We start from the raw sequence: 72,089 nt of genomic DNA, 5'->3' as shown, positions 1-72,089 counted from the left end.
AAGTCTTCCACCCATCTGCAAGACATCATAAAAATGGCCAGGAAACTTTGCATGCACTTCAGCCACTCATACTCCTCCCAGTACCCAGCTCTAGATGCCAGACTAGAATCAAGCTCAACAGGGTCTTCTTTCCCCGCTGATTCCGCCAAGCCCATTCCCTTTCATGTGGTTTTGCTACATAGTAGGTAGGTACAGATTGGAATCTCGCTCATCCATTCATGTCTCCAATAGCTACAGCTTGGACACTGTCCATATAGGTGATGGCCTCAACCTCTAATGCCCTCCTTGCTCCGTCTCAGGGCCCACCGCCTCCTCCTCCCAGTACCCAGCTCTAGATGCCAGACTAGACTCCAGCTCAACAGGGTCTTCTTTCTCTCAGGGCCCACCGCCTCCTCCTCCCAGTACCCAGCTCTAGATGCCAGACTAGACTCCAGCTCAACAGGGTCTTCTTTCCCCGCTGATTCCGCCGAGCTTATTCCCGTTCATGTGGTTTCGCTACATAGTAGGTAGGAACAGATTGGAATCTCACTCATCCATTCATGTCTCCAATAGCTACAGCTTTGACACTGTCCATATAGGTGATGTCCTCAACTTCTAATGCCCTCCTTGCTCCGCCTCAGGGCCCACCGCCTCCTCCTCCCAGTACCCAGCTCTGGATGCCAGACTAGATTAAGCCCAACAGGGTCTTCTTTCCTTGCTGATTCCGCCAAGCCCCTTCCCTTTCATGTGGTTTCGCTAAATAGTAGGTAGGGACAGATTGGAATCTCACTCATCCATTCATGTCTCCAATAACTACAGCTTCGACACTGTCCATATAGGTGATGTCCTCAACTTCTAATGCCCTCCTTGCTCCGTCTCAAGGCCCACCGCCTCCTCCTTCCAGTACCCAGCTCTGGATGCCAGACTAGAATCAAGCTCAACAGAGTCTTCTTTCCCCGCTGATTCCGCCAAGCGTGTTCCCTTTCATTTGGTTTCGCTACATAGTAGGTACGGACAGATTGGAATCTCCCTCATCCATTCATGTCTCCAATAGCTACAGCTTCGACATTGTCCATATAGGTGATGGCCTCAACTACTAATGTCGTCCATGCCCTGTCTCAGGGCCCACTGCCTCCTCCTCCCAGTACCCAGCTCTAGATGCCAGTTAACGATGCCATCCACACTTCTCAGGGCCCACTGCCTCCTCCTCCTGCTTTCACTGATGCTGCCACCTTCCCAGTACCCAACTCTAGATGCCAGTTACTAATGCGGTCCAAACTTCGTCTCAGGGCCCACCGCCTCCTTCTTCTGCTGTTACTAATGCTGCCGCCTGCCCAGTACCCTACTCTAGATGCCAGTTACCAATGCGGTCCCCGCTCCGTCTCAGTGCCCACCGCCTCTTCCTCCAGAGCTGTGTAGCTGGCTAATTTTTTGACTGAAAGACCCCCGTCAGAGACCTCTGCCTTTACTCTGAAGCCTGTGTATGGCTTGTAACGGAGCGGTGAAACCTGGTGGCTAATTTTTGGACCAGAGGAACGCCCTCATGCCCCTCTCTGTCTCTACACAGAGACCGTATAAAATCCGGCATTTTCCCTTGCCCGCCCCATAAAATGGCCTTGCCAGCAACAGAAAAAAGACTTCCTTATTTTTTTTTTACTTGTACAGTGTTGTGCAGAGCTGGGGGAGTCTTGACATGTCTTTTTAAATGTATTTATAGGCTGTAGAAGCTCTACACAGTCCAGAAAAACAACCCAAAGTTTTCCCCCATTGACTTTAATGGAGTTCGAATTTGACCCTCGATCACCCGAATAACAATGCATTATTCGACCGAATAGCGGTCGAATCGAATAGTGAGCTATTCGACCAACACTAGTGCTGACACCCTCTCCACTCTGTTGGGGGGGGCTCTACTTGTATAAGCGGTTAATAGAACAGGTTCTATAGGTATCTTTGTGGAATCAGCTGACAAGGGTGTAAAAGGAGTGTGCTTCTTCTTGACGCTAACATGGACCTGTAAGGCCGAGTTCATACTTGAGTTATTTGGTCAGTTTTGGCCCCGTGACTGCCCAAATAAGTGAAGTGTGCAGTGATTCTAATAGCGACACCTGTCATCTGCATGTCATACTGACTCACAGTGTGACACAGTGTTATTTCACTACCAGAGCAGACTCCCTATACGTGTTACTGCAAGGCACAGTGTTCTACACCACTATCAAGGCTCTCTGCAGGCCGGAAAAAGACGTTTTTTTTACACAATTTGTAGCAAATAAATTCGGATCAAAGCAAATCTTTTCGGAAAATTCGGCAAACCGGCCGAATTTAATTTTTGAGAAATTCGCTCATCTCTAATTACTTTACATATATCCAAAGTCATATTGGTCACATTTTTCAGGCATTATGAGCATCCTTTTAAAGTGACTTGTTCCCATGTCCTACTGGAGATATTTCCCTTTACTTCCTGCCACAGAGATGCAACAGAAAATGACAGCAAATAAAGGAAATTATTTTTTAGACAGTGGTCATTGTACAATTGCCCCCAAATAAAAGTTTTCTCATCCAGTGACATCTGTAAAATTTTGGTTTTCCCACAAGGAAAAACAATGAGAGTAATCCTCCCACAAGGGGTAAATTAATGCTTTTATTGCTTCTTTATCCAAACCAAACCTTTTAAAAAAAAATTGTGCTTTAACCAATGTTCTACTTTTGGGTAACCTGGTTTGGGACAAAACCCATGTGATTTATCATAGAGGATAGATGATACAAAACATTTGTATTCTAATCTAAGTAAGTATCCAAATTAAAGGTAAGGTAATGTGGTCAGATAACAAAATGCATTGTTTCTTCTGTAAAGTTAAAAGTTAATTTTAAAAGTTTGTCAAAGATGATAACTATTTTAGTTTTCATAAGATGTCAGCAACATTATTACTCCCAGGTTTCTGTATGTCTTTATGTAAGCATGCTAAGAAGATTCCTAGGTTATGGCCATTCTTGCATTCAAATTCTTACTATTAATATTTATAATATTGATATGTATACAGAATATAGGCTTAGTGGGGGTTTTTTTTGTTACCCGGGTATAGGTATATACTCCACAAATCCATCTCACACCATATTGATCTAGGAACTCCTGTTACTTACCTGAATTTTCAAACACACCTACTTTAGACTCTTTCCTGCCTCTCAAAGAAAGTCTAAACTATCAAATGGTCATTACCAAAAGGTTCTAAAAAGCCATTGTTCACATTCATATCTGATTTGAAGTTGATTCAGAAGTCTTTTTGAAAAAGCAAGAGTAGTAAACTCTTTTGTGAGTATATATATATATATATATATATATATATATATATATATAATATAATATATGTGTGTTTACCATATATATACACATATATAAGAAAATATACATTTACCTCCCATTAATATAATGCTTATTTTAAAGTATAATTACATTTAACCTTACACAACAAAACAGAGTAAATGAGTAAATAGGAGTATTTTGTTTTACCTTTAGATGATGCATTACCAGGTTGAAGTTTTCAGCTCCCTTGACACTGGGGAAGTGAGCACTTATCATAAGTTACAATTGGTACTATCCTTTGAAGAAACCAAACAAGTATTGCAAGTTGAAATATGTGGGCAGTCACAATTTTATGACAAAAAGGGTGGGCCAGAAAAGAATGAAGCAGGTCCCTATTAAATTGCATCACAGGCACATGTAAACACAAAGACGTACACAGTGAAACTACAAAAGGTACTGTGGACTCACCAATGACATAGACCTCTCCCTCATACATAATAGGAGGAATATCCATTAGGTCGAGAAATATGTTTGTCAAGGTTCTTAATTTAAGGACAGGTTAGACTAGAATGTAACATAATTCTTATAGTAGGGCAATACTTTAAGCTGTAGCTTATTTGAACATGGGAGGTCATAATATAATCAGTTAAAAGTTTCAATACAGGTAAAACTGTAAATATCCCTGGACCTGCCTAAGAATAAAACATTTCTGGACTTGAGTCTATCAACTAGTGTACACACTACTGGGACACTCTATGTGCAAAGACCCATATGAGGCGTTACTACTCTTAAAACATTCTAACTGTACCAACCACCAATTTAAGCTCCTGAATTTTGTTTTTACCTTGGCCAAACAAACACTATCAAAGGCCTGGTCCTCAAGTAAACCCATGGTGAACCAAGTAAAACATAAGATTAACATTGAGTAAGTTAACATAAGTGAACATTTGAACATTTACTGTATTGTGTAAAGAAGACCTAAATATTGCTTTCAGCTTTTGGAAAATTCTAAGCCCTTTATTAATAGATTTTCCCCCTTTGAAACCAGTAGCAATCTGAGCTAGAAAAATGCTTTAAAAACTCAGGTGCTGGATTTACTTTTCTATCTTGCTCCAGTGAGAACTAGCCTGAGAGCAAAGGGAGTAATGTTGCTGTTTGTGGAACAGGAAGAACTGCATTTTTAAGAGAATCGTAATAACATTTATGGCAACAGAAAATCAATTTGTAAGGACCAAAGTGTGAAAGCCTGCACCCACAAATTTTATACAGAGTCATAGACGTATTGGAATACAGGTAGTCCCCAGGGTTAAGGACACCCGACATATGGACGCCTCCTAGATACGAACAGGGCTTCCCTGCTGCTCATGTGGAGAACAGAGGTCTGAAGGGGGAAGTGGGCAGTTTGCTTGACTTGCGGAAGAAATCTTTTGCTAAACACAGCTGAGATTGTGGGTGATCTTAGGGGGTAAGCCCTGCAGCCTCTTCTAACTACAGCTGTTTCTTTTTGCATATCAAAGCACAGCTTGTTTTTTTTTTATTTTGCTTTGATTGTGATTTACTCACAGTGAGGATTTTTTACAGTAACTGACACCACACTGCCTTGTTGAAACAAACATCTGTCCTAATTGCATTTAACCCCCCAGGCATTCTAATTCTGTCCGTTTTGTTACGCAAAAAGCGTTACATTGTTTTGCATGGAAATTTATTTTACATTGTGGCCTATAATTCTTAGGCATAACTCACCGAAATATGTACAATATTTAATAAATGTAATAAATTTAATATTAAACTTTAAATAAAAAAAAAATTGTTAAAACATGGGTGCATAAAAATACTGAAACTTGTAATAAAACTGTACAGTAGCATGTATATATATATATAATTATATATATATAAATTATTAAAAGATTTCTTTGTATTGGGTTCAATACAGCTATTTTGTATTGAATACAATACAAAAATTTGAGGGTCAGATAAAGAGGACGCAGCCTGAGGATGAGATCCCTCAGGCAGGATGCCGGGGGACGCGATTGGACAAGGTAAGGGTGGTTTTTTTATTGTTTTTAGCTATCCCAAGTGGCTCAGGGTTACCGCTTTTTGCATGTTTTTGTTACCCCGGGCCACACTCCAATACCGGGAGGAATACCGCTGGGGGGGGGGGGGGGAATAATGCACCTGTTCTGTTGTTTTGTTCTGTTCTGCACCAACTTACATACAAATTCAACAATTCAACCTACAGTCCCTATCTCATATGTAACCCGGGGACTACCTGTACTTCATAGACAGCTATGTATATAGAAATGAGGTAAATTTGATAAATGGTTTCACAACTGAAATATGCGAAAGCTAAAAAAATATGTTTTAGCCACTAGCTAAAGCTCAAAATCAGAGATCCTGTATGACTTTTTTGACTTGGCACAACATCCACCACAAGAATATATAAAGTGCTTTTGTTCTGATAATTTTTGAGCATCCTATTATTAGTTAAAAGTTAATGGTGGTCAGAACTACACAGGATTTTGTAATTGTTCATATACCCCATCTCTCCATGTTCTTGCATTGTAGATTTAGAAAAAAAAAGCCAAGCTCACCAAGGCTTACAACAAAATTTATAACTCACTCTACCTATCTTCCCACTTCTGAGGTTGTCTCTTGCTATCTACTGTATATAGTCTTTACCTTCAAAAATATTAGACCATCAGTCAGCCAATCATTCCAATGGTAACAAACAGCATTTCAGGAGGTACTTGTCAAGTCAATTTCATGCAGTAAAATTAAAGCTTAGGTAAAATATCTTTGTCAGACCTGGGCAGGAATTACTTCATCCTGGCCTGGCCTGGCCTATCAAAATGGCCAAAGATAATATCCAAGAAGATGGCAGTCCTACGTTAAAACCCCTGTTATGTTTTTATTGCTGTTTACCCTATATATTTGTCCTGATGACAAATACCGTATTTATTTGTCCTAAAGACCATTGTTACAGAGACAGAAAAGGATGGCAGACCCAACATTTCACAGCTGCCACTAGAACAAGAATAACGGTGTAACTTTACATTTAAAATAGTTATTCCTTTGCAAATTATTTTAGAAGGATAACCTGTTCTGGTTGTGTTTTCCAGAATAGAATGTTCAGGGAAATCTACCTAAGGGTAAATAGGAAAAAAAAATCTGAAAATATTTTACCCATTCTCTACTCCACTGACATATGTTTTGGGTTTAGATATATGTTTAAATATGAATGTATAAAAACTGTAGGTTTTGACAAGTACAGTGGAATATAACATACATTTAATTTTGTATTACAGACCCTAAGTGCCCTAGGGGCTGTGGAATTTATTATGCAAGCACTGATCTTCTGATAGTCAAAGAACATTCTGATTTCCCAAGTCCCAATCTGAATTCCCCAATCAAGTGCTTTGTGCCTAGGTGACCTTTTGGAATGTTATGTAGTTAAATTGCTAATTGCAGTGAAGTAGAGGTTTTGCTTTCAAAATCAATACACAACACTCAGATGGTGAATGGTTCTTAGGGAGGACCTAAACTGTGAATCCCTGGCTATAAAATGTAAGGATAGGGCAAACAACTTGTCTTCGGCACTTCTGCACGTGGGTTTCCTCCCTCTATGCATCCCCCCGGGCCTTTATTCAATACACAGGTTTCCAATCACCCTATTTCCCTATAGGCAGGGGCACCAGACAAGGATACCCAATCTCACTGCTGTTTGCCCTAGCCGTGAGGGACCACCCTGACATCATGGGCATAGAAGTGGGGGGTCACCCCCACAAATTGTGCCTCTTTTCAGATGATGTACTGCTGTGCATGTACGATTCTCTGGTGTCCGTGTCTAACCTAATGTCCCTCCTCCAACACTAACAAAAATTCTTGGGTCCACAACTAAATGGCACCAAGTGTAAGGTACCTAACATTTCCCTGCCACCGGAAAGTGTAAAAAATTCAGGCTTCCTTTCCCTATAAGCAGGAGGAGTGCTGCCTGTGCTACCTGGGTGTATATATTTCGCCCTCCTATGAAACTCTGCCAACATCCAAGATCTGGTGTGACACCTGACCACATTATTGGAGACCTAGGAAGAGATAATAAATATCATGGCTGGGATGCATTGCTATCCAAGCTTTTATACCCCATGTGGTAACTGAAAGTCCCCCCATGAGTGTCTGCAACCCCCCCCCCCCTCACACCCCTTTTTCTATCATCTCTTCGTTTTCCTGATACTCCTTCAGAGGTTTCATGGTCCTCCAACATTGTTTCTGTTAAGCTTACAACTCAGAATGGGGCATAATTCGCCCATTTAAAGCGCATCCAAACTCAGAAATTTCACTTTACATAAAAGGGTAGACAACCCTTTTATGTAAGGTACAAAAATCTGCTTGTTTTTTTTTTTTTTTTTTTTTTTTTTTTTTTTAAGTGCAGCACCTTACCCTTAATTCTTGATCACCTAGGCGCAAAGCCTCCTGGGATACCCATGTCACGCATCCCAGGGTGCTCTTGGGTGCTGCTTCTGCGCATGCCCAAGGGGCCCTTTTGTCAAAAAGGGAAAAATTTGCCAATCTCCCGCATGCGCAGTGAGATCGGCAGGTTTTTTCCCCAAACCACATCACCCGATCTCGTGCCTCTACCGGACAGTGAACCCGATGAAAGAAACCTCCAGACCGATCGACTGCTCTGTGGGATTAAAAGTGTATTTTTTTTTTGTTTTGGGCAGTTTTGAGTTTACTTCCTCTTTAAGTTATGGATAGGAGTACAACAGCTGCTTCTTATTTTGTGATCTCCCGAAACTCCTATGTTACAAGTACAGGCGGTTCATACACCGGTCCCCTTTCTCTGGTTCCAATCAACAGCAGTGTAGAAACTACTTCCCAATGCGGTATAGTCATCAGCGGACTTGGATTTCTAGTGAATATATAGCCATCACAGTCTCTAAGCATAAAAGTTGTTGATGTTTTTTTTTTTTTTTTTTACAAATGGGTTGCATTGTAATATGATACTTTATATGCCCCTCTTTTTTTGTTTCTTATTTTGTTTTTCTCATTGTATTGTTCAATCTTCTTTTGTAATACTTAATAAAAATTTATTGAAACCAAAAACCAGTACCTGGACATTGTTCATTGTCCATGGGCGTTGTCAGTATTCTTATCAGTATCCTTAGTTCAAAGGTTAGCACAACTAAGGCTGGGTACACAGGGTCAGGGTGGCTCAGGGCCAATAATAGATGAGAATCTGACGTATGTACAGCGCTCATCGTCCATCGTCCGAAGGACCGTCCTGGCGGATCCACTGATGATGGACGACGAACGATCGTAGGGCAGAATGGTGCCGTATGTACAGCACTCGTTCATGCATCTTGACAGATCCTTTCCAATGACAATTATTGCATGTGTGTACATGTGTGCCTAAGAAGCATAGCTAGAGATTGAAAGAGAACTCTGCTCTGGAAAGTTTGTTTCAGCTTTGCAATTACTAAGCTGAAAGTCACAGATCATATATCTAGAATGTTCACATGATTTTATTTTAGTAATTCCTAGTTATCGAACAAAGTTGTGGATTTCGTTTATCTTTAACTGGGCAACTCTAAAGGACGTGTAAGACTAGGGTGTCATCAGCTTGAGAGAAAGCTATATGTACTGTATATAGAGAAGTTGTGCGAACAGTAAGTTGGCCTGTTGACCTTGGGCTAGACACTGTGAGCCTCCAAAGACAGATACCAATAGGGCAGCTTAGCATAAATCTTTTTTCTGGAGAATGGAGAGATTGGGGAATCCCAATAATATTTAGTAAACTCCCTCTGACTTGTGTATTACAAGCAGGTAAGGCAATATACTGTGCAAAAATATAGCAAGTGAACAGAAGGTTTGGTCATTTAAACAGCATCTCAGGGTTGCCACCATTGTGCAGGGAGTCATAAGCGTTAGTTATTGGGAAGGGTGAAATTATTGGGCAACTGTATAAAATTTTGTTCCTGTGGGGGTAGTGAAATATTTAGAGGCTTAGACTTGGCACTATTGACCTCTAGACAAAAAATATTTGTGAACCAGTGTTTAAAGAACAGACATATATATTTTAACACAATTGGCATACCATATAATAGTTGTTTTTTTTTGTACTTTATTTTTACAAGTTTTTTTTTTATTAGCCTGAACTCCAGTCAAACAGCTAAATACAGAATTGAAATACATATATGAAAACTTTTAGATGTCAATAGAAATGTAATTCTATTAGGCCTGTCCTAAAGTCATCAAGACATCATCAAATAAGAGACTCTAGCAAATCAGTACATTTAGAACTGAAGCACTGTGGTATGCAAGTTTATTTCAAAGATAGATTGTTTACAAATATATTGCATTTTAAGGCAACTCCATCCTCATCATCAGGGCTTAACAACAACACAGCAAAATAAAATAATTCATATAAAAAAATGAACATAAAAAACAAATGATACACATCTCCAGTTCTACATTCACTCATACTTATCACAAGTAAAAATAGAAATCCTTTGGTGTGTAGATTCCCAGATCGCTTTCATTTACAACATAATAAAATGAATAATAGGATTAATATGATTTATTAAAGCTCTCTAAAATTAGTGAAAATAGACTATCATAGGGGAACCTGGTGATGCAACAAACCTGGAATGGATTTCTTAAAAGTTAATTTTTTATTAGTTAGCAAATGTTTTCAATTTTATTGAAGGTTTGCTGGATTACCTTGGTGAAAATCTAGTGTTAGTACAACTGTTGCCCGACAGAATCAGCCACTGTTGTATTTAAGGGGGAGAACGCAGAACTTTTTATAGGAAGAACTCTCCTTTTCTTATAGCTCCATCTGTACAGCATTTCTTCATTCTATTTTTTCGTAATAATTTGTGGATTTTTTGGTAATTTGGTAATTAGTTTGGTATTGTGGTTTTCATGAAAAAGGCACATGTTGGTATAGGAATGCAGTTTGTTTTTTGTTTTCTGTTTTGTTTCTTGGTTGAATAAGCACGGCACTTTGGGGATCATTTGGGCAATTGAACAATGGTTGTTGCTAGTAATCATGTAATTGATAAAGAAAATATTGACACATTAAAAATTGATACATTGGATATTTGAAGCACAGTATATATATATATATATATATATATATATATATATATATATAAAAGAGGTATTAGAGAGTTTAATAAAGAACCACATAGGTTCATCTGTAAATGGATAGAGAACTGGCTTAAAGACCGCATCCAAAAAGTAGTGATTAATGATTCATACTTTGAATGGTCCAAGGTTATTAGTGATGTACCTGTACTGTTTAACATCTTTAAAAATGATATAGGGTTTGGGATTAAAAGTACCATTTCGAGGTCCAATTTAAAATAAAAAAAAAAACCCTCTGATTTTTACAACAGTGTGCAAATCATTGACAACAGTGTGCGATCCGCAGCAGAGGTTAGTTAACCTCTAGTGCCAGGGATCTTCTCAATGAATGCTTTCGACAATGTGGTGCGCCGGACTTCCTCTACCATATTTGGTGGACGTGCCCCTATATTAGGCTGTTTTGGATTGGTGTTTACCAAATTGTCTATAGCCTTTTAGGCAGAAGCCTTACGAAAGACCCTTTTGAGGCGTTGTTACTCCTAAAACCGCAATGCTGTACAAAACACCAAACCAAACTCCTTAATTTTGTTTTCTAAACAAATGCTTGCAAAGGCTTGGTCCTCTGGCACCCACACACCACTGTGAAGCAGATGAAGCGTAAAGTCACCTGGTACATCACTAATGAACTAGAGGTGAGAATCAATGATTCAGTTGGGGTATTTCAGAAGGTTTGAATGCCTTGGATCACTAATTATTTGCCAAGAGACTTTAATCTGGGTCTTATTTTTTTTTTTTTATATGGTTAACCTTTGACATGAATGTTGATAGTTCCTTATGGTCCTGGGTCCCACCTTTACTGCCCCTCACTCCCCAACTACCACCCCTAGTTTCACCCACCCTAGTTGCTACCCTCTTTTTCTCTATCTTAACCCCCCCCCTTTTCTCTCTTCTCTTTCTTTCTCTTTTTTTTGTGCACACAGCAACAGAAGTTAGGTTATGCTACGGTTTCCCAAGTGCCTACTAATTGGGTTTACAAATATATGCTACTTTGCGCTGTCCTTAGATACATATTTTATTAGAGTTGACTTGTAATTACACTGAGTTATAAAGCATATTAGTTAATGATGAATATTCTGTAAGTGTTCAGTAAACTTTTTCCTTGATTTTTTGTTTGTTTTGTTTTTCTAAGATAATAAAAACAAAAAAAAGCAGTTCACCATGAATGAGTAACCAAATTTCAAGAAACAAATATGTGTGACAAACAAATTTAAACACTGTGCTCATATTAATTCCAATTATAACAAAATTATACCAAATATGTTCTAGCTGAAAGGTGCTTATTGGAATTTGTTTAGCCAAAGTATTCCCAGTGCACTTTGCTTTATAGCCTCCTATGGCAGAAATGTAAATCTATTTTCTATTATCAGATGCTAGTTTCTGAGCCCTTCTTTTTGAATTCAATTAAAAATAATTCATACTCACACTAGTAGTTTTCTAGCACAATCTCCATTTCATTTGTTTATTTTATTTGTTAAATTGAGAAGTTGTGCGAAAAAAAGCAAGGGTAACATACATAAAAATGACAACAAAAAATGGCATAGCGTTCAAAGTAAGCTTCATAAAGGTGTAAAAGGCAGTGTATTATAATACAAACACTTGCAACATGAACAAGTCTTTGGTGATGAAATTTTCAAGCCTAATAAAGGCAAGCTTACATCAGAACATTAGATAATATTAACAGTGGTTCACATACCACATGACAAAAAGGGGATGGGGTTAACATAAGGAATGGGGAAACAGAAGCCTGTGTATAAGTCAGAAATACCAGGAACTGAAGTCCACTTCCAATGCCTTAATATGAGGAATTTGGCTAGCTTTTTCCCCAAGCCTAGAAAGACTCTCTATGGGCAGACCCAACAAATGTGTAACTACGTCTAAGGTTATTGGGACCTTAAACAAACCCTCTAGCACAGGGGTGCCCAACTTTCAGCACGTGGGCCACATTCTGCCCATGGAGCTACCTTATCCAGCCCTCTCCGAATTTCCTCTCTGCTTGTTGTCTTGCCGAGGATGGGGTGAGCGCATCTCCTATGTATCTCTATGAGATCCTGCTACCAGGAGAGGGAGCTGTGTCTGCTCCCAGCCCACCTTGTACTGCGAGATAATCCCAGAAGCATGAGAGCTGTGTCTGTGTTCATGCAGCTGTCATTATCCCCATGTATATATTTTCAGGGTACACAAGAGACCCTGAGAGCTGCTAGTAAACAAAATTCCAGCCCGTAAACATAACAAGTTGCCAGATACAGGGTCAAAGCATAAAATCCTAGTAACAATCAAGAATATTAATATATTAATATATCATTAAGGGGGGCTATTTCAAGACCAGATTCCCCTTAATTCAGTTTGGATGTTAGGGACTCCTGGGGGCCACTTCCATGGCAATGAGCATTAGGGTACTGTCAATTTTCTCTGTGCTGTGGTGCCCTAAATATATATACTTGCTCGTTCACAAAACTTCAATACTGCATTTAGACTGACTGTGAGCTTGCTGTGCAGGGATGACGCTCAGTACCGCTCACTGCTGCCTGAAGTCAAATCTGCAGATGCTGCGATGCGGGGGACTGAGCGGTTTGTGGGGTGCCTGTTACACATAGCCACCTACCTTCTCTGAACCCCAATTTCTTCGGAACAGAGGGATGTTGGCAACTGAAAATGTGGCAGCCAGTAGTAAATCCCTTTTGCCCCCCCTCCCAATTCGGATGTTATACCCATCTTACAATGCTACCCTGTCACATATAGTTGGCCATTTACCTATGGCTAATTCTATGAACCCCAATTTCTCTTCAAAAGTAGAGAAAGGAAAATGTAGGATAAGTGGGGGACTGTTGTGGCTAACTCCCCCTATAACTTTATTGCCGGCCTGTCATCACAAGATAAGAAAAGCTATACCTTTCATACCATGCTATCCTTTTACACATATCTGGCCACTTACTTTCTGTGAACCCTAATTTCTCAGAAACAGGGAGATGTAGAGACCTGAACATAGTAGTAAGAGCATGTACCCTTATCTTTCATTAATAAAATGAGCATCAAATGGTGAGTGCAGAAATTCCTAATTTGTCATTTCTTTTTTTTGGTGCTTGTATGTTACAGTAACTAGAGCCATTTCAATTTATTCTCATTTTAAATTAAACACTTCTAGTTTTAAACATACCTCTTTAATGTTTGTTTGCATTGTGGCCCGCAAGGTTTATCTCAATGTCAACAGCAGCCCCCAGATGAAAAAAGGTTGGACACCAGTGCTCTAGGAGATCATGGACTAGTTTCTAGTATGGGGTCAATATTGGACACATCCAGAATATGTGGTGCATCAGACCTATTTTTCTCTGACATCTGCAGCACTTATCGCTAGTGGTGGGGTAAATTGTATGTAATCTATCAAAGGTGAGGTACCAGTGCATCTTTTATTCATTTTCTTTATAAAGTATACAGATGAAACTCTTTCGAGCACTGCTTCAAATCAGCTGCCAAATCTCCAGGGAGTGCTCTCCACCCACAACCCTCTCCCATTTCATCATATAGGAATGTTTAACAGAGGGCACTGCTTCTGTATTTAGTAGTAGATAAATTTACAAGATAAGGCCTTTTTGAGCTGGGCCTCCCGCACAAGTCCGTTTAAAGCTAGTCATGGTAGAAAAAGTTAGGTTGTTAGTAATGGACTGCGCATAGTGCCTTATTTGTAGATACCCATAAAAGTTAGTTGGGGGGATTTCAAACTTCCCCTGGAGATCTCCAAAAGGCAAAAGTTGCTGAAAACATGGGTGATTTAACTGTCCAAAACTAAATAAACCCCTGGTACACCATGGCTTATCTGTGACGCTTGGGGAGACAGGGCCACTAGGGGGTGCTACGACTTGCACAGGAGTGCTGTGAGCCGTGAGAAGGGCCAAGGCGTAGAGTCTAAGCAGTAACCAGGTCTTCTCCTGAGCCTCTAATGGTGAGGATGTTGCGCTGCTAGTTACTGCCAGGTTTTGGTCCTTGGGCAAACCGGGGTAGACAGGATAGGACACAGTAGCAATCACAAAGCTGAAGAATAGTTGAGGAAGGCCGGGGTCAAGGCAGGCAGCAAGCAATAGAGGTCATGTCACAAGCCAAGGGTCAAATACCAGGGATTCAGGAGACAGATACCAGTGACACAGGGGCCACTGCGGACACAGGATACACTGGAAGCAACAGGAGGCACAGGTGACACAGGGATATCCACAGACAGAGAGGAACACTGGAACAGCACAAGGGGAAATGGCTGGGAAATAACAGACTGGGCAACAAAGGGGTTAACACAGGAGCAGGACACAAGAAACACCGGATTAAGCGACTGGTGTACAGGAACTATCTCAACAGGACTAGGGGCTGGGCACTAGTGGAGACTTGTTGCACAAACACCGAGTGCTGTGTCTGAGCTAGCTATATAGCCAGGGATAGTCAAGAGGCTATTTTCTGATTGGCCGGCGAAACTAATACAGTTTGCTAGCATAGGCACGCCATACATGTGCAGGAGAGAGGCATCTGCTCTTTATTGAGGAAGAGGTAAGTGTAACATTAACCATGTTTGCATGTAGGCCATCTGGGAGTTGAGGATTGTACAGGAAAGATGTGAGTACTGAGGCAGGCACAGAAAGCTTAAATTTATCCTTACATTGGTTCAAGAGCTGCCTGGTAAACTTCATGGGGCACAGTAAAACCCCTCCTGTCATTTTGTTTCTGGAATTCCATAAAAGGGAATTAGGGTAGGTAGGAGCAACTCATAGTTTCTCTATCTCTGTCCAGTGATTGAACAACCACAGGGGGGCCCAAGAGGGCAGATGTCGTGAAGGTGCATTGCCAAATAATATTTAGGGAACTCTGGGACACCCAGCCCCTCTCCCCCCTGAAGGGAACACAGTACAGACTTAGGCAATCAATGAGATTCATGTGCCCAAATAAAATCAAGAGCAGCAGCCTGCAGTCGTCCAATACCTGAGAGTGGGGCCATGACTGGAAGAGTGGCAAAGAAATACAATATTTTAGGAAGTAAAGACATTTTGACCAAGGTGATCCGGCCCAAGAAGAATATTGGGAGAGCACACCATTTGTGGAGCAGGGAATAGAGCTCCCGGAACAGGGGTAGATAGTTGGCATTATACAAGGAACTATAATCAGGAGTGATATGGATCCCTAGATACTTAATGGAATCCGTCTTTAAGTGAGAGGGTATTGAGAGTGTAAGTGGGCAAGCAGCTGAAGTGACTGATTATTTGGTGCTTCAGTTTTGGAGGTAATAATTTTATAGCCAGAGATGGTGCCATAGCTGTCCAGGACGTTATGGAGATTGGGAAAAGTGACAAGGGGGTTTGTTAGTGTCAACCATATGTCTTCAGCATACTGGACAATGGTAAATGTTTTGGACCTAATAGAGACCCCTTTGATATCAGGGTGCTGGCATATTATCAGGGTCAACGGTTCAATGCAAAGGGCAAACAGGGTGAAAAATACTGGTGAAAGCGGGAGTCCCAGCCTAGTGCCATTGTGGATGAGTGATGATTTAGCATGTGTTAGCCTGACCTCAGCTGTTGCACCAGAGTAGAGGGCCTGGACTGCGTGGAGGGAGAGGCAATGAAGACCGATCTAGCTCAGAGTTTGTGTAAGGAATGGCCAGCTAAGGTGGTCAAAGGCTTTCTCAGTTTTCAGGCTGAGTAACTAAGCTCCCTGTTCAGTTTTGTTAAAAGTGTCCGCAATATCAATTGTCTGTCTGGTGTTGTCCCTGGCTTGAGGGTAAGCCAAGAAAACAACCTGATACTTGCCAATTATGCCAGGAAGGTAAGTACCTAATCAGGTGGCTAGAACCCTGGTAAAAATCTTCAGGTCCAAGTTGAGTAGTGCTATGGGACATTAGCTGGATGTGCTCTGGGGAACACAGAAATGTAGGAATGCAGCATAGACTGCTGCATTGAGGCACCTACTAGGAAGTTATTGAATAGGGAGGTTAGGTGTGGTGTTAGGGTAGAAGAGAAGGTCTTTTAATAACTATAAAGGAATCCGTCTGGACCCGGAGCTTTCTGTAGTGGTAAGTTTTTTTAATGGTGAGGAGTACTTCTTCTGCAGTGACAGGTTTATTGAGAGCCTCCACTATCGAGGTTTCTATGGTAGGCATTGAATAACTGGCTAAATACTCTTTTATATGTGAGGTAAATGTAGCCTGATCCTTCAGCTTTAAATTGTGCACTGAGGAATATAAAGATTTATAATAATCGCCAAAAATCTCGGCAATAGTCTCTGGATTACAATGTAGTATTCCCTGGCTATCTCCCACCGCCATAGGTATGTTTTTGGCCACCTGCTTTATTCCTCTCGTTGTAATAACGTTGGCGCAGGTATTTCAGGGACTGCTCTACTTTGTCCATGGCCAGTTCCTTAAAGCAATTTCTAACGTCATTCACTCTACGGATGTCTGGCCAGAGAGGAGGCGATAAATACGGATTGCTCCAACCCCGCTAGTAAGGTCTCAAGCAATTGGAGAGTATGTCAATAAAAACTCACTTAAAGTCCAATGGCATTTCTTGGCTGGTGCCTTACCAAACTCAGTTTTCATTAAGATAGGGGCATGGTCAGACCACGTGACAAAGTTATAGGTTCCCGTCTGATCTAAGTGCGTATGCGGGTTAGGAGGAATAAAACCATATGTAACAACCAGTACCGCATGCAGAAGCATATCAAATCATTACATCAGTAATAAGTATAAAATTCAATAACTTTCCAGCATAGTGATTAGCATGAAAACAATTTAGGGAAGCAAAGGAGAAACAAGCATTAAAGGATATGGGTTGAGGTAAAGCAGTTCCAACAGGATGGATGTCCACTAGAACCGGAGTTCCACAATAGTGTTGGGGAGTCTTGCTGTGGTGAGCGTCGCCGCTTGCAAATCTCTTGCCATCTGTCAGATGGGGTAGGCAGTGCAGGTAGAGGTTCCCATCCAGGAATGGTGGGACATGGGGGAGAGTGAAACTTAGAGAGGTCCTCCGGGTATTTGAGAATTAAATATCTACCACCCTTCCTAGCTGTCAGGCTGAAAGGGATTCCCCATCTATAAGGAATGGATTGATCACATTGTGAAGTAAGAATTGTGGCACAGAATGACATTGAAGGGTAGCCCACAACACATCCAGAAGAAATTGAATAGTGGCCCCATCAAAGTCTATAGACCTCATGTTTCTGGCAGGGCGCATGATGTCTTCTTTGAGAAAAAGGACATTTACTCTGCAAACAACTTCCCATGGATGGGATGGTGGGCCCAGAGATCGTCTGACTCTTCAGGCCCAATCTGGCTTAGGGGACTCCGTGAAGGGTAGCCCCAAAACAATGTTGAATATTGTCCAGAGGTCCAATTGAATATCTGATGCCTGAGTAGCCTTCAGTAGGCCTCTGACCCGAATATAGTTGCATCGATCCCTGTTTATCCAGGTCCTCCAGGTGTAGCTGCATATCCTGTATAGTGGATGCCTGGGAGAAAGTTTGCTCTCGTAGTTGTGTAACCAGGGTCTTGGTAGATTGTAGGTCCTCATTGATGGAGTCCACCCCGCCAGATTATGTAGATCAGTGCACAAGGTATGTATTGCTGCCCTGCAGGTTTCTTTGACTTCCTGGATTTTCTTTGTAGGAATATACTGGAAGTAATCCTGCCAAGAAAAGGTTGGCCCAGATATTGCAACAAAGGAGGGTGAGGTAGGTATGCTGTGGTGATGTTCCAGGGAGTTACCCTCCCTAAAAGGGGCAATTTGCCCAGCTGGTACAGAAACACAGGATGAGATGGGGGTGACACTCGGGGAGGCATTAGCGAGGCAGGTGGACCTCCCCCCCCATATGGGGGGTGCCTTGTATAGAACGATCCTGCGACATTAAACCATGTGGGTGGCTCAATAACCTGCCAGGTTTGGCACTGCTGCTGGCAGAGGGGGGACAGGATTGCTATGCTGAGGGGGAAATTAGATGGTATTAGATGGTATGCGGGGTGTATTGAAGAAGCCTGCCAGTGAGCTGCTGCGATGTGGAGTGATCCAAGGTGCCGCCAGGCTATGGTGGAGATGTCGCTCCCACCCATGTGGGATCCAGTGCCATCTTCTTTGATCCCGCAGCATTAGGAGGATCAAAGGAGAGAAAGCATGTAGCGTGGCCTTCACTGTCAGTGGAGGCCAAGATCGGGATCCCGACAGCGATGGATCATTTTTTTGTCTCTTGTGCACCATCTCACGTGCTGGAAGAAGCGGAGGAAGCGACTAAGTCCAGTCCGGTGACGGAACTAATTCAATAGGCCTGATTCATCAAGCCAAATCAGAAGCTCCCTCGCGTGCACGTATTCAGGATCCAGAATCAGACCCCTCGAACCTGTTTATCAACCAATTTTCAGCCGACGAGAATATGCTGGCGTATTCTCCCAGCATTTATCAACTGAAATGGTCCTACGCTTGGAGGTGTGCATCTCCGGCTGCTTGACACTAGCAAGCTTGCATTAAAAGTAAATTTTTCACTAAAAAAAAAAACGTTCTTTCAAATAGCACACATCTTCCACTTAGCCCTAAATAAAAATGTATGATGTGTTCAAATGTTTAAAACATACATAATATTATTATTGTTATTAATAAACAGGATTTATATAGCGCCAACATATTACACAGCGCTGTACATTAAATAGGGGTAGCAAATGACAGACAGTTACAGTGACACAGGAGGAGATGAGGACCCTGCCCTGAAGAGCTTACAATGTAGGAGGTGGGGGAGGTCACACACACAATAGGAGGGAAGATATGAAGTGATGGGAAGAAGTGAGGGTTTTAAGAGACAGAAGACAGGTAGGCAAGTCTGAGAAAGTGTGTTTTGAGTGCTCTTTTAAATGAGCAGAATGTATGAGTAAGCTGCATAAGGACAAGGAAGACCATTCCAGAGAGTCGGGGCAGTTCTAGAAAAATCCCGGAGCCGTGCGTGGGATGAGGTTATGAGTGAGGAAATCAGTAGTAGGTCATTGAAGGAGAAAAGAGTGGCTAGAGGAGTATTTTTCTACCAAGTCAGACAGGTAGGTTGGACAGGAGCTGTGTATGGATTTGAAGCCAAAAGACAGGAACTTGATTTTGATTCTCAGGTGAAATGGAAGCCAATGAAGGGAGCTACAAAGAGAGGCAGCAGAGGAGGAGCAGTGGGAAGGATGGATGAGTCTGGCTGCAGCATTCATAATGGATTGTAGAGGAGAGAGTCGGGTTAGTGGAATACTAAGGAGGAGGAAGTTGCAGTAGTCCAGGCAAGAGATAAGACCGCGTAAAAGGAGTTTGGTAGTCCCTGGAGAGGTCTACATTTCATACTTTGCTTACCATTTAGTACAATAGCTGCTTTAGTTTTTTAAACCTTGAATGTTTCAATGTCGATTTTGCAATTAGTAAGTCAATGTTAATGCTATGTTATTGTGTTTGTAGCAATGTTTGTTCATTGCAATAATATGTCTTTATTACCACCTGCATAAATATTTGCTAATCCAGTTTTTCACCCTTATTAGGTTTAAATTGCATATTGGTTTGGTAAGTATTTTTTGAATGCAACATTTCTTGGGCCATTTTTGAACTATTTTGGCTTTATATGGAAGCGTGGGTTTACATGTGTTTGTGTTTTTTTTCCTTTTGTCATGTAAATTTAGTGGTGCCTGTGTGGTCTCTATATTTGAATGTGACCTTTTCGAAAATGTGTTTATTTTGTATAAAATTGTTTGAAAAATGTTGTAGTTATTTGTAATTTTTTGTTTTTATGTGATTTCCTTTACAATCTCCAAGGATCTTTTAACCTTGGGTGATCCAACAGACCTACAATTTAACAAGTCAATTGTGATTGTTTCTATGTAGTTTCTTTCTATGAATTGTTGAAAGGCTAAAAACAGCACAATTGTCTTATTCAAACTCAGGTGTCTGACACTGGCCACTTTTGCAGAGAAGGATCCTCGTTCGAGTTTTTCTTTTTACGTGTATATTGTTTGTTTTGCTGCATGTGCACTCATGTATTTACATACATGCAGATATGCATATGTGTGTACATATAAAAAGAAATTATAGGAAGAAATGGGCAAGGAGGGCTTTTTTGGCATATTGTTTAACATGCTTCAAATTGAAAAGATTGCTTATTTCTTCCTATGAATTCTGATGTCATGGGCTTGCCTCAAAGCAACATTCATGGATGAGATTGCCTGTGGTAAAGGAGGAATCCACCTTTATGTGCTTCCACTACCAAGCTGAGGTGAGCAAGTAAATATATAGTGGGCCAAAGTCTAAATAATGCATACAATCCAGTATTCCAGAAGCAAAATTAAGTTGAGCAACAACAGAACATCTGTTCCTTTCTAGGAGTGCTTGACCCTGCTTGTGAGCCAATCAATGTCACTATCATGCTGTGCTTGGCAACCTGGACCTCCTTTCATCACCATCAGGTGTGTTAGAATGAGTATGCAACTCAGCTGGACAGCTAATTGACAACCAGTTTGGCCAGGAAGTGTACTTATATACAATAGGGCTAAGATCAGACAGCACAGCACAATATGAACATGCCTTTAACACTACTACAAATGAACAGAGGTATTCTGTAAAATAGTGGCAGCAAATCAGCTTATTGAGCAAACATCAGATTATTAAAAAAAAACAAAAAAAAATAAAATAAAAACTATGCCAATTTATTCATAAAAGGAATATGTACATTCCTCCTCACCCACTCTCCTCCCTGTTGGTGTCCCCCAAGGGTCAGTCCTTGGACCGGTCCTCTTTTCTCTGTACTAATAATAATAATAATAATAATAATAATAATAATAATACTTAATACATTCAAACGACAATATGACTTTGAGAATGGGACAACGAGGCAATGAGGGGGGCCAAATAGCAGTTTGTAGTGGAAACCATGCATACATTTGTACTAATTATTTGTGGATAAAATAATAAAACATTGCTGAAGAGTTGCTAAAAAAAAAAAAAAACACATTAGAAAGCAGGCACAAAAACATTGCAGCAACAAATGAAGCTAACAATAATAAAGATTACAAAAAGTCACATCAATGCATACCATACAAGCAAACTTACTTGATTATCCTCCCCCCCGCCCCCCGCCACAAACCAGTCTCGGTAAAATACTAAAAATGAAATGCATATGTATTTATATATATTTAAATGTATTTTGACATACACACACACACAGACACACAAGTGAAATCACTGAATGTTTCTGGATTACATGTATTATAACATCTTTGGCAACCATCTTTTCTTTCAAATATTTGATTTCTCTAAAGCCAAAACTAGAATAAAATTTAAATCAGATCCAAAATGCTTGGTCACATTTTTTTCCATTTATACTATTGTGTGATGACATATTATAATGTGCTAATTATATATACACAGCTTGATATAAGTTACCGTGTTTCCCCGATTATAAGCCATCCCCAGAAAATAAGACCTAGGGCATATTTTGGCATTTCAAAAAATATAAGACAGTGCCTTATAATCAGGGAAACAGGGTAGTTTGCAGTGTTGCAACCAAACAAAAAAGTATCAAAACAACAACTACAACAAACCAAAGTATAAATGAAGCAATTTTGTGAATTAGTATACTGTACCATAAAAATTTTACATAAAAATGTAGCACTTACCAAAAAAAAAAGATCAAGTACTAAAGATTCAAATTGACCTGTAATGGACTGTAGATGCACACAGAACAGGGAGCAGGTGTGCACTAATTGTTTGCAATGACATTACCATTGACAGAGCTTACCAGATCCTCCTGAATAACGCAGCTAAAAATTATTCGCCTTAGTTGGCGAATTCGCGACCCCACTTCTTATTTATCAATGCTGTAAGCTGGCAGGTGAGTGCACTAGCACTTGGCCCCAACTTGTGGTAATATGCCGTGTCGCGCGGTATATTACCACAAGTTGGGTATATCTCATAAATACAAAGAGAAAACAGAATTGTAGACAATTTTGTAAATTAAAAAAAGAAAAATCTGAAATATCACATTTAAGTATTAACCCCGAGCGGTAACCCCGAGTGCGACTCAGGGTAGAAAAAAGATGCTAAAAGCGGTAAACCTGAGTCACACTCAGGGTAGGTAAATCTATGGGAAGTAATAGTAAATTGAGTCTTACCTGATGCGCCAGCATCCCGCGCCGTCCTTCTCCGCGATGTCCGTCTTCTTTTTTCCTCCGTCCGGCTTCCTCTGCACTCAATGAGTCACCGAGGAGTTCCCCATGATGTCGGTGCGTGCGGACGTTCCGTTCGAGGTGGGGCGGTAAATTCAAATCCATTTGTATTGCATTCTATACAAAAAAACTGTACTGAATGCAATACAGTGGATGTATAAAAGATGTGTAAAAGCAGTACATTGTCTTTCATGAACCTTTATTTTACAGTATAATATATAAATTATTTTTTTTAGTTTTAAAAAATGTATTCACTCATTTTAATTCATTTATTATTTTGACATGATTTTGTGTTTTAAACTTTTTTATACCCATACTAATATATTATACTGTAAAATACATTTTCATTAAAAACAATGTACAGCTTTCAGACATATAAATCCAGACAGAAATGAACCGCCCAGGAGGTTAAGACCTTTTGAAACAATACTTGAAGTTTAGCTTAGGTGCATCCTATTTACCTTAATCGCTGCTGAAATGTTTTCTGCAGCTTGATTGGAGTCACTTGTGGTAAATTAAATTGACTGGCTTCCAGCTCATCAGGTATTTAATCTTTATCATTACCCATATACTCACTCTTTATATTATGGTTCACAGCCATCATTTTTTACTAACCCTAACTGTTAGAACATTTTCTAGTATCTTAATTATCTTTACCTGAAACCATTTTATATTTTTTGCCAACCTTCATTAAAGGATTACCCCATAGGGTATCATTTATACCCTTTTATATTTTTCATTTTTCCTTATTGTCCGATTTTACTTTTTAGGAACTTCTCTATTACAAATATATATATTTTTTACTTTAGTTCCCATCATTACTAATTTACAATTTTCTAAGCACAGATTCACTCTTAGTTTCCCCATTTTCACATATTTAGATCATAACTATTTAAACCTTATTGCTACATTCCTGATGGGGCCCACCAATCTCCTATATACAATACTGTAACCTGGAACGTGTGAGTGAAACATCCATTTATATAGTGTTATTATTGCATTTGTTATAAATAATAGATCCTGGTAGAATAATATTGATGGTTTAACATATACATATTGTTACATGCTTGTTATGGGAAGCGATTTATTTTGTGATACAGCACTAAAGCGTTTCTCCTAGGTCCATACATATATACGTTTATGGTCATTATTAGTGTTTGAATGTGTTACCTTTGTTATATACACTTCACTTGCTACTTAATGAGTAAGAGTATACATTGTATCCATTACATTGTTACTATTTGTATTAATTTCAGAGTATACATTACATTGTTATTATTTGTTTTAATTTCAGTATACTATACTATCTGTAAATGTGCAACTACCACTGAGTAAGCCTATTGGATGAAACGCGTCAGGTACAAAGGTTACAGGTATGCAGTCTACTTACCTATATGACTGTTAATAGACAGTGGGGTCACAATTGGCACGCACTAACCAGATACGCAGTACCTGTGATATGTCTAGTGCTATGTTCTATGCCCATTTATATACCTATATTCAATTATGTTTTAAGAATCGCTATAATAAGATGTATTGTATTTTGAGAAATGATCAATACAATACTATTTGCCTAAAAAGCCTGTTTGTTCTGTTAATTTTTTGGAAACCAAGAGTGAATTGTTTGGCCTCAAATCTAAACTGGTAGAAACCAGGAACCGCTTATCACCTGTCCAAAACCATCCCAACAGTGAAGCATGGTAGTGGCAGCATCATGCTGTGGGGGTGTTTTTCAGCAGCAGGGACCGGGAGACTGGCCAGGTTTGAAGGAAACCTGAATGGTCAAGTACAGAAATATCCTGAATAAAAACCTGTTCCACAACGCTCAGGACCTGAGAATGGGCCAAAGGTTCACCTTTCAACATGACAATGACCCAAAGCACACAGCGAAGACAATACAGGAGTGGCTTAGGGACAACTCTGTGAATGTCCTAGAATGGCCCAGACTTTGGTTGAACCTTATCAACCATATCTAGAGTAACCTGAAAATGGCTGTTCACTGACACTCCCCTTGCAAACAGATTAGGATTTGCAAAAAAGAACGCCAGAAAATCCCTCAATCCATTTGTGAAGAGTTTGCTGCATCATTCCCAGGAAGATTTACAAAACTGTCTAAAATTCTGTTTTCACTTTGTCATTATGGGTTTCTAAGTGTAGATTAATGAGGGAAAAAAAAACAAAAGTCAAAAAACTAAATACTTCCTGAAACCATTATATATATTTTAAATATTCAAAGTTTGTTAACACACTGTCTGCACACACAGCAATTATTTGTGTAAATTATTCAGTGAGCAGCCTTTCTCCTGGCAAAAATGCCTTGTTGAGGTCAGAGGAGAATGGCTTCACTGCTAATAGAAAGGCAACTAACTCAAATAACTATTTGTAACAACTTAGCTATGCAACTTTGAATGCACAAGTCATCAAACCTTGAAGTACATGGGCTACAGAAGCAGAAAACCACACAAGGTCCTATTTCAGCTAAGAACAGGCCGCTGAGGCTACAATTTGCACGGACTCACAAAACTGAAGAAACTGGTTAGTCTCAAAATAATAATTTGAAACATTTTTTAGAAATGCCACAGCCTACTATAGTAATGTTGTCGAACTATGTCCATCTTCCTATAATCACAGTGTACCCATGTGCTGATGGCTAGTGCCAACAGGATAGCATGCCACGTCACAAGATTCAAGTCATCTCAAACATACAGTAACGTAGTCGATTTTCCAACTGTAGTCATTTTTTCAGTTATGCCACATCCCATAAAAATATATCATAATGAACTTTTTCACAATATTCCAATTTTCGAAATACCGAATTTTGGGTTTTCATTACATGTAGGACATAACCAGCAAAATGAAAAGAAATAAATGCTTGAAATATATCACCCTCTGTGTGTAACAAATCTATACAATATATGAGTTCTATGCTTTATATATAGGCGGGCGTGGGGCTAAGTCAGATTGGCAGATGGAGTTGTTCTTAAAATGAGTTTACTGTAGTCAAATAGCCAATAGTAGGGATGAACTTCCATGCCATAACCTTCCATGCTGGATTCCAAATAAATACAGAAACTGTAAAAAAGTGAATTCAAAAGACAAAAATCAGCTTGATGTGTAAAATTGTATCAATACAAGTTATTAAAACAAAAACACTGTATGTAACCTACAGTTTGTAATGATGTTTATTTATACTGGAGCAGCACTAACTGCACATGAAGGTTATATTGCTAAAGTATTGTAGGTCTCTCTAGGAGAGAGAGAGAGGGAAAAAAAAAAAAAAAAAAAAAAAAAAAAAAAATCGCAAAATACTCATAGTTTGGTGTATTTTCAGTAATGTACTAAAAGCAGAATTTTGTTTTGCTTAAAGATGAAATGAAATTAAGGCTAAACAAGCACTGTTTAAATGTAAAAGAGGCATGCAATTTATTTGAATACTTTTGAGTATTTATTTTTCATCTGTGCAGTAGGCCAGCATGAAGCACATTCTGTATGTTGCCTACTGGAAAGTAGTTTTCTGTAACAAAGGCCATTTACAGCTGATCTCTCTCCTTATAAAAAGCAATTGGTCTTGTATCCACGCTCTTGTAGTTTTTTTCTGAAGGTAGATTCTGTAATTGATGAATCCCTCCTACAGCTCAGTTCTCCGTGTGTACAGCACAGTACCAATTAGACTGCCATATTAACAAGATACTATCTGGGTTTGCACAAGCACTTGGTGCATAAAAAATAAATTTATATCCTCTATGGCTAGTGGGGTATACAATTAAATTAAAGTTGTGTTTGGCTTTTACCTTGAAGCCAAAAGTCTGTTTGTTTTTACAGGAAGAAAGCACATCATTATCATGTACCTGTGTAATACTGCAGAAATGGAGAAGCTATATGGGTTTTATATGATTATAAGCAGTTTACAAGGAAAGGAGTAATGGTCTTAGACCTGAACCTTGGGAAAATACCATTTAAGTCATTAAATTATGCAGAGCATTAAATATTCGATTGGAACTCTGTGCAGTCTGAAAGCCAGTTTATATCTATTTAAAATGTTTATATGCATTTAAAACTATAAAGACCTTAAAGAATATGTAAACCTTAACAAATAACTTCTTATTTAATATTTTTGTTTTGTTAAATAAACCAATAAAAATGATTTGATAAATCATGTAAAATGAAATATGAAAAATCAAATATGTAAAAAATATTTGTTGATTCTGATAAATATCCAGTGTCGTCCTCAGCTGTGTCCTGTGAACAGTCCACCATCATAACATAAAATGGTACAAAAAAAAGAGAGTGATTGAGTCTCCATCAGTAATCTACTTTATTTTAATACAGAGTTGTAGATTAGTTGAACCTTTGGTAGTACCATATAGAAAACATTTTGTTTGTTCCTTTGTTGTTTACAAGTCTTGAAATGTGATGCAAACAATTCTTAAAAGTGTACAAACATGCAATAATTACTAAAAAAAAAAAAATGTGTCTATACAGAAATATTGCCTGCTGACACCATTCCAAATTTCTAGCATTTGGACAACACTGCACTTCAGGAAGCAATATTACAGACACAGACCAAATAATCCCTAAATAAAAAGTGTGTGTCTTCCCATTTCACAAAAAAAGTCAATGTACGTACATCATAGGTGCCACACAGGACAATGGCTTCAAACAATGTTTTACAAGGGTCAAAGTAAACAAATGTCATTTTCATCTGGGGAGATAAACTTCAAGTTGCTGGCTTAACAGGTCAAGTAGGTGTTAGAAAACCATTGCTAAAAATACAAAATAACAAAAAGAAGCTTGCCTGTGCCAGAATCCATTGCCAGTGAAAAAAACAAGGACTACTGTATTTACAGTCCTGTGACTGCTGTATAAATGCTGAAATGTGGTAATCAGGATTTTTTTAGAACGGGTAAACATTTGTTAAAAATATTTTAACTCAGAATTTGTGCTCACAAATAAACCATTTGATTCTCCTTCTAAATGTAAACTCTAAACCTCTGGAAAAGACATTTACAAAACAGCAACAAAAAGGTTTCTAATTTAAAGGGAGTTAAAATGTCTGCTGATATTTTTAGACAAGTCTAACCAGATTGCTGACACAATGGGTGTTACTACATACCTTCTAGTTTCATAGAAACTATTATGACATAAATGACAAAGATTTTTATATACAAAGATATTAATAAATAAATATGTTTAGCATATGTTTAACTGTGTAACATTATTTCACATTCAACAAGTATGCTTACATACTTAGCAAACAGCAACATTTTATACTACACAAAAGAACACAATTCTGATGACTATGGTTGCAAAAGGAAGCTTTATGCAGAAAAACTATTAGCATATTGTACTGTATTGAAGTGAAAAAAAAAGACCTTACTACTTTAGGTGCTAAATGTAAAAACAACATTTATGAAAAGTATGTATGTATGTAATACTTAGCTATGGCTTACCTTTTTTTTATCAAAATACAAATCTAGAAATGCCGATTTCTGTTTGTGCAATGAGGAAACTGTTGAGCTAATTTTTCTGTTCCATGTATTATTGATAGATACTATCAATATGTGTATTACTAGTATTAGTATTGCTTAAACTAGAGGAATGGAAAATAAAAAAAACATTAGGTCCTAGCAAATTGAAGTAGATTCAGACCAGTACTTAACTGTTTAGTTACAACTAAATAAATTATATGGTGCAAGAACTAACCTTAAGTACCCCGGAAACTGTTAAAAGTAAATTTGGAGAAGAAAAAAAAAAAAAAAAATCAATATCCGATTAATGTATAAAGTTGTATCGATACAAGTTGTTTAAAAAACACTGTATGTAGCGTACAGTTTAATGATATATGTATACTGGTGCAGCTAGTAACCACTGCACAAGAAGGTTATTATACTCCAGTATTGTAGATCCCAATACAAAAATTCCAAAATACAGTAATGTGCCCAAGATAAGATTTTGTCCTGCTTAAAGCTGAAATGAAAGAGGAACTAAACTCAAAACTGCAAAAAAAAAAAAAAAAAAAAAATTAAAAATCACGCAGTCTGATTGCTTCGGGGGTTTCCTGCATCGGGTCCCATATCGTCCGGGCATCCGCCTCAGGGCCGGAAATTTAGGCACCGCACATCTTCTCTTCTTCCTGTTCTTCATCCTACGTCCCCCCAACCCAGGGGCAAGATTGGGTCACGTAGGATGCAAAACAAATTTGCCGATTTCACTGCGCATGCGAGAGATCGGCAAATTTTTCTCTTTGCGCAAAAGGCTCCTTCTGCACATGCCCAAGATGCTCAGGCATACGCAGAAGGACCGGCCAAGAGCCTCCCGGGATGCCGGCTGTAGGTATCCTGGGAGGCTTTGCGCTCCTATTCATTGAATTAGGGGGTGGTGCTGCAGCCTTTTTTTTGTTTTTTTTTTGGGTGTTGCACTTTAAAAATTCTGTGTTTTTTTTTTTGTTTTTTTTCTTAATGTAAAAGGGTTCTGAGTTTAGATATGCTTTAAGGCTAAACAAATATTGTCTAAAATGTAAAAGGGGCATGCAAATTATTTGAATACTTCTTCATCGGTGCAGTAAACCTGCATAAAGCAACTTCTGTATGGTACCTATGAAAAATAGTTTTATGTAATAAAGGATATTTATTGCTATTCTCCCACCTTGTGTAAGGCAACTGGTCTTGTATACACCCTCTTGTAATTTTTTGAAGGTACTCTATAGTTGGTGAATCTGCTGGGTCCCGCCCCACAGCTTACTTGTGTGTACAGCACAATACCAGTGACACTGCTACATTTACAATATGCTATCTGGGTTTGCATAAGCACTTCATGCATAAAAAAATTCATTTATATCCTTTGGGGCTATTAGGGAATTTATTTAAATTAAAGTTGTGGCTTTCACCTTTAAGCCAGAACGCTTTTTTACAGGAAAGTGCCTCAACATCATGTAACTCCATAACAAATAGAATTCCACACACTTTAAATAAATACATACAAGAACTGATGAAACTTCAGGCCAAAGCCTTTATATGCCAACTGGAATGTCAATGTTTTCATTTGAACCAGACATTCGCTTTGTTTCCATAAGCATTACAGTCATGCAAGTACAGTCCTGAGGGAAAAATTTACCTTAAATGTAAAACACATTGGATTCTATAATCTCAATATTTAACAAAAAAATAAGAAGCCATATTTAAAAAAATATTTATTCAATAGCTTGTAGAACCACCCTTCAGCCCCGATAATTTGAAATATTGTTTTCTATATTTCAGTTTCTCATGCCATCGCGAAGAAAATTTGACCACACTTCTTTACAACATTACTTCAGTTTTTTGTGGGTTGGGCAATCTTATTGCACAGGTCCTTTAAGGTCCTTCCATAGCAATTCAATCAGATTGTGGTCTGAGGTTGATTCTTTTCCTTTTTGATCATTTGGTATACAAAACAGTTTGTGATTGACTCAATGCTTGCAAGATGCCTATGTCTTATGGCTGTAAAAATAAGCCCAAATCATCTGCCCTCTACCTCCTAGCCTAAACTGTGCTGCCATGTTCTTTTTAGAGAGAATAGGTTTTCTCCTAACCCTTCCAAACAAACCATACTTGTTCACGCTTTTTCTAAATGCATTTCATGAACTTTACCATTTTTTTTTTTAATTGTAATTTTTATTGGACTTTCACATAAAATAAGCAACAGAAGGTAAGGGTAGTAAACATAACATAAGTAACTCTTGTGACCAGTAAGATATTCTAGTCACATAGTATGCATCCAAAACTTTCTGAAATTTGGTCAATCTATCTCATAACATGGCATTAAGATATTCCATTAAGCGGATATCCTGAATCCTGCTATACAACACCTCTCTGGAGGGGGGTACAGTGTTTTTCCAATGAGAGGCTATGAGGGAGCAATATGCCAACAATATCTGTGAGATTAGTTTGCAGGGACCAGGTGGTGCTTCGGATAAAGGCAAACTCAGTAGGGGCATTAATATGTGTAACGGCAAATCCAGGGAGGTAACATCAGCAATAAGTCACGACCTGTGTCCAGAAACCATATATCAGCCGGCAATCTCAGATGATGTGCTCTAGGGTGCCTATGTCAGTCCAACACTGCCAGCATCATGGGTCAACTGCAGCAAAAGCCTATGAAAGACCACCAGGGTGTGGTAACAACAGAGTAAGATTATATAGCTGTTCTCTTTGTAAGTCCCACATACAAAACTTTTGTTGGTTGAGGTCCACAGGTCTGAACTCTCTTCCAAAGAACGGTTTCCTACCTAGGATTTTTTCCCAGGTCTGCATATATGAAAATGTTGTGCCTAAGGTGCGGTCTTCTGAGTGAAGAGGTTATTAAATGGAGGAAACTAAGCCTTTGTAGTAAGGGCCATCCCGACAGATTTTCTGAAACGGTGTAACAGCCAGACACCAAGAGGGAGGCTCAATGGACTGAATGTAATATCTGATTTGCAGATATTCATAAATTAAGTGCTGGGCAGTTTGCATTGTATCTCGGAGAAGGAGAAAAATCTTCTCTCGATTGGACATAGGAAATATCTGATATGAAGGAAGGCTCTGCTTTTCTATGAGAGCGACATGGAAGAGAAGAAGCTATCTGGTATCAGTGGAGTAAGAATGATGGATTGCATTGTGGATGATGGGTTGGTCAGAGAATATGAACTTTTCCATTTATTACAGAGGCTTGTGGTGTCTAAAATTGAGCTTTTTTTTGCAATTTTTCTGGGGATGACATGGACAGGTTTGAGGTGACTTTGCTAGGATCTCCAGTCCTGGGAGAATTGGCAACTGTTTTGAATGTTTTCTATTGCTGAATGAATAACGTGAATAATCTTTTTCATTGTAAAATTATAGACTTTAAATTGTTGGGATGTGATCTTATAACTATTTCCAGATTAATGACAGCAACAGCAACAATGGCTTCTCTAAGATCATTACTGAGGTCTTTCCTTACAGAAATTGGTTTAACACACCTAAATGCTCCAGACTGGCAAACTGTCAAAACATCTGCTATTATATACATGATCACACTTGCTGATGATCAATTAATAAAGTACATTTGAAAGCAAGTGGTAAGGGTGTACTTAATTTTTCAGACAATGTATTATCATTTGAGGTTGCGTTTACCCAATTCTAAGACCTGCTAACGCCTAGATGATTTTTTTTTTTTTTTTTCTGCCAGATACACAAAACAGGATTTTGTAAGCAATGGACCACCAGCCTTCTACATAGTGGAGGGCCATTAGTTGGCTAATAAGCTGAATCTGCTTTCTCCTCGAAACAGCATTTTCCTTTCCATCACATCACCAAGTAGCAAACCTAATTAGTTTCCCCATGCAGTGGATAACAAAAGGCCAATGTCAAGTCAAATTATGGTACCTACACTCTCTGCATTTAAAATGATATTTATCAATCCGTAACTAAATTTACTGGATTTGTAAATCTGCATGGCTTGCCATTAAAATGATGTATGGAATAAAGTCGTCTAATAATATACAAGGACTTCTAAAGTACAGCATTCATGGATAACAACATCCCCGGGTACTTAGGTTCAGTTATGTGTGTGAATTTTATTGATGGGGAAACTGCTGAAAGATCAGTGTCATCTACTGTTGCATTGTTGTCAATTCTGTTTTTTTTACTAAAATTATCGACCAAATGTAAATGTATACTTTGTGTAATTTATCCTGTTGGATGGTGAACATGTGAAATTAAATTTAATTAGGTTGGCACACAGTGATCCCTAATACATAATCTAATAGAATCAAAAACACTACCCACCCTTGTATAATTAACCCCATGAGTAGGGAGTGTATGTAAATTGATTAAAGCAGTATAGTAGGATTTACCCTACAAGACTCCTATGAGGAAGAAAGCCTGCTAACACATGGGTTTCCCATAAGCAAAATGCACATATTCAAAAACGAAAAACAGATGTTTTCTTGCACTTCCCAGTAAAAGTGCAGGTGTACTTACAAGTACCTACTTTACCTCCCAGCGGTAACCCCAAGTGTGACTCGGGGTAGCTAAAACAAAAAACAAAAGTAAATAGAGCCTTACCTGATCCACCGGTGTCCTTCTCCGCGATCCCAATCTTTTTGCTTCCTCCGACTGGCGTCCTCTGCATCTGATGAGTCACCGGGAAGTTCCCGGTGACATCGGTACACGCAGACGTTCTGTTCGGGGAGCTGGATGCTTTTCCAGAAGCACAGAATATAACTGGGTGTTAAAGCTCTTTGGCATTGTCTTTCATGAATAATTATTTTACAGTATAATAGTATGAGTATATTTATTTTTTTTAAAACATATATTTATTATTTTGACATGATCTTGTGTTTCAAACTTTATTATACTCATACTATTATATTATACTGTAAAATAAATTTCATGAAAAACAATGTAACGCTTTTAAACATATAAATCCACCCAGGAGGTTAAAGAAGCCCAGCAAGTTTTTAAAGAATACCTAATCCCCTAATTCCAAGCCCCTACTCTTCATAGCAAAAACGTCAATATAGCACCCACCTCAGGAAAGTGGAGTTTAAAAGTGGAACAAATTACCCAAGACTCACATAATGTCTCTCTTCTTTACACTTTGTGCATACATCATGCCTACCAGTGCCCTTTACTCTCTACCAAACCATTACTCTTTAGGGTCATAGACGCACAGGCTTTTATAAGAAGCAAGGGCTTTGCTGTGGAGGGCAGCTAGGGTGAAAATGGGGGCAACACAATAATATTCATTTCCACCAAGATGTTAAATAATTGACAATCATCATTACCACTTTAAAGGCTGCCATGTTATTTTACTGGAAAAAAAAAACAAAAATAAAAAAAAAAGGATTTGAATCAACTGGAAAATTAGACAGGGCTGACCTCACTGACTGAAATTTTAATGCAGCAGCCGAGGAAATGTGCTGTTGGCTCAAAGAGAAAGTTTGAATTTTCTGAGAGAATAACCTGTTCTTTGTGCTTTTATTTTTCTCTACTTCTATTTTTAAATGATAAGTCATGCCAAAATGTGCATATATTGAAAAGTACTGAATATATTCCTTTCAATTTTGTCCAGACATATATATTATGGGAACCACAATTTCTTGTGTCATGGAGAAAATAGTTGTTGAAAACAAAACAAGTAAAGCCACCAAAAAGAGGTGAAAAACCTCAAATACAACTACAGTCATGATTTGAACGGAGATGACTGTGATGGAGTGTATGTTCCATATCGGTTGGCCACATTGGTTAATCCAGTTCGTAAACCCTGTGTACTGCCATAACCAGGTACTCCAAATCCATAGACTCCAAGGCCATAAGGCTTTGTATGTGTATTTGGAAGAATGACCGGATTGAGGTTTTTGCCTGGTGTATTAAAGGCAAACTCTGGAGGTGGACTGCTAGGTTTGGATGGTGTGGAGGTCAATGGACTTAATTCATCACTGGATGTCTTCAAATATGGCATTTGAATAACATGATGGTCAGGATTGTTTAGCATGTTGGGTGCCATGACATTGGGAGACAAAACTGGCCTTGTCCATTCATCCTTGAAGATCTGAATAGTCAGAGTTGAAATCAAAGTACTGAGTCGGTTTGTGACATGTGCAAGTACCATCTGTTCATTGGCATCCCTTCTAATCCTGACATGAACGGATCCTGCCTGAAAGGCACAAAGGTTAAAAAGTTTATTTAGAAAGTATGGGTAGTAATTATTGTAGTGTTAAAGCTTATACTTGAATGATAAACAATCTATCAGCACTGATCCTCCTATGTGGATGTATTACCTTTTTTCTTCTAATGAATAGGTGCATTCAATCCAATAGTGCAGTTTTTGCTATGAAGATTTGCAACAGCTGACCTATTGTAACCTGAGTTGTCAGTGAAGTGTTTAATATTTACACGTATACAAAAACTAATAAAATATAAGTTATGAAAATATTTAAATCAACATATACATACCATGCTGTCAAAACCTAGAGTCCAAAAATGCTCGTTACGTACTTCCAAAACACCATCCAGAGTTGAAACCTGTTTCACCAGGAATTTAACAAAACTCATATCATTAGCCAGTTTTGAACCAAAACCATTACCCTTGTTCACACACAAACTATATGTAATTTCAAAGCACTAGTGGTGGTTACTGCCCTCATACCAGTGGCAATCCATGGATGCCAAGTACAGTAAGAAGCTAGCATAGAAGGTCATCGCGATGTGGATCCCAGGGAAATGAGCACAAGAGTAAAGCAATACAAAACTACAATAGGTATTTTTCCAATGTTCTGATGAGGCGATTGCCTCTTTTATTACACTAAATAGGACAGTACACAGGAATTAGAAAACAATATCTTCCATCTACACTATAGGAATTTCAGTGCTTTTTTTTGCTATGTATAGTGGTCTTTTACTTATGTGAGGCACAGTGTACTGCACTGCAGTCTGAAACAAGCCAATAGAGATGAGGCACAGCAGCCGATCACTTTCATTGGCATAAGCCTTAATGTCTCAACTTTGCCAAATGTGCCCCAAAAATAATGACAGTGCTTTAGTAGCATAAACAATATCAAAGTTTTTGACAAATGGCTCCACCAATGTCCTGTTCTTTTACAGTAAAGGGGAGGGAAGATGACATAGGTAATGGCCAACACATTTGGCATGCTATCAGCTGATAGACAGTTTTAATGAACATATAGATGACATCCGGAGTTTAGGTTTAAATTTGGTTTTCAGCCAAAATTAGTTCACATACCTCTCGAAGAAGCTTATCTAGCTGGCCAATCACATGAGGAGGTGTAGTCTTCAAAAGAAAAAATAAAATTACATGTTAATGGCATATAACTTTTTGTAGAGCCTTTAATTTTCAGATTAAACTAGATGATTGACAAAAGATTATGCACTGGGTGAAAAATCTGCAACATATCACTCCTGCTGCATACCATCCACATAATACCAGATTAGATATTAGATTAGCAGCAGTTTAGGCCACTACTATACACATATCCTCAGCACCCCAGCCTTGTTGTTTCTGCACAGGAAAGCAAAGAAAGAGAGCTACCACATTATCATACAAAGAGTTGTGCATTCATTGGTTAGGAAGGAATACCTGTGTCTCATAAAATTATTTTTTGGCCAGGTGATCAAAATATGAGAGGGGCAACGCTCAATTTTACGGTTACCAGTTGTATGTGCCATAGGCATCTAGTACACCTTTAATTGTGGCTGTTTTTTGCCGCTTCCCTACACTTCATTCTAACTTTGTAATGTGCACCCCCTTAATATGCACCCTTTTTCCATTGTCTTTCTATTATGGCACAAATGTCCTGGGCCTCACTTGTAGTGTGTAATAATATAATCAATGTAGTGTAATACCTTAAGTTTAGTTCACATTAACAGTAAAAACTCTGGCATTTTCCACTCCCTAGTGACTACCGACAACCACTAGGCTCCAGGAGTGGTAACAGGTGGTAAATGTTAGGTTAGTCCGGCATTTTCAGGGTTTTTTTTTTAAACCAATTTTGAAATAAAAAACAAACAAAAAAAAACCTTGCTTAAAAATGTCTCCGTAGCGGTGAAAAGCAGTTCCGATTCAAGTCAGAGGAGGTTGGGATAGCAAACCCCCTAAACTTTTGAATATGAAGAAAGGCACTACAAAGCTGCCGCCTTGTACCGCCTGAGAAAAAGGACATTTGTTCTAAATTCAACCAATTTAAGTAAGAAATGGTTAGGTAGTTGAACACTATTGTGAACTAAACACTATACAGTAAACCTATATTCTGGAACACAAGGACTTGCCTATACACAGCAGAGCATTACCGATTTGTACTGCAGCTATGTGATCTTCTCTCAGGATGATGAAAGTTCAATGTAATAACTGTACGCTTACAGTGAGTGCTGGCAGTTCTTCTCCCAGAACATGGGGGGTGGAAAAGATACACAAGTATAAATCTTTTCTATTCTTCCAGCAGAGCTAGCAGGCTGCCTATACTCACCAATAGCAATCCCTAAAACAAAGCCCTACCTAATTGGATGTCTGATGACAGCTGGGTGGCTACTAAAAGATGCTAGGTTGTACCCCAGCTAAAACAGGCTCGAGAGAACACAGATATCTGCGCGATATTGTGTGGATGCAACATAGAAATTTCTGACATCCTTAGAAAGTAAGTGCCTTAGCATACTGTATGAATTGAAAGCACATTCTTGCATTCCAGTATCTTTGGCCTAACCACATTTTTCAGGTGGGGGTTGAATATCAGTCCTAATTACAAGTTGCTGCTTTATCCCCTATGTAAGTTTGGCACACTGGCTGTGTGTTGAAAGGGTTTGATATCCTCTTACTTATGAGACACCTAAAAGGTGTGTGAGTGTTTCCTAACACTACAAGCGGTGTTGTTTTATAGAGACCGCATATATGATTAATATTTGTGGGTGTGAATAGAGCATGGATAATGGAATGTAAATCTGTGATTTTACAGCAGAATTGACAGTGTTTCGGTAACTACAAACATTACTTTTTGTTTTGTATGGTATTCTTTAAAACCTATGTACGTGGACTGCATTTGACTATCAATGACATATTTAAAATTTTACCAAAGGCAGTTTTACTTCTGAACCGAACACAGGGATTAAATCTCAAAGCCATATACAGTCAAACAATTTTTACAGAGACATTAACAATTACAAGGAGTATTGAGCCAGAGGGGGTTTTGTGGGTCATGAAGATAAAGTGGTCAACAGTATTCAACTAATGTTGGACAGGCCGATACTGATAGTGGCAGAAAAGGTAGTAGATGGCTCCCTCTTACATTACAGTAGACTCCGCTTCAGTGGTGACAACAAAACCCAATTACTTACTTGAAGCAGAACTTTGCCACTGTAAACACTCATTGGATACATTGTACCAAATGTCATCAAAGCAATGGCGACAGCTGATGCAGTATCCATGGCAAAATAGTTGCTGAAAATACAAAAGAAGACAATTATACAGCCTTGCACATGCTCACACATGTATAAGATTAGACAATCATGGCATGTCACACATCTATAATCAGTGAGAAGTAAGGTTCCATTTGTTCAAATAATTATGCACAATTATTCTGGTATAACGAGTACAAAAAAATTATTATGCACCTAAATTCCTTTTAAAACAGAAATAGGTTACAGACTCTGCAGTCATTGACAAAATGCAAAGGTGGCAAACACTAGGGATACATTACACCATTGGTCCCCAACCTTTTGCAGGTCGTGGACAAATAAATGAACGGACTCCAGACCACAATGTGTGGGGAGCCTTGTGTCAGTGAAAGTGGAAGAATCTTCCCCCCAGAGTGACACCATGATGCCAGAACCTGCCCACTCTCCCGACCCAGGTATGAGCCTGTGATAGGAGAGTGGGCAGGTTGTGTTCAGAGACTACCTCTCCAGGAGACGTAGTCTGCAGCTCTGGCCAGTGTGCTCCCTTCCCCCCCTTCTCTTGACCCCACTGGTGGTGATGTGGTGGTGACACAAGATGTGTCTAAATGTACACTGTTAGGTAAAATACATTAGCAACATAAAATTTATATAATATTTTGTACTTTCTTTCTAGTTTTTTTTCCAGGCAAGTAACATACCAGTCAGAGACATGGCTAGCATACTCACCCCTTCCTACCAGAAAATTTGATTTACAATTACAATTACCATTACATCTTTAGCATTGTCATCATTAGATAATTGTGTGGTAATTTTGTATCCAAGAAACTAGATGTGTACCAACTTTATTGGGAGACGTAACACATTTATTTATGTACCACATTTTATAAAGCCCTTTGAGGAGTACAAAGAACTATTTACACACAACCTAATATCTTTATCACACATTCAGATATTAGTAGTATTTCTGAGAAGAAGCCAATTCATCTAACCGTGTGAACTGGATTGTAGGAGTAAGCAAAGTAGAGAAGAAAACATGTTCTAAACTTCATTTTTACATATGGAAGGATAGATAACTGTATAAAATGGGCACACTAATAAAACAACAGTGTCTACTTACTTAATTTCAATTAACATGTAAGTAATGCAGAGTGCTAGTGCTCCAGCAATGTCAATTAACACAAAAGGATTCATCCGAGGTAGAAAGATACTACTCAGTCCAGGAATAAGACCAAATAAACTGCACAATGGGGAAAAAAAAAAAAAAAAAAAAATAATGAAACAAATTTGACAGTTGGGATACTGTTTAATGTTTTTGAAATTTAACCAATAATACATTTTTTTAAAAGTATTGTAAGATAAAGCAACCAGGATATTGATAAGTGGACAAAAACAAACCAAAAATACTCCACAAAAAATGTGTGAAGGTACCTGTGTATCCCACTTTCATCAGAAATCCCAAAAACAGGGGTTATTATTCCACATTTTAGAATTGTGAGAGGAGCTTACGGAAGATGTACAACCTAATATCATAAAGTCATTTATTTTAAAACTACATACAGCTCTTTCAGGTTTGTTATCCATACAGCATATGGAAACCGTGGCCACTATAGAGTAGTGCTTGGTGACTAATAAAAGCAGATAGTAAAAATTAAAAAGAAAACTTTTTTAGCCCAGTAAAAATTAAACAAAAAGCATATTTTACTGTAGAATTAAACTTAAATATGACATTTTAGCCTGCAGTATTTGATATCCATCTAGCGATATTAACAGTTTTCTGGGTTGAAAAAGGGGCAGCTGCATTCAATCCACTTATTCTGAGCCCAGAAAGTCATGGACACACTCTTGGGGTGAGTCATTCTGCTGGACTAAACTCAGAGCATCACTGAAATGAACAGTGCTCACATGCAATTAGGTGTAGTGAAGCAGGAAGGATTGGTGGTCCTTCCTTACCTCCCCATGACATTACAAGAATTGCCAGGAGACCCTTGTAAATATTTGTGTAGGGATGTAATCGGCTGTTCCTAATACATAACCCCTGCTAAAGACAAAGGGAAGTTAGTGTTCTGGGTTTTCAGCAGTAAAATACACCCCACCACTCCAATCAACAGCATTCATGCTTCCCGAGAAATGGTTCTGTTGGTTGGTTCCGTACATTACCAATTAATTTCAAATGAAACAACTCAGATGCAGTTGAACTGCAGACTTTCAGCTTTAATTCAGTGGGCTGAACAAAAAGATTGCATAAAAATGTGAGGAACTAAAGCCTTTTTTAACACAATCACTTAATAATTTTAGGGGCTCAAAAGTAATTGGACAAATTAAAAAGCTGAAAATAAAATGTTAGTTTCTAATACGTGGTTGAAACCCCTTTGTTGGCAATGACAGCCTGTAAACTTGAACTCATGAACATCACCAGATGCTGGGTTTCCTCCTTTTTAATGCTCTGCCAGGCCTTTACTGCAGTGGCTTTCAGTTGGTTTGTTTGTGGGCCTTTCTGTCCGAAGTTTAGTCTTCAATAAATGAAATGCATGCCCAATTGGGTTCAAATCAGGTGACTGACTTGGCCATTCAAGAATATTACATTTCTTTGCTTTAATAAACTCTTGGGTTGTTTTGGCTGTATGTTTTGGGTCATTGTCCATCTGTATTACGAATCGCCTCCCGATCTGACTGCATTTAGATGGATTTGAGCACGTATGTCTCTGAACACCTCAGAATTCATTCGGCTGCTTCTGTCGTGTGTCACATCATCGATAAACACTAGTGTCCCAGTGCCACTGGCAGCCATGCACGCCCAAGCCATCACTGCCTCCACATTTTACAGATGATGTGGTATGCTTTGGATCATGAGCTGTTCCACGCCTTCTCCATACTTTTTTCTTGCCATCATTCTGGTAAAGATTAATCTTGGTTTCATCTGTCCAAAAAATGTTTTTTCCAGAATTGTGCTGGCTTTTTTTTAGATGTTTTTGAGCAAAGTCCAATCTAGCCTTTCTATTCTTGAGGCCTATGAGTGGCTTGCACCTTGCAGTGCACCTTGTATTTACTTTTATGCAGTCTTCTCATTATGGTAGACTTGGGAGATCGATACGCCTACTTCCTGGAAAGTGTTGTTCGCTTGGTTGGCTGTTGTGAAGGGGTTTCTCTTCACCATGGAAAGGATTCTGCGATCATTCACCACTGTTGTCTTCCATGGACTTCCAGGTCTTTTAGCGTTCATCAGTGCTTTGTTTCTTTCTCATGATGTACTAAACTGTAGATTTTGCCACTTCTAATAATGTAGCAATTTCTCGGATGGGTTTTTCTGTTTTTGCAGCTTAAGGATGGCTTGTTTCACCTGTATGGAGAGCTTCTTTGACCGCATGTTGTCTGTTCACTGCAAAATCCTCCACATACAAGCAACCCCCTTCAAATCAATTCCAGGCCTTTTATCTGCTTAATTGATAGTGACATAACGAAGGAATTTCCCACACCAGCCCATGAAAAAGCCTTTGAGTTAATTGTCCAATTACTTTTGAGCCCCTGAAATGAAGTGATTGTGTAAAAAAAAAGGCTTTAGTTCCTCACATTTTTATGCAATCTTTTTGTTCAACCCACTGAATTAAAGCTGAAAGTCTGCAGTTCAACTGCATCTGAGTTGTTTTATTTAAAATTAATTGTTAGAAAAAAAGCTGTCTGTTCAAATATTTATGGACCTAACTGTATATAGTTTTTGCCCAAGCAACTGTATTTTTGACAGTATTTGGGACAATGTACAGTAGTCATTATGAACTCTAAACATTCATGTGTTTAGGAAAAAAAAAAAAAAAAAAGGGGGATATAACAAATATAATAAAGCATATACCTTCGACTCAGATCGGCAACATGCTCCTGAAGCCAACTTGTGCTTGCAGCTATGCGAAAGTAATAAGGAAAAAATAAAACCACAAGGAAATATGAAATTTCTTTATACATGGAGACACTAGCGTATTTTAAAATGAGCTAGCAATGGTCGTGCAACAAATTGATTGGCTGAGTTCAGTGTATAATTGGCAACTCCAGATGTCACAGAATTGAGTGCTGACACTGACATTTTCTGGATACATAGGCCAGCTTCTCCTGCCTGACTCTTCCCAGTTAGATGATATGGAAATGGGCACTCCCTGGGGTAAATCACATGATCTTGCTGATGGAACTGTTGATGTTTTGGAGCATTGTATACATCCAATAAAGATAAGTACTAACTTTTAATTAACCCCCCTAGTGGTAATCCCGCAGGTTTTGGGGACACGTCCCCCTCCTCCGATCTCCAGCTGCGAAGTGCAGAGATGATCTCAAGGGTTTCCCGGTGATGTCGGTGCGGGCAGGGGAATCAGCAGGAAATTCAAATAATTTTGTATTGGATTCAACACAAAATAGCTGTATTGAGTCCAATACAAAGAAACTTTCATATATCATATAAGTGCTACTGTACACTTACATTTTTTTTTAACAGATTTTTGTGTTTATTTAAAATTTATTAAATATTGGACATATAATTATAGCCTACAATGCAAAATAAATTTCCATGCAAAAAAAAAATGTAACGCTTTTTGAATGGAAATTTGGACTGATTTAGAACGCTAGGGAGGTTAAGCAGTGTCTAAGTGTTCTGTGTTGTTCTTTAACCCTTCCTGACACTTGTAGTCCCACAAATACTTCTACCTTGTTACAATTGTCTACCTATATTAATGTGTGTATCAGTTGTATTTATGTTGGGGTACTCTCTCACGGCTGCTTTTCTGCTTTTTTTTACTACTCGATGAACAATTTATGTGACTCAGACCTTTTAAAACGCTTGAGTCAAAGCTGGTAAGGTGTGCGCTTTACTGTTACATTCATAACTAGCAGCAGAAACCTTTAGCAATAAAAGTCACGTATGCTTTTAAAAATTTACAGAAAAAAGACAAACTCTTGTGTTGTGAGCAGCTGGCACAGTCTATTTATCTAATGTTGTATGCAGTGATACTAATTGCATAGATCTGCACCAGCCAGAACCTAAACCAACAAAGTGTTTTTAAGGTGGCATAAACACCAAATATGTAGTCAGTTTCAGTACCTGTTTATAACATGCACTGTAAGTACTTAAAGTAAAACACAGCTGAGTTAAAGAGAAACAATTTAACAAATTCTTCATTATTTTTTGACTTTATGATGCCAAAAAAAAAAAAAAAAGAACAAATATAAGCATAAGTTAGTATAAATTTTAATCACTAATACTATTGTATCACAATTGTACTATTGTAGGTTTCACATCACACTTGCATCGGTATAGTCTCTGCAGAGTGCTGCTGAAATCTCTCAAAAGAAAACAGACTACAGGCACATAATATCCTGCCCCCAAAGGTAATGTTTGTTACCACAGTAGGATATCACAAACCCTGAGCAGGGCCACAGGGAGCAGATGTCTACGCAAATAACAACTTTCAGAAAGTTGGTATCTGCACAAATATAGGTGAATTCTGGCAGGCTATTACAGAACAGGTATGATGTGGCACCTTGTGGTACCTGTTAATTTACTGCAGTTATATATCTATATTTAATAAACAGCGCTGTGTAATATGTTGGCGCTATATAAATCCTGTTTATTAATTTTATTAATAAAAAAAAATTTTGGCTACTGGTTTGCATTAAAAAAAAAAAAAAAATCACAATATATTGAGTGTACACTTACCTTCTGAAACATAACTAAATGGTTTATTTCTAACAGAAAGCATTGTGAACAGATTGAAAAACAGAGCCACAAATGTCCCCACCAGCAGACGGCCTCTGAAATAAATAATTAATTACTATAAAGATAATGTAATTTACAAACTTTTAGCACTTACAAAGAGTTGACACTGGGTTATGTGAAGTTGTATGAAGCATTACATTATATACAAAAGTAAAAAATAAAGTTTTAAATTCAGGTAAGACTTGCATGTACTCAACTCGCAGTTTTTGTTTCACACAAAATTTTATATTACTGTTTATTAGAGCGCAATTAGTCTTTACACATTACTATACTGAATATACCACATAAAGAAACACACCAAAGCACTTGCGATGAGAGATCCCATGCATAAGATACATTTTCTTTTGTTAAAGGAAATCTGTACAAAGGACCCCCCTTCTTGGACCTTTAAAAGCCTATCAGGTTGGACAAGCAACATCCCTTCCGCAAGTAAAGAACCTTACCTAACTGGACACAATGTTTTTATTAATGTACACTAAGCTGTGTATGCACAGGTCAATGTACGATGCCAAGTATTTTGGCATACCCCTGGCTGCCAGCAATGTAATAACTCCCCATGTGCAGAAGTCATTCCTGCCTGGCTTCTCAAGATGGCTAAAGATCCTAAACCCAGAAGACAATTGGGTGAAAATGGCAGTGCCCAGGACAGAAAATAGAGAAGTGTACTTTTAAAAAAAAGAAAAAATATAAGTAGGAATGTGTCTCTATTGCCATAAATAACCTAAATACTCCCAGTTTGTTTAGATCTACTGTTAAGTCAATTCTACTACCTGTTATAACTTCTTTTAAAAACTCCCCCTCTAGTGGCCATAGGGAAGTAAGCATTAGTTTATTATAAATGATTTATAATAGGTGGGATTACATATATTTGAAGCAAATTTAAAGTATTTGCAAAACAAACAATAGCAAAAGGTAGATGTGACACAATGGATGTGTGCCTTATTTAGATTGCAGAATTGCCTCGTAAAGCATAAGCTTTTATAGGCAAACCCAAAAGGTCAAGACAGAAAATAAAATACTTACGTGTGTATCTCTGGCTGTTCCAAAAATCGTTCAGCACTAAAAATAAGATATTGTAGCAAATATGAATCAAATCAGATACTTTTTCTTGTTGCACCTTTTAGTTTTACATTTAGCTTACTGCAAAAGTTTATCAAAGCAAAGTGCCACCATTAAAATTTATAAAAACTTGTTTTAAGTTCAGAATGTTTTAGTCTCTTAATGGAGTATTCATAAATCTTCAGGACCAACAAGGGCATTCTCCACTTCTAGGCACAGAAGAAAAAAGCTAGCTAAAATCAAGTTGGATGGATGACTGCAGTGACATGCAGATACTTGAGGCAACAAGATTGCCAAGAAAAGTTATTATACAAAGATTTAGGGAGTTTATTTCCTTTGCCCATCAGCATTATGGGGGAAAAAAAGGATATATACTTGTTCTGGGACAGCAGAAAAATACATTTGAACCACCTTACCTTTCTTTTAATATAAATAGTGCCCCCAATTGGGCTAACACTGTAGAGGCAAAAACTGCAAGCACTTCAAATCGTTCAAACCTAAAAATAATTGAACATATTGTATTTGGTGTATAACAAATATAATTTTTAGCTGACTTTTTACATTTTTGTTGCTTGGCATTTCCTTGCTTTATGTGATAAAGTACTGTATTTTTTTTAAATGCTCCCTCTAGTGGTCGTTTATATATTATGAAATATTTGTATCATTCCCTTTAGTAGTCATCCTTTAATTAATACATCCTGCCTCCCTTGCCTAAATACATACCTTTCCAACAATTATTTATATAATGGTTTAATTTTCACTCTATTTTAGACTAAACTTTTGTTTTGAATGGAAAAGGGAAGGGCTAGCTGAAGGTGTTACAGAGCGGCCTTCCTTTGTGGTGTTTTCCCTAATTTGCGGTTTTACAATCCTAATCTGAAAATGAAGGGGAAATTACCACAAACGAACAGCAATAAAAATGTGACAAAAATTAAAACTGATCCCAACAGTAATAACCAAGCATAATTGATTTGCCTGTGTTGAACAGATTTTTGCTTACTTTCCGCTTTGTCTGCCCATCTCAAAGACCCCAAGACAAGAGGCAAGGGCAAAATGTTCAGAAAACAAAAAAAACAAAAAAAAACACAACACTAAAAGACATTTTAAACCGTCCCACCAAACAAACTTTTTATAACTGTTGCATGGAAAGCCAATTCGTAAATATCTTGAGATAAAACAAAACGTGCGTGCACTGATGTGTTTTTGTCAAGAACATCCAACACTGCTATTATTTCTATTGATCTGTCTCTGTAGCAAGTCGCCTCTGCTCCTACGGACGAGCGATCTGTCTGTAGGAGTGTAATGCCCACAAAGAATGGTTACCACTGTTGGTTTTGGGCAATAGAAATTAAAAAACGTTTACCCAAAATTAAACTGGAGTAAGTTTTAGAGTGGAACACCATCTAGCAGAAACGAATCTAAAACAGAAAAAAAAAAAAAACTTGGCCTGGAATTACACACCAAATGTGAAAGAAATATACATAATAACATACCCGAAAGAATATGTGGGGCTGTGTTTTTTCATCATTACCCAGTAGCTTATCAAGCATGTTATTAAACTGTAACAAGAAAAATTCGGAATTAGTTTTCAAGGTTGCTAATGTCTGTTTTTACTTAAGTTTTTAGATTGGCTGCAACTTCCCACTTTAGATCATCATTCCTATGTAAACAACAATATTAACAGGTGGAGCTCCTTCTATCACTCTATCCACCTTTTTTTTTTGTTGAAAAATTGGAATTTTAATTGAGTTTTTTCAACAATAAACAAAAAGTATCAACAAATATAAGAAGGAAGCCAAGAAATAAAAAGTAAAAATTGAACAATAACCAGGAATAGAAAACATACCGTATTTTTCGGACTATAAGACGCACTTTTTCTTCCCCAAAACTGGGGGGGGGAAGTGGGTGCGTCTTATACACCGAATACATGTTAAATATAACGGTAATTAAAAAAAATCATACTCACCCGATCCCGCGATCCTGTGGGGATTAGAAGGGGATACATTGACACAGAGTGATTTTTTAGTATTTTGTTCAGAATCTTTTTTTTTCTAGGTTTTTCTCCTTCAAAATTGGGTGCGTCTTATAGGCCGGAGCGTCTTATAGTCCGAAAAATACGGTATACAGGGAAAAAAATATTTGATTCTCTGCTGATTTTGTATGTTTGACCTCTGACAAAGAAATGACCAGTCTATAATTGTTATGGTAGGTTTATTGTAAGTGTGAGAGACAGCATAACAACAAAAGAACCCTCAAAAACCCAGTGCTCAAAAGTCAGAGCTTGATGTGCATTGTAATGAGTGAAATAAGTGTTTGTGATCTCTTCGCAAAAAATGACTTAGTACTTGGTTGGCAATCACAGGAGTCAGACGTTTCTTGTAGTTGGCCACCAGGTTTTCACATATCTCAGGAGGGATTTTGTCCTACTGCTCTTTGCAGATCCTCTCCAAGTCAGTAAGGTTTCAAGGCTGATGTTTGGCAACTCAAACCTTCAGCTCCCTCCACAGATTTTCTATGGGATTAAGGTCTGGAGACTGGCTAGGCCACTCCAGGACCTTCATGTGCTTCTTCTTGAGCCACTCCTTTGTTGCCTTGGCCATGTGTTTTGGGTCATTGTCATGCTGGAATACCCATCCACAACCCATTTTTTATGCCCCGGCTGAGGGAAGGAGGTGCTCAGCTGTTCATTGTCCCTTCGATGCGGTGAAGGTGTCCTGTCCCCTTAGCAGAAAAACACCTTCAAAGCATAATGGGTCCACCTCCATGTTTGACGGTGGGGATGGTGTTTTTGGGGTCATAGGCAGCATTCCTCCTCCTCCACAGTGAGTGGAGTTGATGCCAAATAGCTCAATTTTGGTCGACTATGGTCCCAGCTGCCCTGAGATCATTGACAAGTTCCCCTGTGTAGTTCTGGGCTGCTTTGTTCATGTTCTCACGATCATTGTAACTCCACGAGGTAAGATCTTGCATGGAGCCCTGGACCGAGGGAGATTTACAGTTATTTTGCGTTTCTTCCATTTGCGAATTATCACCACAACTGTTGTCACCTTCTCACCAAGCTAGTTGGCAATAGTCCTGTAGTCCAGTCCAGTCTTGTGTAGGTCTACAATCTTGTCCCTGACAACCTTGGACAGCTCTTCGGTCTTGACCATGGTGGCTACATTGGAATCTGATTGACTGATTGCTTCTGTGGACAGGTGTCTTTTATACGGGTACTGTAACAAGCTTGGATTAGAAGCACTCCCTTACAGAGGGTGCTCCTAATCTCAGCTCCTTATCTGCATACAGGGAAGACACCAGAGAGCCTGAAATCAAATGGATCAAATACTTATTTCACCCATTACAATGCACATCAAGTTTTGACTTTTGAGCACTGGGTTTTTGAGGGTTCTTTTGTTGTTTTTCTGTCTCTCACAGCTACAATAAACTTACCATTACAATTATAGACTGGTCATTTCTTTGTCAGAGGGCAAATGTACAAAATCAGCAGGGGCTCAATTACTTCTTTCCCTCACTGTATATAACTCTTTTAAAAATTACAGTGTATCACAGATTTCCAGTGTCTAGCAATAAGGCCTCTGGCTGCAGTAAGGATGTGACATGCTAGTTTTCTACTATCCAAGTATTTACCCAAGCCTGGGGGTAGAAGTGTGTGACCAAAAGTAAACACTACACTTGTTCACTGATCATTCATTTTGGAAGAACCAAAACCTGGGTCAGTTTACATACCCCTGCTTGCATTTACTTTGAGGTAAGACACAATAAAGGTAATTTGTACGTACAAACCAAGTACTGCAGTATTGGTTTGATATTTTTTGCTGAGCCTTTTCTTGTTAGCTGTTATCTCTGGCACCAAGTTTTATAGGCATACAGGACAAATGTACTGCATGCACCAACAAGAAGGGATGGTAGCGATATTATATATATATTTACAGTGAGAGATGTAGACAGCAACTCCATCACAACCTGCTGGTATCATAGGATGCGGCAAAAATTTAACTAATTTTCCAGAAGCTTTGGTGTCTTTCTAGAGGAATTGGTGTTGCCTGAAACTATAAAAAAAACGAATTACCTTTTCAAAATATTACTGTTTACAATAAAAAAAAAGATCTTACCTGAAGAGATCAAAGACTGTCAAATAGGTATAAGCAGTAAGGGCTAAAAAAAAAAAAAATAGAACACAATATTTTACCTGCTAATTCAGTCTAATATTAAATGTAGTAAAATGTTTACAAAAAGGGTGACTCCTGTTCTCCTGACCTTCAGACTGACATTAACCCAAGGCAGTCATTTGTGGGTCATGCAGACATTTCCTTCAACATCTACCCAAATCCCTTTTTTCTTTGTTTGCCAATAATAGTTCTAAGGGGCAGTACTGGCCAAAAGAAATGTGGCATGTCATGTACTCAGTAACCAACCAGAAGGTTTCTAATGTAGATATATTGCATCATTTCCATTGCTTTGAAGCTGTTGGAAGCCATACAGCCCTTTACACTCACTATTGAAAAACACTTGGGGCACTCCACACTATCAGCTTATATGCATTTTCATACCTTCATTTTTTCAGGGTTTTGTAAGCGTTTTTACAGCCTGAAAATGTTTACAACTGCCTTGTAAAAATTAGTTTAAATGAAACTGAATAGGTTTTTCACACAGGATTTCACAGGCTATATGCTTTTACATGCGTTTGTTTAGAAGTTTCTATGATCTTTTGGCTGTCCAAAAGTTTCCATAGCTTTGGAAACTCCTATAAATGCCTCTAAAAGCTTTTGCAAATGCAAGCCTTTGTTTGCCTGAAAAGGATCCTGGAAGCCTTGCTGTGCGTGTGCTTCCAGGAGTATTAAACAGCCAGGTTTTTCAGAAGCAGGTCTGAACATACCTTTAATCAGTGGAATAAAAAAAAAAAAAAAAAAAAAAAAAAAAAAAAAAAAAAAAGAGCTAACAGTTCGTGGTGATCTATATGAAGAATATCTACTACATTGCTGGCCAGTGGTAAGAATGTCACCATTACAGAAAGGTAAACTGATCATAGAGGTCAAAATTGCTTATGGTGCAGGAGACTCATTTTCAATCCACTAGAATCCCCTCTCTCCGCAATCGTTATTACACTGTTTGGCACCACAGCTCTAATCCTGAGTCTAGAACGAAGGGGGTCTCTATAGCTTTCCACAAAACATTGCCTGTCCAGATACTTGACACCCGCTCTGATTCACAGGGCAGATTTCTGATCCTTAAAATTTCTCTCTGGGATAAGAAATTTACACTGGCTTCCTTTTATGCCCCTAATCATCAACCCACTGTGGCGCCTACGCAGTACTTGGCGACTCTGATGGGGTTCGCCGAGGGATCTATCATAGTGGGAGGTGACCTGAACTGTGTTCCGGGTCCCCGGATTGACACCTCCATCGGGAAGTCCCCAATATCCTATTCCAAATTGAATTCCCTTCGTTCTAGACTACACGATCTTAGACTAGTAGATATGTGGCGCACTCTGCATCCCACCACTAAAGATTATACCTTTTATTCCAACCCACACAATATGTACTCCCGTATTGATTATATTTTTGCGAGCCAATCTGTACTTGATTGGAACCCTGTTACTTCTATAGAATCTTGTCCCTGGTCCGATCACTCCTTAGTATCCCTCTCGCTCCAGATTCCTCTAATGGGCCCTAGAGAATGGACATGGAGGTGTAATGATTCCCTGTTTAAGGACTCTATTTGTGCGAAGGCGGTTTTGGAAGCAATCACCAATTTTATAGGGGACCATGTTTCGGACCCCACTCCCCTACCTTTACAATGGGAGGCTATGAAGGCGGTGGTTCGAGGGGTCCTAATTCAACAAGGAACCCGGCTTAAAAGGATCAGATTGCAGGATATTACACTTACTAGCGACAAAATACGCTCCTTAGATTCTGAGGTGATATCACAATTGGAGACCCCGTTCTCTGAGGAGGAGGTCTATGCTGCTTTACGTGCTACACCGACAGGGAAGAGCCCAGGCCCTGACAGCTTTACTCCGCGGTTTTATAAAATCCACGCCCTTAATCTTGTTCCGTCTATGACCAAGGTGTTTTCTTCCATCTCCGTTGACGAGCTGTTTCCTCCACAGAGCTTGGAAGCTCATATTACGGTCCTCCCTAAGCCTAGCAAAGACCATACTGTTTGCTCTAATTATAGACCCATATCATTGAATAATGTTGACGCAAATTTTTTTTCTTAATTGATTGCCAATAGGTTATTCTCCTTATATGCCCTCATTGATTCATCTGGATCAAACTGGGTTCATTTATGGAAGGGAAGCTAGGGATAATACTATTAAGACTATCCTGCTGACCCAATTTGCTAAGTCTACAGGTACTCCTATGTGCCTACTGTCCATAGACGCTGAAAAAGCCTTTGATAGGGTTTGTTGGGAGTTTATGTACTCAGCACTACGTCAAGTAGGCCTGGGCCCCAATATGGTCTCTAGAATTGCTGCATTGTATTCCTCACCCAGGGCTCGTGTGCGGGTTAACGGCGCCCTTTCTGATTCTTTTCAAATCAAGAACGGTACGAGACGGGGGTGTCCTCTTTACCCGTTGCTTTATGCCCTGGTTATGAACATTTGGCTGTAGCCCTGCGTTGTAATCCAGATGTTAAAGGGCTTAAGATAGGCTATAATCATTACAAACTCTCCTTATATGCAGATGACCTCCTGCTATATATAACATCATGTCACAATACCTTCAGTACTGAAGGAATTTGACGAATTCGGATCACTCAGTAATTTTAAGGTAAACTACTCCAAATCCGAACTTCTAAATGTTACTTTGAACCCGGCTGAAATTTCCACTATCCATAATAATATGTCCTTTCGGCTTTGTCCTACTGCCATTAAGTGTCTAGGTATATTGATACCATTGGACCCTTCTGTTTTGTTCTCGCTTAATTATTCCCAGGTATATAGTAAAATTCAATCCGATTTTCAGAAATATGACTCCTTGCCTCTCTCCTGGTTCGCTCGCATAAATACTCTAAAAATGGATATTGTCCCTAGATTGTTATATATATTCCAAACGGTCCCCATATTTTTACCAACTGCTTATCTGCGTAAGATACATAGGTTGTTTCTACAATTCCTATGGCATAAGAAGCGCCCCAGATTGGCATTCAGCATATTGGTTAAACCCAAATGTGGAGGAGGAGTGGGGGCCCCTGATATTGTTTCTTACTATAGAGCCTCAGTGTTAGTTCGCGTGACTGACTGGTTTCACTGTCGGGAGTCAAAAGAATGGGTTCTACTGGAAGAACTTTTGTCCCCAGTGAGTCTCCGGTCTCTGCCATGGGTGGACCGGTCTTTATTACGGCTGAACTCCCCCATGCCTCCACTTACCGTGGATTTATTACGTATTTGGGACACTCTCCTTAGATCGGGCAAATTGTCTACGAGACCCAGGCCCATGACACCATTGTTCAATAATCCAGCATTTCCGCCGGCATTGAGGGCTACCAAATTTTTATCCTGGTCCGCCTCCGAACATCGTCACCTAAAGGATATAGTTTACAATGGGCGGGTTCCCCCTTTATCCTCCCTAGACCTTTCACACAGAAGTAAGCTGCTATCCTGGCTTTCGTATAAGCAGTTAACATCTTTTGTAACTTCTTTTACTGATTCTTCCTTACTACACAGAAGTTTGATGGTATTCGAGCAGTTAGTTAGCACACTTGATCGCCCTACCCATACTGTCTCAAGGCTATACGAGATACTCACACAAAATCCTGAGTCTATAGCCCCTATATACACCAGATATTGGGAAAGGGATGTTTTATGTTTTAATGTATGTTATATATATTTGTCTATTTCTTTTTTGAAACCTAATAAAGCTGATTGACACAAAATTGCTTATGGCTCAAATGAACCCCTAGTAATCTCTAGAGGAAACCTGGGGTTCCACAAAAATCTGGTTAGGAAACTCTGCGTAAACACTTCCTGACAACACCATGGAAAAAATTACAAAGGGTCAAGATACAGTTATTCCCAACCCACCATTACATCTTTTGAGATGCAAGACTTGCCCACCAAACACCCAAAAACTAAGCTATAGTGCGACACCTAAATAAACAAGCACATCATAGAACAGTAAAAACAGGTCTGGAAAGCAAGGGGCTTAGTATTGTTGGAGTGTGCAACATGAATGATATAAAACCAGCACTCATTACCAATCCTTTTTAGAGATGATGGGTTCAAACTGGCTGTTGGTGGAACTTGATGGGGATTGACTCCGAAAGGCCTCTTGGATCAAAACTAACAGGATGATTGCAGTTGAAACCAAGCAACCACAAAAGAGTTAACATCTCTGTGAGCAGGAATAGCACATCATACCAGTTGATGGGTATGGTGGGTCTGCATTGAGAAATCTATTTTAAGGACTTCTCCAAATATCCTGCCCGGTGTGTAAACATAGCTGTTATCTGAACCAGCTGGTGAGCTGAGTCAGAGGACTTGCCCTCAATACAACAGTGAAACCTATAGGAGAATATCAGTGGGCACCTGGAAGCAGTGTGTTTCCGGAAGTGGGAGGACAACTGAGTAAGGGGTGGATACATGGGTGTGGCTGAATGTGGCAAGGGGTCCTGGAGATATATAAAAAGGGACAACTTCCCCAAATCTCTCCATTACTCTCTTTCTCTCAAGCTAAGGTGCAGGATACAAAGGACGGACTCTTTGCATAACGTTACCATTTTACTTTGTCTATGTGATTTTTACTGAGCTTATTTGAATGATTGTGGATTACTTGTCAATTCTTGTTCTATGTTAATAAATATCTTTTCAATACAACTTTCCAGAAAAGGGACAAGGGAAACAGGAATTATTCCTTCATTATTGGCACCCCAAAAGATTTTTCTAGTATGTTGGTACTGCAGGGTTAATCAACATCTCTGACAAATAAATGTAAATAATGACATACCCATACTGTTTGTAGAACTGCACCATGTGAGTAAGAATCCTGTGCAAACCAAATTTATAGCACCGAACAGCAAAATCTTCCATGACTAAAAAAGGAAGCATATGTCTTGTTAAAATGATGGCAAATACAATACACCACACTAATATTGAACCTGATGAAAAGGGTATTTTTTAAGCTTCAATAAATACAAATATTCTTTAACAATACCAAAAAGGTATAACATATAATAAAGCAAGCAAAGTATAATGCCTATACAGAGGACCTCCTTGAAAATTAGGGGAAGTTTGCTAAAAAACCCTGGTTTGTTCAGGAAATCATTTATTCACTTCTTGGCTAATATAACATCTACCAGGTGAAAGTCTGCTTGTCTTTTACTCCTGGTATAGACATTATACTTTATTTGCTGTATTACATGTTATAATTTTTGGCATTGTTGTATTTTAATTTCTTTAAGAATATCTGCATTTATTGAAACTTTTAAAGTACCTTTTCATTATTGGTCTGGTGTACTTATATCTCACATGAACGTTATGTTAGAAGCTGACCACCCAACTAGTTTAGTTCTGCTTTTTCATAATCAACAAGTATGCCCAGATTACTCACCCTGCGCAGTCCCCCTGCAGTGATGATAGGTCCAGGACCTGTCGATGCTGAATGCATCAAAGCCACCACCTTCGCGGACTTCAGTGGAGACTGAGATCCTCCTCACTGATTGGATGATATAACCCCCGCATGCTTCATTATCCCCAGCGGCTGACCCGAGCTCCAAGCTACACAGTGCAGGAGTTATGTATTTAGAGCTGAAACAAATATCCACCAAGAACCAGAGAGACATTGCATGTCTCTTTTGTCAAACAGTACTACCTCCTGGTGTTTTTTTTGTTTTTTAGGTTTAGGTCAGCGTTAAATTACAATTTTTAATTTTTAATATTTGGAAATATTTTTTTTGTAAAATAGCACTAAATGCATGCAAGGAAACACTATATTCGTAAGCTTATGATGTCTAGGAACCAGGGCTGTGGAGTCGGTAGATAAATCCATCGACTCAGACTTCTCAATTTCTGGTACCCCCAACTCCTCTGTATTTACAGGGTTTCTTATTTTATCTTCACACTTTTGCATTCAAACCTCACAAAAAATTTTTAGACCCCCTAACTATTCATAAGTCAATAAATTTATTAAAAAATTAAAACACAATATTTTTACCATACAAGTTTTTCTCAAGAAACAATATTAAAAATATATGAAAATAAACTGATGATTTGTCAATTAATATGTTTTTTCATTTATATAATTTTTTTAATTAAATATCTTTATTTCAGGGATTTATACTAAGTTTTAAAGATAATATTGTTCATCTTTCATCTTCAAATTAATTAGCTTGATATTTATTATTGCACTTACCCTTATGGCCAGAGAATTAAGTAATGCAGAATGTCAAAGAGTGGTAGACCGTTATCTGAATGGAAGTGATGCCTCCCAGACAGCAATGGTTTTGGGTTGTAATCGTGCAACCGTAACCAAAATTATTAAGACCTATGAATCTTCCGGTAGAGTGGAAAAATTACTAAGAGGAGGTCTGAGAAATTCAAAGTTGGATGAAGCCCATAAGGAGGAGTTCCGCAAGGTAATGTCCAAAAATTGCAGAAAAAGCCTCAGGGAAATGAAGGATCAATTACTTGTAAAATGTATCTATTTCAACAATAGATAGATGCATTGATAAATTCCTAAAAAGAACTTCTTTAATGCCTGCAAGGCGCAATGATTCCTAGTCTCTTCAAGAAAGGCTTAGCTATGCTAACAAAATTCTTGATTCTCAATGCAAAGGAAGATGGAAAAAACATCTACTTTCTTGATGAAGTAGGTTTTAACATCTCAAAGAGAACCAAAAAGGGGAAGATCTCCTATTGGGCAAAGGGCGGTGCATGTTGTGGCTGGAGTGTGTTCCAGAAATTATTTATTTGTTGTGTGAGGAATAAAAATAGGACCCTCCACTTTATGTCACAAGCATGAGCATTTATTCAAGAAGCATTCCTCCATTTTATTGATGAGGTTTTCAATGTTTTTAGTGAAAAGAGTGTTCACCATGCCATCCTAATTATGGATAAGTCCCCTTTCATAAAACTAGCCAGGTAAAAAGCTTGATTGAAAAGAAGGGACACCAACTCTTTTTACCACCATACTCTCCATTTCTTAATCTAGTTGAAAACATGTTCTCCAAATGGAAAGAAGTAGTAAGAAGAAACCATCATCTTCAAGAATACATTGGCACACGTAATGTTTCCCTTGTCACTTGGTAATATAAAGTGCTCACAAACAGCAGACTTTATCATGTTTGTTGACAGACTTTTTGCCATTGTGAATGGGGTGCAGCTTTTACTAAAATTTAAATTTAAAATATGGTATACTAACTAAGCATATTCTTTGATTTAAATACAAACATACACATAGTCCTGCACTATTGCAAACATACACACAACACAGCACTAAACACACACAAAAGCTATAGCCCTGGACTAAACTTAGACATAATTTGTCCTAAACAGAAAAAACATGCACAAACATATATACTATACACACACACACACCACAGAGCCCTACATTTTACTCAGAAACATACATACAATATGCACTATACACAAACATTCATACATTCCTGCACCATGCGCACAGCCCTGCAGTTTTATCCAGAAACATGCACACAGCCTTCCATCATAGTACACACAAGCAGCCATGCAGTTTTAAAATAAACATGAACGCTTATAGTTGAATCCAAAAAGCTGTTCCTTCAAGTTCTTCGAAAGCTCTTTTAGCAGACAGAAGAAGTTGAGCAGATGCTGCTGCCTTTATCTTTGTTAATATTAGGTGGTGTGCAAAATGATGTTAAAGTTCAGCCCTGGATGGGAGCATATATGGAGAGTGCAGACGGGACACCTGAACACACATCAGGCCATATCACTCACCTACACCTAGAACATTAAACTACCTACACATTTTTATCGACTCGGACTCCAGGTACCCAAAATTGTCTCCGACTCCACAGCCCTGATAGGAACAATTTAAATTTGTAGTGTGAAAAGTCATGCATTATATGCTGAACAAAAAGAGGTTAATAATCAACAATTACATAACTATGAATAAAGGGAATGTTTTCTTACCTTAAAAAAAAACCAGTAGGAAGGCACAAACAACTATACTGTTCATTTAACATATGGACATTAAACAAAACATTATAGCATATGAAACTGTGATCAGACATGGCCATGAACCCTTGACCTGTAGGCCATAAAACAGTGTCATTTTTCAGAACACAAGTTAATCAATAAAAATGTAATTTGTTTGCCACCCTAAGACTATGTTCAGACCTGCGTTAGAAAAATGCAGCGTTTACTGCTTCTAACTGCCTACTCCGCAGAGCCAAGCGCCTGGGAACTATTTCAGGCTAAAACGCTAGCTTTTCAAATGCCTTCACAGGCTTTTGCAAAGGCTTAGACAGATGTTTTTTGGCGTTTTTAAAGGTTCCGTTTTCCGTTAATTATGATTTAAAAAGGAAGTTGAGCTAGAACAGTGGGAATGATATTACTGCACTTTAGCTCCTGTACTCATTCCCAAGGTGTTGGTGGGCAGCATCTAGTGACCCACATTTTAAAGAGGGCTTCAAGATATCAAACCCAGACCCCCTTTACACTAACCCCTGGTCTGCAAAAGCACCTGGCTGCCATTCCAAACACATCTGGGCTAGTAATACACCTGGCTGCCTTTTCAAACTTATCTGGGCTACCAATGCACCTGGCTTCTCTTTCCTCCTCATCTAGCCTACCAATGCACCAGGCAGTTGTTTTGTCCTCATCTGGCTTACCAATGCATCCGGCAATGAGGAACGTCTGGATCACCCCAAGATAATGCTGCTGACTCCTGCCGCCTGTACAATGACTCATTCATTCTGATTTTTTTTTTTTTTTTTTTTTTTTTTAACAGACATTTTGTAGCACTGATTTCACCACAGGTCTGAACAAGCCCTACAGCGCTAGTTTGCATAAAAGTTACCTCAAGTTTAGTCCCATCAGTATGATAAATATTGCAGATTATACTTACTTTACGGTCTGATGTCACTAGATGAAACTCTTGCATTAATTTGCCAAGCAGGGAACGCTGCGTTTTTCGGAAAAGGTGTATGGTTCCCTTTAGAAAACAAGATAAACATACCATTATAAATAGTATAGGTTAATGGTGAATGAAATAAACAAAACTATTTTTTTTTTCATAAGAATAACTTAAAAATCCTAAATGCAAAGTTTAAACTTGTATTAAGGAACTGTTTACCTATGCAAAAAATAAAGCAAGAATAACTCTTTATCAGAGCCTTCATCTGTGCCAATGCACTCCCTTTTCTGGTCTACTATTAGTGAACATCAGCACACAAAATACAATCAACTTCAACACCCATGTCTCCTTTTCTTTACTTTTTTCCCCAATGTCCACCACCAATATAAAACATTAAGCCTGGGCTTCAAAATATCCAGAGCCTAACCACACAACTGCAATTTGTTTTTGAAGATCAGTACCCCCATAATTTACAAATTACCAACAGATTACTGGTTGGGGGGGGGGGAGACCCAAAACACAGCTGTACATTGAGAAGACCTATTTAGCAGAGCTTTTCTGAATTTCTGATTCTATCACACAAATGTCAATCTTCGTGCTGCAAAGTTATGTTTGTTTTCAAAATCTTTTAAGGAATTTAAAAAGACAGCGAAATCAAAAATCTGTCTAGGGGTGCAATAAGAAAGAGTAATTCTGTTTCATCTGACATGGTCAGGAAATAGGGGAAAACATTTAAAAAAAAACCCAAGAGATAAAATTACCACTTAATAAGTTATGTTGCCAACTGTAACATCCAGCGCAGCCTTGCACTGCACATGCATGAGATTGAGCATTTTTTTTTTTTACATTATGAGAAAGCCTCTGAAGATGCATGTGCAGAAGCCCACAGCCTCTTGGTAAATGTGACACAAATATCCCAGGAGGCTGAAGATTTCCCCCTCAGTTTTTACCACAAAGACGTAGGGGAGAGGTTCACCCCCAAAAAAATTGAAAAACACTATCACACAAATGTCAATCTTTGTGCTGCAAAGTTATGTTTGTTTGTTTGACCAGTGGGACTAGTAGGCATGGACCTGCAATTGGAGAGGGTGGGCCTAGGAAGTTTCTTCCCCTTTAAGTGTTGCGCGCACGGTTGGCGACCACTGGTCTAAACTGCAAAAGTAAACACTAAAAAATACATATAAATCCAGTAAATGATTTTAAAGTATCTCCCACATGGGCCTTATCCAATGTTTCAGTTACTCATCTTGAACCTTCAACCAGATCAAGAAACTGATTTTGCATCTTTTACAACTGACAGTGACAAATATACAGATACTGACCATCTTGTCAGTGAAAAGCAGATTTATAGTTTCCATGAAAATGCTGGTAGGTTTGTCAATCTTGGTTAAGATTCCTCACTGATAATATTGTAGAATGTATTCTTATTTAGTTATCAATAGGATTAGCTAGAAAAAGTTGGGGGGATTAGTTTCCAACCAGCAATGGAGTATAGTTTTCTTGGCTACTGTTGCAAGTAATAGAGCTAACCGTTTCACTCGCCCATTCAGGGGAGTATGGGACATAATTTAGCAGTTTATTACAGATATAGCGATTAATCAGAAACGATTAATACACGGACATTCCCGCAGATTATGAAAAAAAGTTCGGCAGGGGCTCCACATTAATCCACGGGTATTACTATCAGAGAGTACCATAAAATGTGCCCAAATGGGGGAAATTAAATTCTTTTGAAAAGACAAAAAAACATCTCCCTGTGCTTGGTCGCAGATATCCCTTTTCAGGACAACCTATACATTTGTAAGATCTTTACTATCAGCAGACTGGGGAAGTGTTTCTGCCATTTCACCATTACCCATGTTCATAGTCAAATAATCTAAATCAGTTTGTAAGAAATCAGAAGGTTTGGAGATGGGTTTAGAAGAAAAGGGAGGGGACAATAGCATTTTATCTAAGGGGTTAAATTGATCATGTGGGGTTAAAGTTCTGGCTATTTTTGAAGCCCAGACTCACGTTAGTGTTCCCAGTAGTTTATGTCACAAGTATCCAATAACCCCTATTAGTGTCAATGTTCTACCTCCCCCCTATACTTTGTTCCAACTTTCTAATGCCTGCCCAGTTAGTATGTCCAATTTTTCCATTCTATGTATTATGCCCCAACTGTCAAGTGCTGTGTATTTTCATTCAACTTCCTAGTGTTTTAAGTTTTAAGAGAGTGTAATGCCTTGAAGTAGTGTAATAGTGTGATCAATGTGGTGTAACAAGTGAGGCTTAGTTCACATTAGCAGTAAAAAACTGTTAATAAATACTGTTCCCGAGTGACTACTTGTAACGGCAGTGGTTCTTGGCGTGAGGGGAAATGCAGCAAATGCTACCTTACTACCAGTATGAATTCATCCCAACTTCAGATGTGTCCCATGCTGGCTCAGCTTCCCTCTTTTTTCTGATGCCAACTGTAATGTCCAGCGCAGAATTGCACTGCACATGCATTTGATTGATCACTTTTTACATTATGAGGAAGCCTCTGAAGATGCATGTGAAGAAGGAGAAGCCCACAGCCTCTTGGTATATGTGACACAAAAATACCAGAAGGCTGCAGATTTCCCCCTCAGTTTTTACCAGGAGAGGAGAGGAGGTCCTGCCCAAAAAAAAACAAATGTTTCCATTATATAAATGGGAAAAATCACGCTTTTATATGTTAAAAATGTGGTGATGCTTTAATAGCATCATGCATGTGATAGCAGATGAGAACAGGCAGCCAGTGCCCCCCTCTCATCACTGCCCATATTCTATAATATGGCAAAGTTTTATGGCCACTAGGCCATTTATGGGGTGGGCAAAGGCACACTAGGTCGGGCCCGCCCTAATGGCTCCACCCACCACCAGGGAACATCATTGGTCAATTGGAAAGTTCAATTTCATTAGTTGTAGAACAGTCTATATGTTGACCTAAAATTGCTGCTTCAGAAACAAAATAGATGTAAGTGTACAGGAAGAGTACAATAGCTGAATTGACAATTTGGAAAGTAACAAAAAAAATAATTGCAATTTGTATGGGCCAATACTAAGTTTCAATTTTCAAAGCTTTTGGTGTGTGCAACAAAAAAAATTTGCATTGCAGAGGAGAGGGATTTACCTTCAGGGAGCTTTCCCTATTTGCCGCGGCAGCAGAAGTATTAACGCCGGCCGTGGTAAATAGGGCAGCAACTGCAAGTGGGCAGCACCGGAGCTCCAGCAGCTTCGATAGTCCCTAACGGCCCCCTGGCTGAACCGGCCACGGGTTGCCGGTCGGTATTAAGCCGGATTGGCCAGGGGGCGTTAGGCCGGAACGAACTACAGGCTAGGCCGTATCTGGCCTAAGGGGCGGAGTTTGCCGACCCCTGCTTTAAGGACTCCTAGAGAGCCTAATAAAAGGTATGATATGCAGAAGTGTGTATAAACAAAGTTTGACCAACGTATCCAGTACAGCTGACAGCATTGTAACTGGTGATTTTAAAATGCTTATTTTTTTTAAGCAGATGATACAGCAAATTATTCCAATGTTTTTTTTAAAGCAACTTTCAGCAGAAATAAAGTTTATTCAGAGTTAAACATAACCCTTAAGGTGGCCATATACTATAAGACTTTTGTCATAAATAAGACCTTGGATTTGATAAAAAGGAATGTGCTGGGAAGCTATTAATAATAGGGAATTATCAATCAGTATTTAACCTATATAGCAAAAAAATATTGCTCAGGAATTCCAATCTTTATTCAGCCCACATTTGTCTAGAAGCACTTCTCCACAATCACGCTTCCCACCATTAACCGGGGTCAGTTGGTAGTGTAAATGCCAAGAAATGCGCTCATTGACTTGAGTTTATTAGAGAGCCCTTCCAGCTGTATGTCAGCTCAATACTGGGTATACAGCTTTAATTAGGTAAACGATCAATATCATGTACATGGGCAATTTATGAAGTTTAATTCATTAAAAACCACCAAGACTTTACTGGTTACTGGCTACAAAATGGCTTCTGTACCCCTGTCATGATAAGAATAGCAACTGAATGCATTCATGTAACTAAGCAGAAGGACCTTCTATGATTTTAGAGTTGAACTAAAACTTACCATTAAAAATTGGTGACCAAGCAGGTTGTTTAATAAATAAACGCCTGTGTGCATATGCAGGAGTTACATCATCACCGTCTAGCCAACCAAGATGGCTGAAGTTCTCAATCCAGGAAGAGGACCAAGTAAAGATGCCAAAAAACCAGCAAGAAGAGGCGAGTTAAGGAAAAAATTGTTTAGTCTGTTTTTTTTTTTTTTTTGCAAAACAGACAGCCTGTGCCTTCTGCAATAAAGAAACTGTCTGAATACAATTTATTTTTGCAAGGTTTACTTTGGCTTAAAAGGTAACATTTCTTTTTTTTTAAATAAAAAAATACAGTACATTGATAAACTTTATGTAAAATATATGATTTATAAAACTATATATACACATGGCCATATTTCTGCAAATCTAAATAAGCACTTTTCTGGAATTTTACTTTTTCAAAAAAAAAATGTGTGCAAGAAAAGTACAATGCTTTATACTAAAAAATGCTTCATACTAAATTCCCAATTATATTATAATATAATTATATTTATATTATATGGCCAACAAAAATACAGTACAGTATACTTTCACTATGAAGCAAACCAATGCTAGGGGTTGTCTTTGATGACCATAGGTTGACAGATGGTCCACACACCAGTTAACTTTTCTAAAGGTGCAATGCCACGCTATACAGATCCTGGAGACATTGATGTGGTAGTAAAGTCCATTGTCAAAGCACTGGAACAGTGTGTAAAAACCCAAACGATAGAGCATAATCCACCATCAATTTCTATATTTGGTTCTTACTAATAATATATAAAACATTCTTTATATAACACATACTAATATCATATAAAACATTTCAAAAAAATAACCACACAAAGATACATTTTTACTAGAACATAATACAATACTCTACAAAAGGATGTATGCCCCAAATAGCCACCACTGAAAATGAAGCATATTGTCAGCCAAAAAATCTTTCCAGGGACAGCGAAAATATTTCAAGCCTGAACATAAAAATCCGGGACAACACCAACACTGGTATCTATGTAGATTAATGTTTTGAGGCAGACAGGACATCAAGAAATAAAACTTAGCAGCCTTATAAAATATGTTGCTCGCAACCCAGCGATCTGCGAAGAAGCGATTATATCTGTAAATTCCACGCTGCTGAAACTTTATACAATAATCTCAGGCCAAACACACAAACTCACCATAGTTGACCTATTGATGCTAGAACGGTAGACGCTAGAACAGAGCTGTTTAAAGGGTTAACGGACGGGCGGAGCTACCCCATGACGCAAAACGTGCAGAGGATTCTGGGGAATTTTCCTATCTGCGGCTGCGTGTTTCTGATGGCTGTGAAGGATTGGTAGCGGCTAGTTCCAATCCACTAGAAGTACCTGGAAGTGACGTTGTGCAGAGAACAGGAGGCGGGCGGGGTTTGACGGATCAAACTTGAAGCCCGGGATGCTGCCTTTGAAAGACAGAAAAAATAGATTATCAGTCTCCGCGCACAGCAAAAAAAAAAAAAGTATTATAAACTGTCAGGGTAATTCTGGGGTGTCCTACTCTTATTGTAGGGCGCACTGGTAGTTATGTAGGAGGATATAAGGAAAACAGGTGATGGTGATGATGGGGGTTCAGAAAGGGAATGTTAGGTAATTGGAATGCATTGGTATTATTGCAGAACGAAATGGTGGTGAAGTAAGTGTTAGACAGGTGATGGGAAGAACTGGTATTATTGCAGGGGATATGAAAAGATAAGGGAAAGTGGGGACAGGTGTTTTGTATACTGGTGGTATTGCAGGGTAATATGGGGTGCACTCCTATTGTTGTGAGGTAATATGGTGGTACAGGAGGAGGTGAGACAGGTGATGCTGTTCAATTCTTTAGTTCTGAGGTAATATGGGGGTGCAGGAGAGGCAGAGAAAGGTGATGTGCACACCTATTGTTATGATGTGATATGTGGGTACATGAGGGGGGGAGGCAGGTGATGGGTGCCCCACTATTGTTAGGTAATATGGGGGGACAAGAGGAGGTAAGACAGGTGATGGGGTGCATTTCTATTGTTGTGAGGTAATATGGGATACAGGAGGGGTGAGACAGGTGATGGGGAGCACTCCTGTTGTTGTGAGGTGATATGGGGTTACAGTAGGGGGTTAGACAGGTGATGGGGTGCATTCCTATTGTTATGAAGTGATATAGGGGAACATGAGGGGGGAGACAGGTGACGGGTGCCCTCCTATTGTTGTGAGGTAATATGGGGGTACAAGAGGAGGTGAGACGGGTGATGGGCTGCACTCATGTTGTTGTGAGGTGATATGGGTTTACAGGAGGGGGGAAGACAAGTGATAGGGTGCACTCCCATTTTTCTGTGATATGGGGGTACAGAAGGGGGAGATACAGGTGATGCAGCGCACTCCAATTGTGAGGTGATATAGGGGTACAGAGGGGGTGAGACAGGTGACGGGGTGTACTTCTATTGTTGTGAGGTAATATTGGGGTACATAAGGGAGTGAGACAGGTTGATGTGGAACACTACTATTGTGAGGTAATAAGGGGTACAGGAGGGGGTTATGGAGGTGGTGGGATGCACTCCAATTGTTGTGAGGTAATATGGGGGTATAGGAGGAGGTGAGACAGGTGATGGGATGCATTCCTTTTGTTAGGTAATATGGGGGTATAGGAGGAGGTGAGACAGGTGATGGGGTGCATTCCTATTGAAGAATGTGGGGGGGGGGGACAGAACGCTCCACAGAATGTGGGGGGGACAGAACGCTCCACAGAATGTGGGGGAGGACAAGGCACTCCACTGAATGTGGGGGGGGCGGCAACGCGCTCCACAGAATGTGGGGGGGGGGCAACGTGCTCCACAGAATGTGGGGGGCGGCAACACGCTCCACGGGGGCGGGGGGGCGGCAACGCGTTCCTTAGAAGGTAATGATAATGCTGGATTTTTGTGGTGATGGACCCGATCTGTATCTATGACATCATCATAAACCAATCATAGAAGACCGCACACTGAAAAACTGGTTGGAGAGCCTGGGCAGGCATGAGCAGTGAGGGAGGCATATGGGTGGAGAAGGTCAGGAGTGGAAGGCATGGCAATTTGCCATACACAAGGTGGCCTCTACCATACATATAATAAATGTTTAATTTTTAATTGCTGCAAACTGACATAGCACCACTAAGAGATCTGCTTTAAATGGATTCCAGATTCTAACTAAGCCTCGCATAACCCCGTACAAATACTAGGCCATGGGAAAGAGGCTCAGGTGGCGGGGTAAAGATCCCTTTCTTCAATAGTGACCTGCCTAATCATACAAACTTAAATGCCTGGTTTAGTGGAGAGTGGAGATACCCATGTATGCATACCAGAAGCAGTGGAAGTTATTAATATTATTATTATTAAACAGGGTTTATATAGCGCCAACATATTACGCAGCGCTGTAATAAAAATGTCATGTGTGTACAAATAGATTTGCAGGCATTGCCAAGTGGTGTCTTAGAAGCAACATATAGTTTCTCTGTGGGGTTTACCATACAACCACTTCTACTGGCTTCAATAGAATGATTTGCAACTGGGTTGCAATGCATAGTTCTCCCCAGAGGGTTTTAGCTGGTTGCTCCACCCGGCTGCTGAGCACACAAGTCAGCCTTCATGTGAATGAGACACAGGCAACCCCCTCTCTCCCATCTAATAGAACTTTCTATTTAAAAAAAAAAAAAAAAAAAAAAGCTGCTTGTAAAATGTATCCACTGCTAGAGCTGTGTATGAAGTCTGCATGTTGTTCTGCATCCTCACTGCTCTTTGCGTACAAACCTCCATATCTCCTAAACTGTATGTTTCGGGGGGCACAGGGGACCCTCATAGATACTAGCTACTACAATTTCAGCCCCCCAGCTTTAAAGAATTTCAAGATATGGGGTCAGAAATGTAGAAAGTTATGAAAATTGAACTTTAAGGTTGCTGTTTCAGAGGAAAGTGTGCCTTGGAGTCCTAAATTGAAAATGCAAATTGGGGACCCTGGCGCCACTAACATAGCAAGGAGCATTGGGGTGGGTCCCTAAATCTATACCTACCTGTCACAAATCTAGACCTATGAAACTACTGTCTGCTTCTCTTCTTTGAACCCCAATTTCTCTGAGGTAGGGGGTACAAAACTGAAAATTTAGGTGCAAGAGGAGGACACATTCTCCCCTTACAATCTCATTACTACAGCATCATTAGAACATAAAACACTGCCCATCAAAATGGGTTTCCCTGTCCTGTTACCGATGGGGAGGTGTAAAAAACCAAAAATATAGGTACAAATGGGAACATCTGTGGTTAACCTCCCCTAAAACTTCATCACTATGGCATCATTAGAACATAAACTCTGCCCACTAAAATTTATTGGGGTTCAGGTACTGGAAGGTTACAGTCATGTGTAACAAGGAAGTGCATTTTAAAGGACAGGTTTTTTTTTTTAATGTTGTAATGATGCCATGTTGATGAAAGGTGATAGCCACAAGTGTCTCCCACTTCCACCTTACCTCCATATTTTTGTTTCCCTGCACCTCCTAATTCTAGAGAAATTGGGGTTTGAGGTAGAGATGCAGACAGATATGTGTAGTATTTACATTTTATAAAGGTTTAGCCACAAGTGTCCCCCACTTGCACCTACAGTTTGTTTCCTATGCCTCCACATGTACCTTAAAAATTTCATTACAACCAATGGTTTAGGAGATATGAAGGTTTGAACACAGCGAGTTGTTAGGCTGCAGAATATGACAAGCAGCATTTACACACACACCTACCTCCCACACTGTGCTGCCGATAACATCATTACACACTGTGGATAAACTTCACAGACAGTTTTTTTTTTTTTTTTTATAGAATATGGACAGGGATGAGACTTTCTCTGTCATATAATAGAAAAATTTGTTTTTTTGTTTTTACGTTTTTTTGGGGAGGATCTCTTCCCTTCAGTCTTTGCTTCCATTTTGGTAAAGAGCGAAGGGGAAATCCGGAGCCTCCTGGGATATCTGTGTCACATATCCCAAGAGGCTCTGCACTGCTCCTTCCGTGTAAGCATCTTCAGAGGCTTTCTTATAATGTAAAAAAAAAGTGTTCAATCACGTGCATGCACAGTGCAAGGCAGCACTGGACGTACAAGTGAGCATTAGAGAAAAGGTGGAAGCTGAGCCAGCATGAGTCTGCTGAACACATTTTGTAAAAACATCAAGTGAAAAAAAAAATGTTTTCACAAAAGTTCACATTAATTAAATATACCCTCAGGAACACATCTGAAGTGAGGCTGACTTCACACTGGCAGTAAGGTTATATTTGTCCATTCCTCATGCCAGGAACCACTGCTGCCTAAAAAACTACTAGCTCTGAAAAAGCCAGGCACTTACCGCCTGTTACCAATCCTAGGTGCCTAGCACTTACCACCTGTTACCAATCCTAGGTGCCTAGCACTTACCACCTGTTACCAATCCTAGGTGCCTAGCACTTACCACCTGTTACCAATCCTAGGTGCCTAGCAGTTGCCAGAAGTCACTCAGAAGGGGTAAATGTTTTTTGCTGCTAATTTGAACTAAGCCTAACTTGTTACACCACATTCATTATACATCTACACTACTACAAAGGAATACACTCTTAAAACTTAGAACACTAGTCACAATACACAGCATAGGACAGTTGCGGCAAAATACATAGAATGGAAAAATTGGATATACTAACAGGGCAGACATTACAAAGTTGGAACAAAGTGTATGGAGAAGGTAGAACACTGAAACAATAGGAGGTTACTGGATACCCATGGCATAAACAACTGGGAGAACTAAATTTGCCATGTTTTGCCAAACCCCCTTTTGACCAGTCGGCTATAGCTTCCTACCACCCGGCTGAAAAAAATTTCTGGGGAGAATACTGCAATGCATTCCATACTCAAGTCAATTGAATCAGTTTTATAATGTCCCATGAGGTTGGGGTGCCGTAAGCACAGGACAAATGCAACCACTGTGGTTGCCCATCCCAAACTGACTTAAGCACTGACATACATGTTACAGTCAATCTACACAATCTCCTCTTTATCCAAAAAACACATATGTAATGCAAAGGGCAGCCAAACTAAATAAAAATTTATCGGGTATTTTTGATAGGTCCACCCATTGATGTGGACTTTTTAATATATATATATTTTGATATATAGGAAGGAATCATGAAGTATACTTTATACAGGGCTTTTGCCTCATACCTTCAAAATACGTTTTTATCTACACCTTTTTGTTTTTCTAGGATCAGGCTTGTGACCAACTGGCCATTGTTCACCATTTTTTAAATATCTGGAAAGTTGACTGCATTGTGAAGAGTGATTGTCCTGTAAATATTAAGTTTTTTTTGTGTAACTATAACCAAAGTATAAATAAGAAACAATAACGACAATGACCAACTTATAAATAAGAAACAGTGGCTAATAAACTGGGGCATGAGAGGAGATAGCCTGTATATCAGAGCCATCCATTGTTTGGGGCCATCAATGACTCTGGATTCCTAAGAAATCACTGTTTACTGTTTACTTTCAATTACCTTTTTGTAATTGTTAACTTTTTATAAATAGCTGCAAGGCAACAAGCTGGACCTGTGGTAGCCGAAAACGATCTACAAGCAAATCCGTGGAAAGGACTCTATGGAACCTGTTCTGGGTAGGAAAGTATAAACAAGTATAAAATATTCAAAGTATAAATAAGAAACAACAATGACCAACCTATAAATAGGAAACAATGGCTAATAAACTGGGGCATGAGAGCAGATACCCTATATAACAGAGCCATGCATTGTTCAGGGCCATCAATGACTCTGGATTCCTGAAAGATCACTGTTTACTTTTAATTACCTTTCTGTAATTGTTCACTTTGTATAAATACCTCCACCTTTTCTGAATAAATCAGAACAATAACCACCTTTGGTTGTTCTCACACACGTCTGTAAAAACTCCATCTATAGCAAGAAGTCTGTTCTTTCAAGAGGGAAATACGTTCATCTTCAACACTATGTAGTTATATCTGACAAGTGTTCCATCAAGGTGCTCGTCCAGTTCGACAAAGACTTCGGCCGAGCTTCGGGGGCAAGAGTCAACTGCAGGAAGTCAGATGCCATGCTCTTCGGGAATTGGTACCTGCCTTCCTCTGCGACCATCCCTTTTAACATCAAGCCAGACTTTATCAAGATCCTTGGCGTCTGGTTCGAGAAGGAAGGAGCAGCCCTGAAGTCTTGGGAAGAAAGCCTGTTGAAAATGCATCAGAAGTTCGGTCTCTGGAGCCTCAGAGACCTCACCATCGAAGGGAAGACACTGGTACTCCGCAGCGAGATCGTCCCTGTGTTGCAGTACCTCGCCCAATCCTGGCCCCCACGTACCAACACCTGCAAGTCCATCACGAGGGTGACATTCCACTTCATCACTTTGTCAAGAAAGCGACAATGTTCAAATAACATCAGAAGGGCGGCGAAGGAGTTCCAGACATTGCAACGATGCTGAGAGTCTTCTTTGCCTGCAACACCGTGAGAATGACGTTGGTGGATCGATCTTCAACTTCTGCAGGAAATTCCATGTCACGTTTCTTCCTCTTCCCACTATGGAGGAGCCTGGGATGGGACAAGTGGGACAGCTCCATGCTGTACAGCTGGGACACCCCTTGGTTCTACTTGGACACCTTCAAGTTCATCAAGGAGAACGAAGATGATCTACAAGCAAATCCGTGGAAAGGACTCTGGAACCTGTTCCGGGTAGGAACGCGGTCACCTGCGAGGAGATCTGGACGAACATCGGATCCAAGAGACTTACTAACAGGCACAGGGATTTGGCCTGGATGGCGGTTCAAGGGGGACTACCCCTGAGGACTTTCATGCACGCCAGGAACTTATATAGGTACAGACACTGCCCTTTCTGCGTTATCGAAGAGGAGACAGCTTTACATGTCTTCTGGTAATGCCCCTACGCACATACCGTGTTGAAGACACTGGAACAGGAACTAAGCCAATTCGTCTCGAGAATGTCCATCACATACTGCACTATGTTGTATGGTCTGTTCCACGGCAAATACACCGAAGAAGAAGTCGAAGGAGCTTGGAGGATTTTGAACTGTGTTAAGAATGCTATTTGGTGCGCCAGGAAGCGCCTTATCCACCGGAAGGAAAGGATGTCTATCGAGGACTGCCACAGACTGGCCCTCAGTCTGCTCAGAGACTCATGGATTTTCCAAAAGAGGAAAAAGACGTCTGAGACTTGTTTTCGATGCTGTGATTAATAAAATTATTATTCAATCAAAAGACTATGTAGTTATATCTAAAGCTGATTGTACAGTGACATTTTCTTTCGTATGGTGAGCTTTAGTCATTACGTGACCATTTTGAATGAGTTTACAAAGGTATTCAGCTCTGTATGTAGTTAAGATATTATGCAAGGAGAGTAAGCAGTAGCTAACCAATGTGATTTTAATGTTATTTAATATAGATTAGGGGATTTTGTTTGCTTGTCTGCTTGTTATTTGCTACAAACATGAGTTGGGATAGGGAACTCGGTGGCACTTTCCATGGCACTGTGATGGGATTCAGTGCTTGTCATTTCAGACTAATATATACCCAGATACTATGAGCAAGTACTGTATGTTCTATAGTTATATTGAATTAAAGATTCATATGTTCTGATTTAATTACCTTTTTTTCTTCATTTTACAGCTATAATTGGACAGCATTGGGATTCTGATTTTGTTTCCTCCCAAGTATCACCAAGAATGTTTAGCGTTTAAAGCTATGGTTCCACAGGGCAGATCAGTATTTTTTGTATTTTATTCTTTTAATAAAGCAGATCTACATACATTGAATAATATTTAAAATGTATGTGCATTTTTACACATAATAATGTACTATAAGATTAACAACATTGCATAGTCCATGAGTATCATTAGGTCCCTGTACTGAATGTTATTTACTCTTGATATAGATGAGTGGGCTATTTGACCTGACCTCTAAGGAATAATGAGGTCCTTGTACTGGTTGGAAGTTAACCTTCCCATATATGAGTGAGCTATTTTATATCCTTATACTAGACCTGACTTCTAGGGGGCATGAAAAGGTCCTTGTACTGGATGGGAAATAGCCAGCCCACTTATATATGGGAAATTTCCTATCTAGATACCAGACCTGATCACTTAGGAATAATGAGGTCCTTGTACTGGATGGGAATTAGCCTGCTCTCATATGAGTGGACTATTTTCTATCCCTATACAGGACCTGACCGCTAGGGGGCATGAAAAGGTCCTTGTACTAGATGGAAAATAGCCTGGTCATTTATGAGCGAGCTATATTCTATCCCTATTTTATCCCTATCACCTATGGGCGACAAGACAGGTCTGCAATGGGAGAGTGGGCGGGCTGTGTCCAGGGAGTGGGTGGGGTTATGTCTTGGCGCCCACTTACCTCATGCGTTCAGTCCATATTCCATAGTAGAGAGGAAAAAGCTGTTCTTTTTGTGGTGAATTGAATTGAAGGATTGAAAGTAAGTTTGCACTGCTTTTTGCAACTACAATACAATCTGTTATACGGCCTTCTTTGTTTTTCGATCGGTGACATCTGTGCTTGTTGAATGTGTAGTGTTTGTTGAGAAAAAAAAAATCATTGTATTTAAATACAGGTACAGAAGTGTATGCAAACAAAAAAAAAAAACAAAAGTAAATTTAGGAACAATGTTTTAAAATATAGATTTGTGATGCAGTCTCCTACCATCAAGGCTTTGCTTGGTATTTCTAAAAATCTAAATCCTTCACAGCACAGGTTTGCCCAGGACTAGACAGTTTTACAGGCTATGGCTCCAGTCTTCTATCATCATATTTCCAGTAATCTGAACATGCAGGAAGCCTAATAATCTGAATGCATTCCCTAATGCACCCAAAAAAGGTCCATTCAGCATTTTCGGCACTTGTAAAGGTCTGTGAAGATTCATTCTGTATGGCACCCAATGCGCTTGTGATACTGCGCAGCACTATGAAAGCTAATGCACTGCTGCTCACTTCAATACTCATTCACTTCAATGCAATACATGCATAAGCTTGTATTGTGCTACACGGTACCACAAGTGCATTGGTGCTTTTCAGAAAAAATCAAAACCAAGCTTAAATCAGAGGAATAGAGTGTCACTATTCAAGTTTCCCATGATTTTGGTATTTCTTTGAGTTTTCAAAGCAGAAGAATTGCATTAATTGTGATTTTTTTTTTACACAGAAAACAGTGCATGTGAGTAGAGCTCCCTTATCAATACAGATGCAGCACTTGAGGAATATACTTGTGCAGTGCTCAACCCAGAAATTTTTTTTAAGCTGGGTGGGATGAAATTTTAGGCGGGTGGCAGTCCCTGTGTTGTGACCCAACTCATCAGTGACCACCCAAAAGCAGCCGGGTGGTTACTGAAAAGCGCTGGGTGGTGCACCCGGCTAAAAGGGGCTGGGGAGAACACTGCTTGTGTATGGAGCTGGCAGCAGGAAATCAGGCTTTTTCATTAAAACAGTGGATTGAAGTACAATACAAGATTTCTTTGTATTGTCTTTTGAGTCCAATACAAATACATCCTAATATAT

The 72,089-nt window shown here is 39.1% G+C and overlaps 2 protein-coding genes across 7 annotated transcripts in view; both read right to left on the bottom strand.

The window, feature by feature from the left end:
• LOC140329074 (uncharacterized) overlaps nt 1-3,527 on the bottom strand; it is a 43,046-nt gene extending 39,519 nt beyond the window's left edge. The window contains exon 1 of the mRNA XM_072409154.1: nt 3,485-3,527. The gene's annotated coding sequence lies outside the window, so the exon portion shown is untranslated. The remainder of the gene's footprint in view (nt 1-3,484) is intronic.
• Nucleotides 3,528-33,578: 30,051 nt separating this feature from the next.
• On the bottom strand, nt 33,579-62,834 carry SLC30A6 (solute carrier family 30 member 6). 6 transcript variants are annotated; one of them, XM_072409148.1, is made up of 15 exons: nt 62,681-62,744; nt 61,496-61,590; nt 57,380-57,466; nt 53,285-53,369; nt 48,449-48,491; nt 45,827-45,892; nt 44,750-44,830; nt 44,298-44,333; nt 43,215-43,309; nt 41,367-41,415; nt 38,640-38,759; nt 37,463-37,565; nt 35,361-35,408; nt 34,574-34,642; nt 33,579-34,274 (listed from the first exon to the last, which is right to left on the bottom strand). In XM_072409148.1, the coding sequence occupies exons 2-15, from the start codon at nt 61,547-61,549 to the stop codon at nt 33,801-33,803; spliced, it is 1,410 nt and encodes a 469-aa protein (XP_072265249.1). In that variant the 5' UTR covers nt 61,550-61,590; nt 62,681-62,744; the 3' UTR covers nt 33,579-33,800. The 6 variants fall into 6 exon arrangements, with proteins under 6 accessions (XP_072265249.1, XP_072265250.1, XP_072265251.1 ...); XM_072409149.1 differs by lacking the exon at nt 61,496-61,590 and having other exon boundaries at nt 62,681-62,834; XM_072409150.1 differs by lacking the exon at nt 45,827-45,892 and having other exon boundaries at nt 62,681-62,751.
• Nucleotides 62,835-72,089: the final 9,255 nt, after the last annotated feature.

The sequence above is a fragment of the Pyxicephalus adspersus genome, chromosome 4 (genome assembly GCF_032062135.1).
Source record: "Pyxicephalus adspersus chromosome 4, UCB_Pads_2.0, whole genome shotgun sequence".
In the NCBI taxonomy this organism is placed as follows: domain Eukaryota; kingdom Metazoa; phylum Chordata; class Amphibia; order Anura; family Pyxicephalidae; genus Pyxicephalus; species Pyxicephalus adspersus.
Note: the sequence above shows the minus strand (reverse complement) of the source record. Positions and strands in the feature narration are given on the sequence as shown.

What these genes read in the sequence shown, in the direction of transcription:
- SLC30A6 (XM_072409148.1), bottom strand. Translation starts at nt 61,549, where the DNA reads ATGCACACAGGCGTTTATTTATTAAACAACCTGCTTGGTCACCAATTT. An exon ending in ACAGTCTTTGATCTCTTCAG is followed by an intron (nt 45,893 to 48,448) that starts GTAAGATCTTTT and finishes TTCTTGTTACAG; the next exon opens with TTTAATAACATGCTTGATAA. An exon ending in ATTTAGTTATGTTTCAGAAG is followed by an intron (nt 41,416 to 43,214) that starts GTAAGTGTACAC and finishes ACTTTCGCATAG; the next exon opens with CTGCAAGCACAAGTTGGCTT.